The 72,089-nt window shown below is 35.6% G+C and overlaps 5 protein-coding genes across 9 annotated transcripts; 2 read left to right on the top strand and 3 right to left on the bottom strand.

The window, feature by feature from the left end:
* The first annotated feature begins 19,551 nt into the window (after positions 1 to 19,551).
* LOC112279200 (uncharacterized) lies at positions 19,552 to 21,284 on the top strand. The gene is made up of 5 exons (XM_073532232.2): positions 19,552 to 19,643; positions 19,940 to 20,022; positions 20,269 to 20,330; positions 20,488 to 20,605; positions 20,890 to 21,284. The coding sequence occupies exons 2-5, from the start codon at positions 19,965 to 19,967 to the stop codon at positions 21,048 to 21,050; spliced, it is 399 nt and encodes a 132-aa protein (XP_073388333.1). The 5' UTR covers positions 19,552 to 19,643; positions 19,940 to 19,964; the 3' UTR covers positions 21,051 to 21,284.
* A 3,094-nt stretch (positions 21,285 to 24,378) lies between these two features.
* LOC112274564 (putative FAD-linked oxidoreductase ARB_02478) lies at positions 24,379 to 27,563 on the top strand. The gene has a single exon (XM_024504224.3). The coding sequence runs from the start codon at positions 24,836 to 24,838 to the stop codon at positions 26,717 to 26,719; it is 1,884 nt and encodes a 627-aa protein (XP_024359992.1). The 5' UTR covers positions 24,379 to 24,835; the 3' UTR covers positions 26,720 to 27,563.
* Positions 27,564 to 32,675: 5,112 nt separating this feature from the next.
* Positions 32,676 to 35,578, bottom strand: LOC112294847 (uncharacterized). Of its 2 annotated transcripts, none has more exons than XM_024545768.3 (9): positions 35,205 to 35,578; positions 34,937 to 35,046; positions 34,706 to 34,824; positions 34,472 to 34,569; positions 34,197 to 34,284; positions 33,943 to 34,083; positions 33,589 to 33,700; positions 33,266 to 33,429; positions 32,676 to 33,081 (listed from the first exon to the last, which is right to left on the bottom strand). In XM_024545768.3, exons 1-9 carry the CDS (start codon positions 35,264 to 35,266, stop codon positions 33,037 to 33,039), a joined length of 939 nt encoding a protein of 312 aa, XP_024401536.1. In that variant the 5' UTR covers positions 35,267 to 35,578; the 3' UTR covers positions 32,676 to 33,036. The 2 variants fall into 2 exon arrangements, with proteins under 2 accessions (XP_024401536.1, XP_024401545.1); XM_024545777.3 differs by having other exon boundaries at positions 33,589 to 33,697; positions 35,205 to 35,564.
* A 1,842-nt stretch (positions 35,579 to 37,420) lies between these two features.
* Positions 37,421 to 44,827, bottom strand: LOC112279171 (uncharacterized). 4 transcript variants are annotated; one of them, XM_024513352.3, is made up of 15 exons: positions 43,328 to 44,827; positions 42,840 to 42,893; positions 42,254 to 42,347; positions 41,781 to 41,982; positions 41,272 to 41,358; positions 40,900 to 40,971; positions 40,682 to 40,768; positions 40,314 to 40,385; positions 39,954 to 40,009; positions 39,690 to 39,775; positions 39,319 to 39,409; positions 38,960 to 39,117; positions 38,681 to 38,772; positions 38,229 to 38,377; positions 37,421 to 37,990 (listed from the first exon to the last, which is right to left on the bottom strand). In XM_024513352.3, exons 1-15 carry the CDS (start codon positions 43,734 to 43,736, stop codon positions 37,915 to 37,917), a joined length of 1,785 nt encoding a protein of 594 aa, XP_024369120.1. In that variant the 5' UTR covers positions 43,737 to 44,827; the 3' UTR covers positions 37,421 to 37,914. The 4 variants fall into 4 exon arrangements, with proteins under 4 accessions (XP_024369120.1, XP_024369119.1, XP_024369121.1 ...); XM_024513351.3 differs by having other exon boundaries at positions 42,254 to 42,362; positions 43,328 to 44,820; XM_024513353.3 differs by lacking the exon at positions 42,840 to 42,893 and having other exon boundaries at positions 42,254 to 42,362; positions 43,328 to 44,785.
* Positions 44,828 to 45,545: 718 nt separating this feature from the next.
* Positions 45,546 to 49,214, bottom strand: LOC112278911 (uncharacterized). Its single transcript, XM_024512817.3, has 6 exons — positions 48,717 to 49,214; positions 47,959 to 48,112; positions 47,644 to 47,709; positions 47,380 to 47,506; positions 47,061 to 47,181; positions 45,546 to 46,926 (listed from the first exon to the last, which is right to left on the bottom strand). The coding sequence occupies exons 2-6, from the start codon at positions 48,068 to 48,070 to the stop codon at positions 46,168 to 46,170; spliced, it is 1,185 nt and encodes a 394-aa protein (XP_024368585.1). The 5' UTR covers positions 48,071 to 48,112; positions 48,717 to 49,214; the 3' UTR covers positions 45,546 to 46,167.
* Between the last annotated feature and the right edge of the window lie 22,875 nt (positions 49,215 to 72,089).

Here is a 72,089-nt window from a genome sequence, read left to right as displayed (position 1 = left end):
GTTGTGTTTTGAAGGTTGTGGACTATCCACCTTTAAACAAAGAATCATATTTTTTAACATTGATCTTTTTCTTAAAGTGAGTGGATTATCCCTCTTTGTAGGATTTGTTTTTAGAGGTTGCGGATTATTCTCCTCTAATTTAACTTTTGAATTTGTTTGAGTTGTCTACAGAAGAAAAGTTTATGGATGCTACTCTCAATGGAAGTGAGAATAGATTTACAACTATGGCAGATCTTCATGAGCTTGTCAACACTCTAAGAATAAAAATCTAACATATTTCCAACGTAAATCATGGAAGTACTAAGCCTATGCCTATAGAAGAAGTTTAGAGTCAGTGGCAAGAAGTTGTATAGTTGAAAGAAGTAAGTAGATCAACTTCACAACCAAATCTAGGGAGTTTTGCTTCTACAAGTATGACAAGGACAAGGATTAATATGCTTAAGAAGTTTGATGGAATAAGATCAAAATTTCAAAGATTTTTGTAACAAGTCAAGGTCTATCTAATGTTGCATCCTTCCAATATCCTGATGGATTTACCCAAGTTAGATTTATAGGCGTACTACTATTAGGAAGTGCTCTATCTTAGTTTGTACCTTTAATGGAAAAAGATTCACGACTCCTTTATGATTTGAATTCATTCCTAGAAGTGTTTACAGCCACATTCGGAGAAAGTGATTGAGAACGAGTAGCAAAGATCAAGCTTTTATCCTTACCGTAAGGATCACGATCAGCTACTATATATACTGCTGAATTCCAAAATCTTACTTGCGACGTGGACTGGAATGACAAAGCACTTATCAACCAATTTTGATATGGATTGAAAGATAGCATCAAATATTTATTATTAACAATGTTGAAAGTAGAATCTTTAGAACAATTTATTATTCAAGCTATTACATGTGACAATTATTTATTTGAAAGATGTCAAGAAGAAAGATTTGGTTAGAGAGGAATAAGTCAAGTAATGGGAGCAGCTTCTAAGTTTTCTAAAATGTATTCGTCAAAGTCGAAACCAATGCAAATTAATATGATACATTTTAAACCTCTCACAAAGCAAGAAAAGTCTCAACGTCACCAGGAGGGGTTGTATTTATATTGTGGAGAAGCTAAGTATATTGCTCAATAATATTCAAAGAAGCAACACAATTAGAAAATGAGGAGTATAGTTATGAAAGAAGATAATGTGTCAGAAAACAAGTTTCTCCAGCTACAATAGGGACCGTGTGGCTGGAATCATGTGCAACACCTAATAAAGGTCCTATCCTCTCCTCAGACCCCTTACCTTGTTTTATAATAGAAGTATATTTTGGACCTAATAATCACAAAGTCTTTGCCTTGTTAGATTCAAGAACCTTAGTATGTTTTATAGACAAAGATTTTGCCAAAAATCAAAAAATACCTTTAATGAAGAAAGTTAAATCCATACATGTAGAAGTCATAGATGGTCGTTCGTTGTCTTTTGGAAATGTTACCCATGAACCTATTCCTTTGGGTATATCAATTAAAGATCATAACAGCATAGTAGTATTTAATGTAATAAAATCTCCCTCTAATTCGGTAATTTTAGGATTATCATGGCTAGAAAAATATAACCTTCAAATAGATTGGATTTCTTAATAACCTTAACTTTTCTAATAGTATAATCTAAGATCGCGTTAGCAAAGTAGAAGTACATAATTCCAATACATCCAAACCTTTATTAGTAGGTGTAAAAGCTTTCATGCATGCTGCAAAAAAAGGATCATCTTTTGTTATATATGCTACATCCATTTCTAATAGAGAAACAACATCGAGTGGTATTCCTAAGCAATATCAAGAATTCTAAGGCGTTTTTGAAAAGAATAATGTAGATATTTTCTCCAAACATCGACCTTATGATTGTTCAATTGATCTGTAAGAAAGAACTCAACCACCATTTAAATCAATCTATAGCTTATTGTAGAATGAGTTGGCTGCATTAAAGGAGTATATTGATGAGAATTTAGCAAAGAACTTCATACGACATTCTAAATTTCCAACTGAGGCTCCTATCTTATTTGTGAAGAAGAAAGACGGATCTTTGCAAATGTGAGTGGATTATCAAGGACTCAACAAGATCACCATTAAAAATAGGTATCCTTTGCCTTTGATTTCAGGACTTCTTGACCAATTCAATCAAGCAAAGATTTATACTAAAATAGATCTACAAGGAGCATACAACTTAGTTTGTATCAAAGAAAGAGATGAATAAAAGACTACTTTTCAAATTAGGTATGGATATTTTGAATATAATATCATACTTTTTGGACTCACGAATGCATTGGCCGCTTTTCAACATCTTATGAATGATATTTTTTGTGAGTTTTTAGATGATTTTGTTGTTTGCTATTTAGACGATATTTTAATCTACTGTAAGAACACAGAAGAATATGAGCTTCATGTTTGTTGTATGTTACAGAAACTTAGAGATGTAGGATTATATGCCAAGTTAGAAAAGTGTGTATTCTACACTACTCAAGTTGACTTTTTAGAGTACATCATTTCCAATGAAGGCCTTATGATGGATTCCAAGAAGGTTCAAACTATCATAAATTGGAAGATTTCAAGAACAGTATGAGATATGTAATACTTTTTGGGCTTTGCTAATTACTATCAAATCTTCATCAAGAATTTTTCTCAAGTTGCAACTCTACTTATACGTTTGACTTGCAAAGACAAACTTGAGTAGAATAAAGAAGTATAAGCATCATTTGATGCTTTAAAGAAGGAATTTATTTTTGCACCAATCTTATATTGTGTTGATTTTTCTAAGGCATTTTTTATAGAAATAGACACATCAGATTTTGCTATAGGTGCCTTGTTATCACAAATGGGAATAGATGACAAATTCCATCCAATAGCTTTCTATTCAAGGAAATTTTTAGTAGCCAAGATTAATTATGAGATCTATAACAAAGAGTTCTTTGTAATCGTGGATTCATTTCAAGAATGGCATCATTATCTAGAAGGCACCTCAAGTCCAGTTACTATATATATAGACCATAAGAACCTTGAGTACTTCATGTCAGCACATGTCTTGAATCAACGTCAAGGACGTTGGAGCATGTCTTTATCTAGATTCAATTTCAAGATCACTTATCCATCTAAAAAACAACAAGGTTTATTGAACGCTCTTTCTAGACATTCTTATCTTACACCAAAAGAAGGAGATGTATCTTTTGATCAACAAAGATCAATTCTCTTGAAGCCCAAGTATTTTCATCTTCGAGCTATAAAATCAACATTTGTGAAGTAAATTCAATCAAGTATGTCCTTTGATCCTCTTGTTCAGGATATCAAGGATACTTCTTCTAAGCCTCATGATACTTCCAAGTTTGAATTCAAGAATAATCTATTATATTTTGAAGGACGCCTATATGTTCGAGAAGGTGAAGCTTGATTATATATTCTTCAAGCTCATCATGATTTTTCAGCAGCAAGACATTTTGGGTACAATAAAACTTTAAAACTAAAATCTAGGGATTTTTGGTGGCCGCAAATGTGGAAAGCAGTCAAAGATTTTGTACAATCTTATGATATTTGCTCAAGATCAAAAACTCCCCATCATGAACCTTACGAACTTCTTCAGCCATTACCCATTCCAAAACAATCATGGTCTTTTGTGTCTATAGATTTCATCATGGATCTTTCAATCTCAAGTTCTTATAACTCTATATTTATGATAGTAGATCGTTTTACCAAGATGATACATTTTGTACTATGTACAAAATTTATCACAAGTAAAGAAACACCTAAGCTTTTCATTCACAATATCTATCGCTATCATGAATTACCAAAGGATATTATATCAGATAGGAGGACTCAATTTGTATCAAGATTTTCATAAATCCTATTCTAAAGGTAGATATAAAGTTTTCTTCAGCTTTTCATCCTCAAACTAATAGACAAATGAAACGGATAAATGAAGTTTTGGAGCAGTATTTGATATGTACCATCAACTATCATCAAAATGATTGGACAACTCTTTCACCATTGGTAGAGTTTGTATATAATAATTTGATACATTCTTCTACTCAATAAATAACTTTTTTTTCCAATTATGGTTATCATCTACGTCTTGATACTTTTGACTTTTCAAAAGTTGATAATCCTATTGCAAAAGATTTAGAAAATCACTTGTCACAGCTACATACAATAATGAAGATACAATTAAAAGAAGCTCAAGAACGGCAAAAGACCAACGTAGATGCCTATTGTAAGGAGCAACCATAATATAATATTGATGATAAGGTATGGTTACTTTGTTGTAATATCAAGACTACTCGACTTTGTAATAAATTAGATTATCATAGGCTACGACCTTTTCCTATTTGTGAACAAATCAATCATATTGCCTATTGATTACATCTATAAGAGTCTATGAAGATCCACCCTATATTTTACGTATTTATTTTGGAGCCGTATAAGATAGTGAATATCTTAGGAAGAAGACAAATACCACTTCCTCCTATAGAAGTGGATAATAACCAAGATTTTGAGGTGGAAGAAGTCTTAGACTAAAAGTGGTACCAAAATAGGTCGGAATATCTTGTTAATTGGCACGGATATGATATTAGTGAATGCACATGGGAGCCATCAAAGAATCTTGCAAATCCAACAAAGAAAGTTGAAGACTTTCATCAACAACATCCATCAAAACCAAGATAAAGAATAGCAAACCTTTGCTATAAAAGAAACAAGTTCAAAAGAAAATAATATTCTACCTTCAATCTTTCATTGTAGCTTCTATGTATTTGTGATGAGATAGAGCACCAACAACTAGCAGATTCAATTTAAGAGCTTTCATTTGTGGATTTACTGAATGAGATATTGTAATTGTTACAACCTTCAAGATGACGAAATCAAGATGAAGATCCTCAAGAACGACATGTCCTTCTTAGAATAGATGGCAAGATACAACATGTTTGGTATCACGACCTTAGATGAGACTCCCGATGTTTAGTGATTTTATTAGAGGTAAGAAAAACTCTTGACGGTGTTCCAAATGTTTTATTTAAAGGAAGTTATGAAGGCCTCAACAATGACTAAATAATAGGGTGGTCTTCTTGTCCTAGTATTAGACACTATAGATGGTTGAGAGGACCTATCAACCATCTTCGAAGAGAGCAAAGATCGTAGTATGTAGCAAATATAATTTGCCACATCTTAGACTTCTTTAACATATGAAGACCGCTCTTCGTAGAACTCGTCCCTAAAAATGGAGATAATATTATGGACATATATATTTACCTCAATAGTTACTTATAAGATTAAATAGAAGTGGATAAAATAGAATAATTTTATAAAGTCTTCTAGAGAAGCTTCTTAGAAGCTTTATAGATGCAATTTTGACTTTAGATGTGTTTGTAGGTTAGAAACTTGGCCAAAAAGCTAACCATGTATTAGTAGCTTGTAGAATAAATTAACTCTGTGTAGTAGCTTGTAGAACAAGCCAACTACGTGGTGCATATATAGACAACTTGCCTTGCAAGATAAGACATGTGGCTAGCAAAGTCAATACATGTTGGAGGTCCTATAGGATATCACCATATAGCTTTTAGTTAGATAATATATATGGAGGCAAGAGTGAAGCCTTCTTTACTCTTGTCAATGCCTTTTTAGTCTTAGTCTTCTTTCAAGACTTTTTAGTCTTCTTATTTTTGGCAATAGCCATTCTAGTTAATATTACATCACCTTTTGAGTCACTTTCTAGTTTTCTTCAGTGATGGAAGAATGTATTGAGGATTCTCTTTCTTCAAAATTCATGTCCTTGACAATCCCACATTGCCATTTCATAATCCATTATGTATATATCCCATGTTTCTAATCTCATTCCTAGTCTCCCTTCATTATTTCAATCTCTTGTTCTCAACCATTATCTCTATCTCTTATCTCTACATTGTCTTAACCTCCCCTCCCTCTCTCCAACTCCAGCCCCATCTCCATCTTAAATATGGATTTCAAAGTTTTGTACTATTTTTAATAAAATTTAAACTTTTAATTACTAGAATTAAGTTTTTGTAAAAAAAACTATGATTATCTTATTTTTTAAAAATTAAACCATAGATTATTTTTTGTTTGCTATACAAAAATAAATTCTTAAAATTTTGATTTATAATTTAAATAATTAAAAAAAAATTATAATTACTTACATCATATTTCATTAGAATAAGATTTTTTAATTTCATTAATAAAAATATTAGATGAAATTATAGATGATTTCAAAAAAAAATGCTTAAGAATTTTTAAAAGAATTTTATAATTATAGATATGTAAATTTAATACAAAAAATTCTTAATATTTTAAAATAAGATATAATATTTATAAATAGATGAAAATATTTATATAATTTTTTACATAGATAATAAAAATATAAATCTATAATAACTATAAAAAAACTAAAAAAAATAATTTATATAATTATCTAAATTACATTTGATAGTCTAGAATCTTTAGTCTTCATAAAATAAAATATAATAGAAAATATCTTCCTTTCATATATACTGTGTGAAACAAATTTATTTTAGAATCATTTTTAAAATTTAATTAATTTTTTTTAAAATTCACTAAAAATATGATATTTTGATACAAAAATTTATAAATATTTATTGTATTATTAATAATACTATAAAAAATAAGATTATTTATATAATATTACTTTATTTTTTTAAAAAATAAATTTAATAATTAAAATCATAAATTATATAATAAATGAGATAAATTTATAAAATCCATATTTAAAGTATAGCCACTAATAGGGCCAATGCTTGAGTCAATGGGTGACTATGCTTCTCTCAATCAAAAAATTCTCTATCAACACTTGTTTTAGAGCAAGGACAAGGACAAGGGCGGCCATGCCCAATAAATTCTTGACCAAGTTTCTAATCTATTAATCAACTATAAATACATATAAAATCAAAGTAGCATTTATAAAGCTTTTAAGAAGCTTTTTTAAAATATATTATGAAATAAATTCACTTTTATTTACTTTTACTTAATCGCATAAGTAATTATTAAAAATAAATATTTATGTTCATGACACTCACCTTGTTTCAATCCTCTTCTTGTCTTAAAAGCATACACTAGTTGGTACCATCTCAATATGGTATGGCCGCATGGCCCATGCACTAGGACAACCTTTATTGAGCATTTTAAAAAATAGTTGGATCAAGAGGGGAGCACTAGAAAGATCATAAGGGGCAGTCAATTGATATTAGACTTGAAAGCTTCAAACAACCTTCCTAAGTAGTTAGTAATTATTACGTATTAATACCTTAGAAAACAAGCTAATTATGTAGAGTACATATAAAAAAATTGCCTTGTAAGTTAAAATACATATCTTAAAAATTCAACATGTTTTCAAGGTCCAATAAGACATTGCTATGTAGCTTTCAATTAAGAGTATATATGGAAGTAAGAGTGAAGCCTTCTTTACTCTTGTCAATGCCTTTCTAGTCAATAGTCTTATCTCAAATCTTTTTAAGTCTTCTTGTCTTTGGCAATAATCATTTTAATTTAATATTATATCATCTTTAAATAATTTTTTAATCTTTTCAAGTGACATAATAATGTATTGATATTTTAATTCTTTAAGGTTCATGTTCTTAATAATTTGATAAGAGTGTTAAATTATTGTTCTTGTCTTGTTTTAGAAATAAGTGGATTATCTCACTTTTATTATTGTGTTTTAAAGATTGGAGATTATCCATCTTTAAACAAATTATTTAGTTTTCTAAGAGTGATTATTTTTTCCTTAAAATATGTGAATTATCCTTCTTTATAAAAAAAAAATGATATTAGAGGTTATAAATTACCATCAAGAGTGTATTGACATTTTAATTCTTTGAAATCATGTCCTTGACAATGAGGTTGGAACAAGGTGGGGATTGAAATGGAGATAAGATAAAGTAGGGTCAAAATAAGGAAGAAACAAGATAAAATAAAAATAGAAAAAGGTTAGAATAAGGTTGGGATGCAATGAGTCAGGATAAAGTAGATACAAAGGGTGGAGATGGTGGCTAAAAATTAAGTATTTTAGGTCATTATAAATCAATTCAAATTTCTAATGTAAAATTTCATATATTTAAAAAATTTACTTAATAATAAAGATAACTTTTTAGGATTGAATATTCAAGAAATTATAATTCATAAAAAATTTAAAAATTAAACATATCAAATAAAAGAAAAAATTTAATTTTTTGATAAATTTTTGTAATTAATATATAACTATATAACTATATAACTATATATATATATATATATATATATATATATATATAATATTTTTAACTATTTTATTTTTAAAGTGCTAATAAAAATTAAAATTTAGATTTATATATTATTAACACTTAATATGTATTCAAAAAATAATGACAGAAAAAATTAAAAATATATTTTTAAGCTATACAGATGAAAAATTCAAATTTTAATCTTCAAAGATATGGCTAAATTTAGAAAAAAATATTATTAAGAAATAAAGATGTCATTTTCATGACTCTATATAAGGAGATATTGCATATGTTTTTTATTTTATTAAATCATAAAATATTATATGTGACATATATATAATTAATATAATAAGGATAAAACAAAAAAAATTATTATTATTTTTAAGATTCACTATTTTTCTAATGTAAAAAATATTTAAGAAGAAAAAAACTATTTGTATAATAAAAAAAAAAAAATATGTATAAAATTAACATAATAAAATATATACACATATATAAATTCATAAAAAAAATATTAAATATTTTTAATCTTTAACATTGAAATTGTGTTGTTCATATATAATAATTTATAAAATATCACATATCATTTAGTGATATTTTTATTTTATAATATCTATACATATAATTTAATTTAAAATTCTAAAATTATATTTTTATAAAAAAGAATTATATTTTTATAATATTCATTTTTATTTTATTTTATTTTTATAATTTTTAAAATTTATATGAATATCATAATATAATAAATAATTTTTTTTAATTATACAAGTACTCTATATTATAAAATTTAAATAATTTTAATGGTTTTATAAAATCTAAAGTATGATATATCTAATAAATTTTATATACATATAATCTGATTTTATAAACCATTTTTTTAAAATTAAATAAATTAAATATCATAAAATTATTCATAGAGAATATTTTCAAATATACATATTATTAATATTCAAAAAAATTAAACTTTCAACCATATATAAGGTCTTATAAAAATCATTTTATATTATTATATATATTATATATAAGGTATTTATATTGATTGAACATAACTAATGGTTAATTATAAAAATTAGTGAGATATGGCTTTACTCTATAAAAAAGTTTGTTTTGAGTAAAAGTTCTTAATGCATTAAAGTTGTATTCTTCAATCACATGAACTTTGAAATTAATCTTTATTCATTCTAATGAAATATTTAAATTAATCTATATTCATTTAAGTGTTTTAAATAAAACATTTAAATTAATCTTTATTCATTCTAATGATACATTTAAACAATTAATGTAAAAATAAAAATATGAATAAAAATATTTTTAATTTTATTTTTTTTAATTCTAAAACAAAATATATCATTTTAAGTTCTAAAATGTGAAATTAAATTAAAAAATTATTATTTTTTAATATAAAAATAAATTAATATAATTATCAATATTAATATTATAACTAATATCACTTATAATGTTTTAAAAAAATTAATTGTTTTGTAAAAATATATATAACATCATTCATCTCCAATTGATATTCCATTTGGTGTTATTAGTAAAAAATTTAAAATAGTAAAAATATGTAAAAAATGACCAATAATATTTCTTTATATTTTTATAAAGAAAAAGATTTATACAAGAATACTACAACAATGGTCGAATCAAAATTATATAACCTATATAATTATGTAGCTATCTTGTACAAATGACCAAAAGTATAATATAAATTAAAATATATTAGAAATTTAATATATAAACCTAATATCTAAGATTAAATAAGTTGAATTTTTAATCTCATTTATCTAAATTCAAGTATCTTTATTGTATGTATCAACTTAAAAGTATTTAAATACATATAATTTTTTATATTTTAATAACTTAACTTTCCTTCTAAAATATGGATATTTTTTGTTTCTTTTTAAGCATGAAATTTAAAAGTACCATAGCCTAAGAAAAAAATAAAGTATTTTATATTTTTACAAAATATGATAGGAAAATATTTTTTCAACTTGAAATATTTTAAAAATTTAAAAATTTCTTTAAAATATTGATTTTTAAATAAGATATTAATGCATATAATATTATTTTTTGTAAATTTATAGTATATAAAATATTAAGTGTATATATATATATATATATATATATATATATATATATATATATATATATATATATAAATTATTACATTGACACAACTATGACCTATCTATTTATTGATTTAGACTATTATGGCTATATTCATAATTATTCATAGACAATTATTATTACATACATATCAATTTTAGGCAAGGTAAGATTTAGTATTGAAATGCATCATTAAGAATCCAAAATTTTATAGTAATGAAGATACAAATTTGGTCATATATAGAAGAAAAAATGCAAAATATGGATACACAAGAATAGAAATAAGAGCCAATTATATCATATTAGGTATTTAAGAAGTTTAAAGAATAATAATCTTTTGATTTGATGTTTATAATATAAAATAAACTACCAAAAAATTATTTATATTTGTATTAAATTTGTGAATACTCTACTAAAAAGACTTTGACATATTTGTAAATCTTGTGTTACGGACATACTCATGTAAGCTAGTAATTACATATATAAATAGATAGAAGTAAGTAAAAGTAGATAAAAGTAAGTTAATTCTATAGTATTTGATATGAAAGCTTCTTAGAAGCTTCATAGATGCTTCTTTGACTTTATAGGTGTCTTTAATTGATTTTTTGGATTAGAAATGTAGTCAACAAGTTGGCCATGTGCCACACATGTTAGCTTGAAGACCAAGCTAACAATGTGGCCCACACGTAGAAAAATTTGCCTTGTAAGTCAAGGCATGTGTCCTACAAAGTCAATACATATTGGAGGTGCTATAGAACGTCGTCACATAGCCCCTAGTTAGATAATATATATAGAGACAAGAGTGAAGCCTTCTTCACTCTTGTCAATTTCTTTCTTGTTTTCAGTCTAATTTCAAGAATCTTCATGTTTTCTAGTCTTAGACAATAGCCATTCCAGTTTCTCTTTCAATATACACACTTGTTTATTTATATTTTGTTACCTTTCTTTGAGTGAAGGCTCACTTGTCTAAATTACTTTTTCATTGAGTTCTTGTCCTTGACAGATTGATAAGAATACTCTTACAATATCAGAGCTTTGTCTTTTCTTGATTAAGAGTGGATTATCTTTTTTTTCTTGATAAGACATAAGCATATTAAGAGTTGCAGATTACCCTCTTTTAAACTCATATTATTTTTAGTATTTTCTTTGTTCTCAAGTCCGTTCTCTTACTTGTCTTGAGCAATATTAGATATTTTTTTTCTAAGTATTACCATGGCAAAGCTTGTCGAATTGAAGAGTACAATGACACAAATGCAAGAACAATTGAGGCAATTAATACTTGTGATGCATCAACTTAATTCACCAATAGAAGGAGGAACAAGAATAACAAAAAGTGGAGAAGTAGAGATGGTCAGAGCTGCCTCAACATCTACATCGAATCATGCCCCTTCTCCCATGGTGGAATACTATTCAAATGCTAGAGAACCAAGAATTGCCTTACATGAGAAATTTGATGGTACGAGATCAAAGTTTTGAGGATTCATCAATTAACTACAATTGATAATCAAACTTCAACCCCAAAGCTATCCAACTCCGGAATAACAAGTTAGGTTTATTGGAACACTATTTTTCGGTTCTACATTATCATAGTTTTCATCTTTTCTTGAACGACAAGATCCAATTTTCAATAATTTAGAAGCTTTCTTGATGGAATTTTGATCTATGTATGGAGAACATGATATAGTTCATATTGCAACAAATAAGATCCATATCTTGAGACAAGAAAATCAATCTATAACAACATATGCTTCACAATTTTGATGACTTGTAATTGATACCAAGTAAGATGATGCTACACTCATTAACCAATTCTTTTATGGATTACAATATGAGGTAAAAATATTGATGCTCAATTTACCTGATCCTCAAACATTGAGTCAAGTAATTGATTTTGCTGTAAAATGTGACAATCGACTTTTTGAATTTTGATTTGAGAGACACATAAGTAGGCCTCAACATTATTACAATTCAATGGCAACACCTACGTCTTCTCAACACATATCTTCAGAAGTAAAAGATATGCAAATCGATACAATACGTTTCAAATTTCTTACTAAATACGAAAAGACTTGTTGTCATCAAGAAGGATTATGTTTATATTGTGGAGAATCAAAACACACTGTTCAACATTGTCCTAAGAAATGACGTAACCACAAAATGAGGAATATGGCTGTGAAAGAAGACAATATGTCGGAAAACAAGTTTGTTCAGCTACAATAGGGACCGTACGGCTGAAATCTTGCACAACATCTAGTAAAGGTCATATTCTCTCCTGAGAGCCTTCTCCTTGTTTTACATTAAATGTAATTTTAGGACCTAAATATTACAAAGCCTCTACCTTGTTAGATTCAGGAGCATTAGCGTGTTTCTTAGATGAAGAATTTACTAAAAGACATAGCATATCTTTAGTAAAGAAAACTAAACTTGTTCATGTAGAAGTCATAGATGATCGTCCATTGTCTTTTGGAGATATTACTCACAAAACCCTTCCTATAGGAGTAATAATCAATGATCATAATAGCTTTGTAGTATTTAATATCATTAGATCTCCCTCTAATCTAGTCATTTTAGATTTATTGTGGTTAGAAAAATACAACCCTCAAATAGATTGGATTTCCCAAACTCTTACATTCTCTAAAAGAATAACTACCAATGTAGTTAATCAAGTAGAGAGTCATAAGTCCAGTTCAATTAAATCCGTATTTATAGGTGCAAAAGCTTTCTTGTATGTTGCTATGAAAGAAACACCATATATTATTTATGCCACACTTGTTTCTACTGGTGAAAAGACTTCAAGTGGCATTCCAAGCCAATATGAAGAATTTCAAGATGTATTCGAAAAAAAGAATGCAGATACACTCCCAAAACATCATCCCTATGATTGCTCAATTGACCTTCAAGAAGGAGCACAACCACCATTCAGACCAATCTATAGTTTATCACAAAATGAGTTGACTGAACTCAAGAAGTATATTAAAGAAAATCTAGCCAAGAATTTCATACGCCACTCTAAATCTCCGGCAGGAGCTCCAATTTTATTTGTGAAGAAAAAAGATGGATCATTGCGGATGTGTGTTGATTATCGAGGACTCAAAAAGATTAATATCAAGAACAAGTATCCACTATTTTTAATATCTAGACTTTTTGATTAGTTGAATCAAGCTAAGATTTATACAAAAATAGATCTCTGAGGAGCATACAATCTAGTATGCATCAAAGAAAGAGATGAATAGAAGACTACGTTTCGAACTAGGTATGAACATTTTGAATACAACATCATGCTTTTTGGACTTACAAATGCACCAGTAGCTTTTCAACATCTAATGAATGATATTTTTCGAGAGTTTTTGCACGATTTTGTGGTCTGTTATCTACACGACATCTTGATCTATTCTAAGAATTCAGATGAACATGAATTTCATGTTCGTTATGTGTTACAAAAATTAAGAGATGCAAGACTCTATGCCAAGATAGAAAAGTGTGTATTCTACACCACTGAAGTCGATTTCTTAGGTTACATCATTTCAAACGATGGACTTATGATGGATCCTAAGAAAGTTCAAACTATTAAAGATTATAAGATCCCAAAAATGGTAAGAGATGTCCAATGTTTTTTGAGATTTACCAACTACTATCGGATCTTCATCAAAGACTTCTCTTGAGTTGCAGCTCCACTTATACATTTGACTTGTAAAGACAAACTCCAATAAAATTAAGAAGCAAAAGTTATTTTTGAATCTTTGAAGACAGCGTTTGTTTCTGCACCAATCTTATATCTTGTTGATTTTTCCAAAGCGTTCTTTATGGAAACAAATGCATCAAACTTTGCTCTGGGTGTGATTTTGTCACAAATGGAAACAGATGACAAACTTCATCCAGTAGCCTTTCATTCAAGAAAATTCTTAACAGCAGAAATCAATTATGAGATTCATGACAAAGAACTTCTTGCAATTATGGATTCTTTTCAAGAATGGCATCATTATCTAGAAGGCACTTCTAGTCCAATCACCGTGTATATAGATCACAAGAACCTCGAGTATTTCATGTCAATGCACATATTAAATCATCGTCAAGCTCATTGGAGCATGTCTTTATCAAGATTTGAATTCATTATCACTTATCGGCCAAAAAAATAACAAAGTTTGTCTGATGCCTTGTCTAGACGTTCTTATCTTGCACCAAAAGAAGGAGATGCAGCTTTTGAGCAACAAAGAATGGTTCTTTTGAAGTCGAAGCAATTTCAACTTCAAGCAATAAAATCAACATTGATTGTTGATTTAACTTTTCTCAAGCAAGTCTAGTTAAGTATGTCTTCAGACCCTCTTGTTCATGATATCAAGAATAATTCTTCTAAATCTCATGATCCCTCTAAATTCGAGTTCAAGAACAACCTACTATATTTCGAAGGACACCTATATGTTCCAGAAGGAGAAGCACGTTTACGTGTTCTTCAAGCTCATCATGACTTCCTAATAGCAGGATATTTTGGATACAATAAGACTTTGGAGCTGATATCTAGGAATTTTTGGTCGCCTCAAATGTGGAAGGTAGTCAAAGATTTTATACAATCATGTAATGTTTGCTCAAGATCAAAAACTCCTCGTCATCGACCTTTTGGACTTCTTGAGCCATTATCTATTTAAGAACAACCATCGTCTTCTGTTTCTATGGACTTCATCACGGATCTTCCAATCTCAGATTCTTATGGCTCTATATTCATGATAGTAGATCGTTTTATCAAGATGGCATATTTTATACTATGTACAAAATCTATCACAGGTGAAGAAACAGCTAAGCTCTTTCTTGACAATATCTATCGCTATCATGGATTACCCAAAGATATTATATCAGATAAAGAAACTCAATTTGTATGAAGATTTTGGCGGACTCTTTTTAAGATTGTAAAAGAGGATATAAAACTATCTTCGACATTCCATCCTCAAATTGAGGGACAAACGGAGCGTATTAATCAAGTTTTGGAGCAATATTTAAGATGTACCATTAACTACCAACAAGATGATTGGACAACTCTTTTGCCATTGGCAGAGTTTGCTTGCAATAACATTGTATATTCTTCTACAAAAAAAAACACCTTTTTTTACTAATTATGGTTATCATCCATGACTTGATACTTTTGACTTTTCAAAAGTTGATAATCCTGCTATGAAAGATTTGACGATTCATTTATCAGAGCTACATGCAATGATGAAGGTGCAGTTAAAAGAGGCTCAAGAACAACAAAAGGTCAATGCGGATGTCTATCGAAAGGAACAACCACCATTCCTCTTGGGTGATAAGATATGGCTACTTCGTCGTAATATCAAGACCACTCGTCCTTGTGCCAAGTTGGACTATCGAAGACTTAGATAATATTCTATTTCTACACAAATCAATCCAGTTGCATATCGTTCACATCTATTGGAGTCAATGAAAATCCATCCAGTATTTCACATGTCTCTTCTCGAACCATACAAGACAGTGGACATACCAAGAAGACGACAAGCTCCACTTCCTCCTATAGAAGTGGACAATAATGAAGAGTTTGAAGTAGAAGAAGTCTTAGATTCAAGGCGGTGCCAAAATAAATTGAAATATCTTATTCATTGGCGCGGATATGATATTAGTGAACGCACATGGGAGCCAGTAAAAAATCTTACAAATGCAGCAAAGGCGGTGGAGGCTTTTCATTGACGACATCCATCAAAATTAAAATGAAAACTTTCTTTATAAAAGAAACAACATCTAGGAAAGATAATATTCTACTTTCAATCATTGTTTGTTGCTGCTTTGTAGTTGTGACGCTCAGGAGATGGAGAACCAACAACCACGGATTTGACTCAAGAGCCTTCATTTACTGACCTATCGGACAAGACATTACAATTGTCACAACCTTCAAGACGACACAATCGAGATGAAGATCTTCAAGAATGACATGTTCTTTCTCGAATAGATGGTGAGATACAATGCATTTGATATCACAACTTCGGAAGGATCCCCCGATGTTTGGTAATTTTACTAGAGGTGGAAACAACTCTTGATGGTGTTTCAAATGTTCTATTCGAAGGAAGTTATGAAAGCCTCAACAATGATCAAATAATTGGGTGGTCTTCCTGCCTTGATATGGGACACTATCGATGATTGAGAGGCCCTATCAATCATTTTCAAAGAGAACAAAGATCAAAGTATGTAGCAAATATAATTTGTCGCATCATAGATTTGTTCAATATATGATGACCGCTCTTTGTGGAACTCATCCCTAGAAGGAGGGATAATGTTACGGACATACTCATATAAGCCAGTAATAACATATATAAATAGGTGTCAAGGACATACTCATGTAAGCTAGTAATTACATATACAAATAGGTGGAAGTAAGTAAAAGTAAGTAAAAGTAAGTTTATTCTATAGTATTTGATATGAAAGCTTCTTAGAAGCTTCATAGACACTGCTTTGACTTCATAGGTTTCTTTAATTGACTTTTTGGATTAGAGACGTGGTCAACAAGTTGGCCATGTGCCACACATGTTGTTAGCTTGAAGATCAAGCTAACTATGTAGCCTACACGTAGAAAAATTTGCCTTGTAAGTCAAGATATGTATCCTACAAAGTCAACACATATTAGATGTCATATAAAACGTCACCACGTAGCTCCTAGTTAGATAGTATATATAGAAACAAGAGTGAAGCCCTCTTCACTCTTATCAACTCCTTTCTTACTTCTAGTCTAGTTTCAAGGGTCTCTAGTCTTCTTGTCTTTTGGCAATAGCCATTCCAATTTCTCTTTCAATATACATACTTATTTATTTATATTTTGTTACCTTTCTTTGAGTGAAGGCTCACTTATTTGAATTTCTTTTTTATGGAGTTCTTGTCCTTGACAATAGGTAGAAGTAAGTAAAAGTAAATAAAAATAAATTAATTCTATAGTATTTGGTATGGAAGCTTTTTAGAAGCTTCATAGACGTTATTTTGACTTTATAGGTGTCTTTAATTGATTTTTTGGATTAGAAACGTGGTCAACAAGTTGGCCATGTGCCACACATGTTGTTAGCTTGAAGACCAAGCTAACATTGTGGCCCACATATAGAAAAACGTGCCTTGTAAGTCAAGGCATGTGTCCCACAAAGTCAACACATATTGAAGGTCCTATAGAACGTTACCACGTAGCCCCTAGTTAGATAGTATATATAATGACAAGAGTGAAGCCTTCTTCACTCTTGTCAACTCCTTTTTTGTTTCCAGTCTAGTTTCAAGAGTCTTCATGTTTTTTAGTCTTTGAGAATAGCCATTCCAATTTCTCTTTCAATATACATACTTGTTTATTAATATTTTATTACCTTTCTTTGAGTGAAGGCTCACTTGTCTGAATTGATTTTTCATTGAGTTCTTGTCCTTGACATCTTGTGAGATTCTACAAGATGTATATTTTAACATATATTTTTTAAATTATTTTTGAAAATAAAATCCAACTTAAAATAAACATATACACACTATCTATCTATCTATCTATCTATCTATCTATTCATTAATAGAAACTCATCTTGTTGGGCATAGAAAAGGTGTAATAAGTTCTAAAAGCAAGTTCTTCTAGACTACAAGCCCTCAAAACGCCCCATATTCCTCTACTCTCACATTCTCCATGTTCCTCACGTTCCCTTCTTCATGGACAATGAAAAAACTTCATTGTTTCTTTGTCTTGTACCCAAGCTTTTTTATGTAATAGATATATATATATATATATATATATATTAACAAGCAAGAGCACTTTGTAGAAACACCCAAAAGTTTACTCCGGATCCATTTTGAGAATTAGAATCATTAACTTGACGCAAACGGACATCGCTGAACAGAGACAGAACGAATGTCCTAATCCTCATCCATCCAAGACCATTGGCGGGCGGGGACCAGGTGACCCAAGCCGGGATCCAGGCTGGGATCGGAGGATTCTTACGCATTAAAGGAAGGAAGGAAGGAAGGAATCCAGGCCAATAATGCTGCTGCTCGTGCTGGCCTCGGCCCCCGCATCGATGCGATCTGGCTCCGCATGGATGCGTTCTACTATCCGACGACGCAATGCGTCGGTGCTGGCCCCCAACGAAAACCTGCATCATTGCGGTTGCACTAGCTGAAAAACCGAATCGCGTTGGATCCAAGGCTGTGAGATTACCACTCTCATTCACTTACTCTCCTAGTCTAGCCTTCGAGGAAGCCCTGACACTAACCAGGGTGTCGTTGTGTCGCTTTGGAGCGGTGTCAAATCTAGCAGCCTGCATTCCGAACGATTAGTTTTCGGTTTCTTTGTTTAGCAGTCGGACTCGGTTGTACTGTAGCACACATGACTTCAATGGGGGCCAAACTTTTTTCTGTTGCCAGAAGGATAGTTTCCTGTATTTAGGGTCACCGGTGGCAGCTCAGCCACTCTTTATTCTTGTCTCGCTGGCTCGGTTATGACAGTAGTGGTGGTGTGGACAGAAATGTAGTAACGAATCGATCTCCTTGGAGGTGGTAAGAAAAAGCTGAGGTGACGCAGGACTGGAGTCATACGTTTGAAAGAGGAAAATCTGAACCGTCGTTGTAAGGGGGTGCAATCGGAACTTTTTATACGTCACATTGATGTCGTATAAGGTCTTAGCGTGTGAATGGCCCCCCCATGAGTAATCTGAAACCTTTGAACAAGCCTAGCGGAAAGTGACTCACCTCGGGACCACTCTGCATGATTGTTCATCACTGATGACGAGTGGGTCACACCGATAACGTGGGACCAACAAACTCCACAGAATGTTCCGCTGTTTCATGTAAATAAACTTGGATCGCAACTGGCCGAGTGATGAGCTCCGTTGAAAGCTTTCATCGTAAGACTGGGTAGTAAGTTAGTCCTGACAAGGTTCCAGCCGGTTTGACTCTGTCTCGACTTCCTCTCTGCTGCCCCATGATTGGCGTGGTCTAAACTGGGTCGGATTACCGCGCATTATTGGTTATCAGGCTTCCGCATTATGCCCCTCAGTTGCGTCAGCGAATGATTTCGGTGGATGTGCAATAATTCGCTGCTCAGGGTAATTTCAAGTCGCTGTACCGATGCAAGTGATTGACCCGTCTGACAAGTGAGGATGAATCGATGAAGTCGAGCATGATTTGCAACTCCCTCTTGGAGCTGAAGAAATAGAACGCCTCAGATCCACACCATAGTTTGTCGATCGTCTCTCGCGTAGTCGCACGTTTCACTTCTCTCGTCTGTTCTGATCTCACTCGCGAGCCTGTATTTGGAAAATATTCTGATTTCTTTTTGTTAAGGTTGGTGTTCGCTTAAGCAGATTCTATCGCATTTGGTTTGGTTTTTCTTCTAAATTTCTTTTGCAGTCTGTCGTAGCTAGTTGCGCTGATGTCAAACGATTCTCGCAATTGATTTTTCGATTGACGTCACTCTTGCAGTGCCTACATTGTGGGTTTTACGACTACTCCGATGTCGTGTGTCCGGTTCTGTGTTAGATGAGCTGCAATTTTCTCTCTTCTGTCGTCACTTTGGCAACCGTGAGTGTCCGGCACCCAGAAATTTAAGATTAAAGCATTACTTCATCTCAATGTTGCAGGTTTGCGTTCGACACGTTCGCCACAATGGCCGTTCATACTAGGGACATTATGGGACTTCTTTTGTTGTTGCTTGTGATTACAGGTAACGGAACTTTGCATATTATATATTTCTTTCACTCAGCATTTGAAATGCTTCTCTATTAGAGTATCGTCGTTATGGCTTCAGATTTTGAAGTCAAGGATCATTGCGTTACTTATCAAGTTTGTTATGGCACCTTTAATCTCGAGAATTTGAATACGGGACTCATGATGTTCCATCCTCAGTACTAATCGAGCTCCAATCTCATGTCACACGGAGCCTGACCTTACCTTCTGTTGGAATCTGCAGAGGCCACCAGGAAGTACATGACTATTCAAGATTTAGCTAGAATGCAGGCACAAACTGAGAAGGTGCGCGAAATTTGTCCCGGTTCCTTGAATCTCGCATCTTAGGCTGTCCAGTACTGGCCCTCGTCGCTATGGGTGCTTACGGTGTCCGCTTGAGGCAGATCTCTTATATTCACAATCTCTGTCCGCACTGATCCGGTTATGGAATTTGACTTTGCAGCTGACCGCTCTATTCGAACAAGTGTCGAACAGTCAGTTTGCAGCTGCACGCACCACTCAGGTGGCCTCTCGGCGCCTTCTCGCTCCGTCTGCCGTGCGGGATACCGAAGTGCCCCTATGTGAGCTAGCTTGGTCTTCCCTTTGTGTCCCTTGCTAGCATGCGATAGAAGAGCTTATTCTCGTATTCTCTCTCTCTCACCAGAATTCACACAATCCAATTCATTAAGTTAACTTTTTTGGATCTATAGACGTTTAGGTAGACAAATCCGATTTGACAAGGAAGATTTGAAACTGAGGTAACTGTTCATGTTGATGATAATCAACAGTTCGGAGGAGTCTGTAATGTGATAATGTCCTCCTGGGGATACTTCTGACACTCCGGATTCGGTTGGATGTACTGCAGTGTGCCAATCTCCAGGCATGGGTTGTCTAGCCGGTGAAGAAGTGAGATGTGAAATGGGAAGGCACGAGGGCTGTGACTGCGAGTACATTAGGGCTTGTTTTCCTCGCGCTGCTGAGTGCACATTCTTCAATGCTACGCATATAACATCATGTGGGTTTTAAACAGCCGGTGGGACAGAACTCGACCCATGTATGCATTCAACACCGGCTTTATGCCGGAATACTGAGTCTAATGTCCTGCTCGAGAGAAACTTAGCCAAATCAATAGGGAAAGCGTCCTAGGCAACGATTGTCACCGAGCATGGTTTCAAGCCTCCATTTACCCAAGTATCATCTACTTTTTCTCTCATATGTATCATAGTCACAAGTAAAATAAACCCCAGTTTTGATTACGAATACGTGGGATTCTGTCATTCTTCTCGCAAGTTTTCCTTCATAGATTCCTAGTTTCTCATGACCGACTTGCTGTAGTAGAATGTAGCTGAGATGAGAAACCTTTGCTTGAACTTCACAATTTATGGATTACTCTTTTCACTTCACACTTCAGGAACTAGTTGCCGAGGTGGATACTCTGATGGATTGGCTGGCCACGTTCGGAGCAGTCCACCTGACAGACCTAGCAATAGTAATCAAATATACTATTGTGCCAGTGGCTCACAGAAATAGATACCGATGGTACTGGGGTTACTGCGGTTGACGTTCCGCCCTACCCAGTTGGAGTGAATTGTAGTAATTGTGACGAACGGACCACGATAAAAACACATTCAGATCTCAGTGCAGAATTGGTGTCGAACTGACTGGTTTAGAAAGATGTGGGTCGTGCACAACATTGGCAGAGATTTGTCCATTATCCAATCCTAAGATAGCTAAAATTTCCATACTACTACTCAAATTGCGTAAGGTGACATGTTTAATTTGATTGTTGTACTCAAATAATTATGGGTATATGCAGATTGGTTTAATCAAACAAGTTGTAGTCCTATGTTGCGTCTATAAATTACTTTACAATAAAAAAAAAAATTAAATGTTTTTGATTTTATTCTTTAAATATCTGCTAAAGTTACATTCCAATTAATATTTCTGGCGACACCACTTCTGTTTCAACTAAAATGAGGTCATAAATTTTGATAAATTAATGCTGAGGCACTGGATAATATTTTACATATTAAAATTTTACGAAAGATACTAAAACATGCGTCAAAATCTTTTCTGATGGTCAGTTTTTTTAGAAAACTTTAGAATTTTTCAAGAACATTAAAAACCGTGTTCTTAAATTATTTGCAATTATTACTATACATGTATATAAATAATTGCAATTGGTGGCTGTCCTTGAAATATGTTGATTTAATGAATTTTAGATAATTTTAATTGACAAAAAGCATCAAACTATTATTATTACCATTGAAAGAAATTATTTCAATAAAATTCATATTAAATTGCAAAGTTGATTTGATTACACACACGATCCCAATTTTCTACTGAAACCGGGCTGACATCAGTAGTTGACAATCAGCCAAGGGCAAGAATTGAAGGCGTACAGTGCACTCACCATACACTTCACTGATTTCCTCTCGAGCTTTTTCCTCGCACTTGTTGCAGCACGTGACGACTCTCATTTCTGTCCTCTGCGTCATCACCAGTAGCCGTATATAACAAATGCACAAAAAGTTCGAATCTCTCCTGTTGGACAATGATTTCCTTTGCCAATGATGAAACCATTTGGTCACCGGAAATCATGAGTCACTAAGACCCGTAGTACAAGCTCAAAGTGAAGCTGCAATTTTCTCACTAAGGGAGAAGCATAGCAATTAAAACTATACCATTGAGTTCCCTCCAAATCCGTAAGGAGTTTGGCGCTGGTTCATCCACCCAAGCTCACCGCGCAAAGCAAACATCTGTTCATGTTGGAGAAAACATGTCAGCTTACATATGGGTTTCCATAGAAATAGTCTTGTAACTTACAGATCTTGCCATGCGATACAATTGCAAGAGTTTGTTCAATGAGGAAATGCATTTTGGTACAAGCACAACACTTCCAGCAGCTCCGGTGTCTACATTGTGGGGGGCCGACTTATACAAAAAAATGTCATGCCAAAATGTGTGTGACACATGGTTTGGGCCTTGGATTAACCTAAAATGGGAATAAGGTTATACCTTGTCAAGTTTGAGGGTAGATTTGCAATTATCACAAAAATGAGGAATATATTTACTATTATTATGAATACATGGGTATTCTTGATATTTCAACATATTTTAGGAGAATATATGATATTTTTCCTAATTTATAAGATTTGCAATTCTATCCATTGCATGTTTGGGATTTATTAATATAATATAATTATATTTATAGTTTAATATAGAAATATTATAAAATATATTATGCTCATATATATATATATATATATATATATATCACAAAAAAATTAATGAGAATATCAAATCAATCCACATAAATCTTAAATAAGCCCACCACCATGCACCACAATACTTGAATCTCTTTTTGTTACTATGAACAACATGAAATATGTACCAAATATTGGTGCTCCACAAAGAAAAAGAGTTCCAAAATCATTTGCTTGAATTAACCGACATTTCACTTAGGCTAGAAAATTTTCTATTGCAAAGGAATTGGGGCAATTTTAAACCACAAAGTCATTTAATGGATTGAGTTAAAATTTAAGTGGGTTATTGTAACATTCTCCTAAAAATATTGCGGAAAAATAGAACATACTCAAATACAACTTATACAACATTATAGCACTTAAAAAATCAATATTTATTTTTTACTGTAAGTTCAAAACTTAGAAATAAATACAATATGTCCTGTTAAGATTTCAAAAGCATAATTGATATTTGAATACTTAACTATCTTACACATAAAATAGGTAATAAATCCAAACGAGTTGCCACGTAATTGAAAATAAAAAATATATAGAAATACTTTTAAATCGAATGAGTTGTGGCGTCAGTCCTTGAGTCCTCGATACCTGAAATTTTAGATAAATTGTGTCTAGATTTTTGCGGCGTCGCGGATCTGCTACGCTATCGATCGCTATCTGCGGTGACTTCGAGGTCTCCGCTCCCCTGTCACTCAACGCACCTGCTGCAATGGCGCCGTTGCTTTAATCCTTACTGCGACATGTAAATCCTCTTCGAAAAATCTGGCATTCCTTCCTTAATACTGCCAACTCGTCCTTGCCGCGTCATGGTCGTTACATTCCCACTTTGTACGTTTCGTCGAAGCGATCTCATTCACGTTGCTGCCCATGGGATTCACATGATCTACATAGGTCAAACTCAGCCCCCCACAAATGATATTATTTCAACATGTTCGGCAAGTTGAGGATTTAGTCAATGTGATACTGTTGATTCGACTTGGCTTATTTGCCCAAGATTTGAGTTTTCTTGTCACCAACGATTTATTTATTCTTGAACGAAGATGAACTGCGGCCTGCAGTGTTCAATCGAACATGTTCTGGGAAGGGTCTGTTTGAATGGAGATGAGGTCGTGGCCTGCGGGACCTCGATGCACTGGTTATGATCTCTGGTTACGTCATCAGGCACTGACACGACTGCGCCGAGCACGAAGTGTCGGCTTCCTTTACAACCTGAAAGTATCTAATTTATTACATTTGAGAGAGAGTTAGATCGAAACGTGTGTCCATTCATAGTCAAAGCAAGCGGATGATCCGCATCCGGTTGCTACTTTTTCAATGTTTTTGTAACTGAGCATGAGGGCATTGTGCTGCATCCCAATGTGTTGCATCTGTTAAAGTGCACACACGCAGCTCAGTGGGCGAGTAGAGATTTGCAAGTATTACGAGTCAGCTCTTATTAGGTTGAGGACTTCAAGTTCTAGATGCCAGAAATTGATTTACCTGCAACATAAAACCATTTTCTTCTCTAGACATAGACGAAATTGCGACTGGTGCTGGTAATAAATATTGATGCTTAACTGGATGTTCAGATTTCGAAAGAAATCAAGACATGCTATCCCTCTGATTCTGCTTCCAAGCAGCTGGAGACTTGATCAGGGATACGCGATGCGTGGCGACCAGGATTCACTTGGATGGCCACTGTACATAATGATACTGTACGCCGTTACAGTTGCTGTTTCTTACGCCTCTGCAGAATCTTACAAGTGCCGCTGCTTGGATACAAATGCTGCTTGTTGGCCATCAAAACGAGAATTGAATGAATTCAATTGCAGTGTGGGTGGTCGCCTGATCACTCCGAATCCAACGGGAAGGCCTTGTCATGACCCGCACTACAACCCTTCACTTTGTCAGAGCTTACGGAACAATTACTTCGATGCGTATTTGCGTGCAGACAACGCTGGAAGCATGCAATGGGAGAATTGGGAGGACAAAGGTCAGGAAACTTGTTCCATGGATGCGCCAGTGAGCAGCAAATGTCATCAAGGCCAGGTACCGGTGCTGGGAGTCCAGGTAGAAAAGGTCGACGACATTCAAAAGGCCATTAAATTCGCAGCCCGCCACAATCTTCGAGTTGCCGTCAAGAGCAGCGGGCATGATTTCCTCGGCCGAAGCACGGCACATGGTTCGTTTCTGATCTGGATGCACAAGTTCAAAAACATAAGCATCCATGATTCATTCGTGCCCTCCAGCAGGTGCGGGAAACATTCCACACCGGCTGTCACAGTTGTCGGAGGTGTCGGGTGGGGGGAGGTTACAGACGCACTCAAGCCCACCGGATACATCACTGTGAGTGGAAATGCCCGGACCGTTTGCGCTACTGGTGGTTACATTCAGGGTGGCGGTCACGGATCCTTAAGCCCTCAATTCGGGCTAGCCGTGGACAGCGTGCTACAGATTGAGGTTGTCACGGCTGACGGGAAACTGCGCACAACAAATGCATGTAAAGATCCAGAGCTTTTCTTCGCCTTGCTCGGAGGAGGAGGTGGTACATATGGAGTCGTGACGTCTGTTACGTACAAGCTACACCGAAGCCCAAGCAACTTTGCAGGGTTCTTTTATGTGTTCTCCCCGCCGAATGGAACCGTCTGGTCAACAGCGACTCAAGAGGAGATTCTGACGATATGGGCTCGTAGCTCTATTGCACTAGATGAGGCGATGTGGGGAGGATACTGGGTGTTTAACGCGCAGCAGTTTACTTTAGTCTTCCTGGCGCCCTCCAAATTAGCGGCCGCAAAGAAGATCTTTACTCCGATTTTGGAAGAGTTATTGCAGGGAAAGAAAGTCACACTCCAGTTCCAATACGCATTTGCTTCCTCCACCTTCCAGGATTGGCACAAAACAGTCGAGGCGATCGTTAGTCCCAAGACAGGGACAGATCCCGTAGGAGACCGGGTCTTGATGTCATCCCGTATCATACCCTTGTCGGCAATGAAGGATCCCCGAGGCACTGCGAAAGCTATTCTTTCCGCCCTGCCAGTTCGAAATGAATCTCTTACAACTCTTATAGGTAATGTAGTGATAGGACCTGGAGTAAGAGCGGCAGATCCATCTGGACTGACAGCCGTAACACCAGCGTGGCGTGAGGGGATCTGGCACTTGATTGCTACGCATACCTGGTCCTGGAATTCAACAGAAGGTCAGAAGTCAACCATAAGGAACGATTTGAAGGCTTTCGCTCAGGCACTACATAAGACCTACCCCGACTCCGGGGCTTACACAAACGAAGCCAGCATTGATGAGCCGCAGTGGCAGCGCTCTTTCTGGGGGCTCTCGAACTATGGTCGCTTGATAGCCACGAAGCAACGAGTTGACCCTCAAGGGCTCTTCGTTTGCAGCCAGTGCGTCGGCAGCGAGTTTTGGGACGAGACTGGAAACTGTCCACGACGCTATTGATACCGAACCTGAAACATTTGCGTGCATTACCATTTTCCCCAAAGTGAGATTCGTAGACTCGGTGTCTACACGGTACAAATCCAACTCTTCACAATCAACTATCCACACAGAAAAGTGTCGAGGCAGGTGCAATAAGGCAAGGATATGAACAACTCCAAAGAGCCTTGAGCTTGGATGGAGTGTGTTCAAAAGTGTAAACATTAGTGCACATTGTGAAATTCAGCTATGTCTTCCTGTGTCGAGGTAGGAAGCATAATTAAAAATCCTGGATATTTAATGACACCAAGTTTGTGTGGGAACGATTCGTTCATCATCAAGTGCTTCAATTTTGCATGCTCACTGTTTTGGAAGTATCCTTTGGAGGGAGGAAAGAGAGACATTCTAGTGAAATGTCGTGATAAATTAGGAAACCAACAAAAAGACTAAAATTATATTAAAAAATAAAGGAAATAAGAAAAAGAAAGCATATTAACCTTCCCTTTTTATTTTGGTAAATAGGAATTAGGCATAAATACAAATTTATTAAGGTAGAACAAGTTTTAAAAATAAACAAAGTAACAAGTGAAAAGACAAGTCTTTTTTTAATTGGAAAAAAATCCGACCATACTCTAAAATTTTTCCAAAATGCATGTTTTGGTGTATATTATAAGGTTTTAACATGTAGATTCTTGTCATGGATGTATATTGAGGTGGTATTAATATTAAGAGCCATGGAGTGTGGCAAGTTGGGGTAGAGACTCAAACACCTAATGTGCCAAATTGTGTTTTGCAAGAGTGGTATGAATGTAAACTTTTTATAGGCTCAATAGCTCATTTCACCCAAAATTTGAAGCAAGGGATTTTATAATATTTATGTGCCAAAAAGAGCTAAAAACGGCTTACCAATTTCTTTGTGACATGCAAGTATGGCTCCATTTGCACTTAAAAAAGAACAATTGTGATACCTTATGATGATAAATAGTAGATTTGATATCATCACAAAAGTGAAGGATAGATTTGCTATTATTAAGAATACATAGATATTCTTGATATTTCAACATATTTCAAGGATATGTATGATATTTTTTCTTTAATTATTGACTATGAAGTTGTGTTTATAAATGATATTTCTAATATATGATAATATTAAATAAATTTATTTATAAAATATATCTTTAATGCATAAAAATATTTTTGCTTGATAATAAAAAAAATTATTAGTATGTGAATATATGTATATATATATACATATATATTGATCATTAATATAAGTGGTGGTATAATTACCATTTTTAGTAAAATTTAGATTTATTATTCTATTTTTTAATTTTTTATACTATACTTTCTAATTGCTCTTTTTATAGATTTTAAGGATTTTTTTGGCCTTAGTAGAATTATTTTCTCCTTAATCAATTTGTATGCCTTGTAGTGGTCTTTGTAGTAAAATTATTTATTGTGATATATATATATATATATATATATATATATTATTACATTACCTTTAAGAATATCAAGTAGATAAAGAATGACTATTATTTTAAGTTGTTAAAATTTAAACACATATATTGTTAAGACTTAATTTAGTGCTTATAAGATTATAGGCCTATATAAATCCTATGCAATTTATGTTCATCTTAGGTTAATAGAAAAATTAATTAAAAACAATTTTGTCTCAGAAATTTTAATTAAGTATTATTTAAATCAACATTAATTATAGAATTAAATTAATATTTTAATTCTTACAATTAAGCTAAATGAATGGAATAATTGAAATCAAAATTTTCTATTGTCTACTTTATTTTAAACAAGTAAGTCTTAGCTTCATCTTCTTGATAATGCTAAGAATGCTAAAAGTTCATTGTTAAAATTAGTAGCCACTTTTAGAAGAAGTAATGTCTAATAATAATTTTATTTTTCATTGCAACTTCTTAATTTAAAGCTCAACAATGATGGTGATATGTCAATATCCTAAATAGCCTTATCAAATGATTGTATAAGAATAAGGTTTAATATTTAGACAATCAATACATTGTTTTGTTTCTTAAAATGCTATTCTATAATTTGATGCAACTTGTCACATGATTAAAGACAAAAGATAGCTTCAAGTATGCTTCTATCTTTGACATAATATTTAATAAAGATTATGAGAAAAAGTAATAAAAAGGAGTTAAGATAATTCTTTTTGTATATTTCTATTTTTATCTACATTTTTGACAAGCACAAACTAATATTCAAAAATAAAAATAAACGTTGTTCTTACCAACTTAAGAAATACTCTACTAAAGATAAAAAGATAAAAATAGAATTTCTTTAATTTACAATAGAAAACTTAGTAACACTAAAAAAGAGTGTTAGAAACTACTTGCTAGATTTAATAAGTATAATATTAGGAAAAAAAGAAGTAGCTTCTTTATATTAAAAAGAAATATAAAATGATGCATTTAAAAATATCAATAATTATAAATTCTTCAATATATCATCTTATAATAATTATGATTTAAATCCTTGGATTTTGGATTTAAAAACCTCATATAAAAGTTGCATTCAATAATTATCATCTTGTATAAGATTGCATTATATTAAGGCATAGTAACAATGCTAAATTAATAATAGTTGGTGCTTATAAGATATATCTCAATAATTATTTATTTAATGGCAATTAGAAGAAACATAATTTGATGTCCATGTTGTATGTGCCTAATTTGGCAAAAAATATAATTTTTATTAATTTTTTTATTTTAAAAAAAGAAAAAATCTTAATTTTATTATTAAAAAAAAAAAAAAAAAAAATCTAAAGTAATTTAGCTAATATTTATTTAGGCTAAATTATAGTATAGTAGTATATAGAGGAGAACTACTAACTTTGTTTATACAAAGTAACAATGCTTCATTGTGGTATTAGAAGATGTATCAATTTAGTCTACAAGAATATAAAGTTGTTATGCAAGAATTATATAGTAGATGAGTTTGGCTTCAAGCATGACTTAGAAAGTTTTTTTTTTTTTTATATATATATATAAATCTTGTATTTTAAGAAAGTAATGCAAGACATCCTTTGATAGAAAATACAACAAGAAGTCAAAAGAGCAATCATTACAATTAATTTTTACAAATTTTTGTGAACTAGTGAAGCTACACCAATCTTAGGTACTATTTTTTTACTTATTTTTATAGATTATTACACTTTAAAAAATCTATTTTTATTTCTTAAGACATAAGGATAATACTTTGGAATAATTCATTCAATACAAAGCATTTGTTAGAAATGATATAAATTATTAGACTAAGATATTGCATGTAGGCAATGGTGGTGGATATCTTAGGAAGTATGTTTATTCTTATTTATAAAAGTACATTTAATATTAAGTTATGCCTTGTAATTCTTTCAAGTTTAATGGCATAAATTAACATATGAGAAGAATATTGTTAAATAAGATCCTATCTATACACCATGATGTTGGTCTAGGAGAAAAATGTTAGGCTAAAACTTTGTTTATTTCTTTATATGTAGTCCTCCTAGGCTTTTGGAAGAAACAATTAAATAGTGTTGATTAAGAATCAAACCTAATAAAAAAATTTGAAGGTTTTTAGATGCACCAATTATATTTTTATTCTTAATTATAAACATGCAAAGTTAGATGATAAAAATTCAAAAATGATCTTTGTTAGGCTTAATCCTAAAAATACTTTTAGCATGTACAAGTTGTACAATTTCTTTACCAAATGGTGCATTTGCAATTGTTATGTCATATTTAATTTAGATATCACTTATTTGAGTGAAAAAGATATTTTTGCAATTAAAACATATAGTATAATTTTAAAAAGAGCAATACAATTTTTTTTTATACTTTATTTTTAAGATCCACAAATCCTTGTACAATTTTTTATTAACTAATAGAAGATCAAGAGGTTTTTCCAAAGATACAATCTATTAATTAGTTGATATATAAAAAATAAAATAAAATAAAAAAATCTATTTTTTTAATATTCTTATACATCTTTTAAATTATAAGATGAGATTTATTCCAATATTAATCACAAAGACAATGATTCTAATAATAAGATACATTTATATTTCTAGCCATGGAATAGTAGATATGTCAAGAATAAATTACATCATTTGGAATGATGGAAATGCTATGTGGTTGAAATTTTGTATATATATAAGATTGCACAATTAAAGCTTTACAAAAAAAGCTATCACCACCTATAAAATAATGAGTGGATTGTTGTACTTTGTTTAGTGTATGGATCACTTATCAAGAATGATACTTGAGATTTGACTATTCTTCTATCTAAGTACAAAACAGTTGAATGTTGGTAAGTGTTTAAGTTTAAGAAGAAAGAAAATCAATAGATTAATCTCTTGAAAGCAAGATCAATGGCTAAGGGCTTTCATTAAATAAAGAAAGAAAATTAATTTAAATATTTTTTCTAATTTCTATATTTAATTTAATTTTTTAAATTTTTTATCTTACAACACCATATAAGATATGGTGTTGTATCATATAGATATCTAAATTAAATATAACATCTATATGTTACATCTATGTCATAATTTAAGATCTATGACATAGATGTAACTACTATATTCTTGTATAATGATTTAGCAATAATTATCTGCATACAATCACCAAAATGGATATGAAGTTGGTATATATATGTGATTTCATAAACCCATCTTGTATATCTTATCTTGTGCTTGAATTTTTAATGACAATGATTGAGGTTATGATTTTAAAAACCAAGTTTCAATCTAAAAATACTTCAATTTTAGTAGTAAAGCTAGTATTTGAACTACTAAGCATTAATTTGTAATAGCACCATCAATACCTAAAGTTTAGTATATTGCTATCTCCTATGCAATTATGGAAGCTCTTTAGATGTGGAAGTTGTTGAAGTCAATTTGTCATTCTAAAGAAGAGCCAACTATAAAATTTGTTGACAATATCAATTTCATGTTGTTGTAAATAAAATTTTAGATCATCCAAGCATAAAACATGTTTTTATTAAATTTTAGTTTGTTTGTACTAGTGGAAAAAGAAAAAGAAAAAAGAAAAAAGAAAAAAAAAGATTGAATTAGTATATGATATTAACAAAAATAATGATTTGTTGATGTTTTTACAAAACTACTACTATAGTTGAGTTTGAGCACTTTAGAACCAAACTTAGAATACTATCACTTCATGTTTTGGCTTAGTTATTTGAATGGAATCTTGTTTCTTTGGTCTAATTCACCTAGACATTTGTATAGTAGCTATCTTAAGTAAAGCTAGGATTTACTTAAATCACATAGAAAAGATCTTGTTGTACTTCAAACTTATTTTATCTAATTTTTGTAAAGATCCTCCACCTTTTACCACTTTTACCGAATCATTAGATTACCAATAAATATCCTCAAAAAGTTTTGTTTTGTTATGATACTAGAGTTACTTCGAATCTTTGGGTAAAATTAGTTTTTCCCATAATGTTCTGGTTTAACTTCCTTAAGAAAACTCGGATTCATTAAATGAATTTCATATCCAACTTCTTTTCGGGGCGGAACATAACAGTCTTCCATTAACTGTGAAGAAAAACCACATTCAACTTCGTCTGTACTGAACTCATATTTCACTTTAATTAACAAGCAAAAGTTGCAGAACCAAGTCAAGAATGACATCTGCGAATGTGTACGAATCATTCTTAGTGCTTGAAATTGAAAGGGACTTCAGGAAGTTCACATTGATTACTAGAATAAAGCACATTTATGTTCGAAATGAGTGTTACTAACGAATGAAACAAACACATGGCTGCAGTTTTCTGAGACCTGGGATTAAATATTTCAAAGCTTTTGATTGGTTCTTGAAGATAATACGGGCTTTTTTTGGAGCATGACAACTTTTTACAAGATAAACTTCAAATTTAGGAACCCCACCTCAATGGCTACTGCAATGACTACTGCGAGGTCTTTTCGCGTCGGCAATTGAGGCATCAAATGTAGAGTTGGACATTTCTCTCTTAGAATCAATGAATAACACAGGCAACCTGGTGTAAATTACAAGCGAGAGAATGAAATAAGTAACCGTTTTAACCTCTATATCAATTAATCGCACCAAATTTCTAATATCTCATGAGGGCAGTCTTGGTTTCAACTAGTCACTTAGAAGCCTTGCACTGCTCAATAGAAGAACGTCAGTCACATATCTCCAACTTCCGCACTAACTTGCTCCCTGCTTCCATAAGGTCTTCGGTCTTTTGACCGATCTAGATTTAGGGGAACATGTGTTATAACCACCGTAAACCTAATCTCGTGTTAATACAAAATTGTGCACAACCGAGTTGGCAGAATATTGCAAAAATCAAAAATCCGCATTCTGCATCTCACGCTCCTCTTCATACTCGATCTGTCAAAAAGTACACCGAACTGTCAGTAAGGATCACCAATGCACTAAAAGAAAACTCGGATGCAAATAATTTGGTGACTTCCGAATCTGTAACGTCATCATTGAATAACCGACTGATGATTCAAACTAGAATAGCATAATCAGGCCACCGTCACAATCAGCAGATTAAGTAGATCTCAATTACCTCGACATGGGGACGTCTTTTCTTTCTGCTAGCTGGCGTAGGATCAACTTGACCTCTCTTCGAAGGAACCTTGAGCGACTTGGGGGCCTTCCTCGATTGACGGCTTGGTTGCATGTCCTCGTCCTCAGATGCATCTGATTCATCATGGGATTGTTCTCCGTCGTCTGGCCAAAAAATACACATAAGATGTATAAGATGTAAGCAGACAATTCATTACACAGTGAAGCAAGAACAATTACGATACAGAATTTCAACAGTTAATCAGAAGTCGGCATGGCAAATAGCTCATTAAAAACAAGTGTTAAGGCCTCTAATAGATATACCATCTTCAGAATCAGACATCCTGTTCGCACCCTGAGCAAAGTCTTCAATAGCATCATCCTCGTCTTCATCCTCCATTTCGTAACCCTCCACGTATTCAACTTCTGGCTCCTGCTAAACGATTGTACATTACGCAAGTAGCATACGTAAGTGTTGTCAATTTTTTATTTATGCATGTGTGCGTTCAATAAAGTTGGCCAGAGCTGACTGTAAGTGCCCTAAAAAAGTTAAAAAATGGAACATTAAAGAAGGGTTTTAAAAAAACCATGCAACATGTGTCTGTCCAGGGTATTCTCGACACATTCCCTAAGCCAAAGTCGAGTAATAAAGTACAGAAATGATATGCCTACACTTACCTCTTCTTCCTCTTCACTCTCCTCACCAGCAGGTTCCATCTCCTCCATTGCCAAAACTTTCTCGTATTCTTTGACGGGGAAGTTGTATATATCTCCGTAAGTTCCACTTTGCAATCGCTGCAATAGTTCCTTCTCTATCGACTGCAAACAAAACAACAAACCATGAGAAGTACTGAAAAATTGAACATCGGAATCTAACTTCTACACAAATATCATGTGCTGGTGTGCAAGTTATCACTGGGTGCGATCACGACCTTGTCCAAAACAGCTGCTGTTAATGCCTTCGCTTCCCTACGCTTCTCCCTTTTCACTTCCTTCGCAGGCATTGTGACGAGTTTGCGCCTGCAGGTCAATGGTATGTAAGTTAGAGAACGTTACGCACAGGAATACTTGGACAAATTAGAAGACAAACAACCGCTTTCCAGTAGAGGAGGCAAGGCGCAAGATTCCGAAAACAATACGGTTCTCTGATAATTGTCAGTCTCTTTATGTGAATTGGTAAACAGCCCACTTCCGGTGAAACGCTTACTTGGTTTTCAATGCTAGTTTCCGCATTCGGATCAAGTACTGAGTCATTTTAGTAAGCCGCTGCTTATTTTTATGCACCAAAAACTTCGGCCAATGTTCCTTCATACATAAATCACATATTTCACAAAAGTGAGAAAAAAGGAGATGGAAACCCATAATTGAACACACAATTATGTTGAAATTCGTTAGAGTAACCCATAATTGAACACACAATTTCGATGGAAAAAGCGCTAACCAGATGTTTATCGATCGTCTCCAGCGCCTTCCCATAATTTCGAGGCAATTTAACACGCTCCCACAAGTCTTTAGGGGAATGAGATCGCTCAATACTCTTCATATACAAGTACAGCGTACCTACAATTCCAAGTCCAAATAAGCAGAAAATTCGAATAATCCAAAATTGAAACTATCCTCGCTAACAAAACAAAAATATCAACGCTTTCCAGGAAAGAACAAAACAACTCACCATCAATTTCCCGAATCGTAGAGTATCTGCTGTTGGCCAGGGGACACGAACTCCGATTACAAAGTCCCGTGACATTGTACTCGTTCCTACAAAAATTCTGCGTTTGCATCCTACGCCATGACCACCAACACCACCCCAAACACCGTCAACAAGTGCTCCACCTCCCGTAATGCCCAAAACTCGATAAGAAAACCAAATAAACGTCTCTCTCTCTCTCTCTCTCTCTCTCTCTCTCGCTCTCTCGCTCGCTTCTCCTGCGCATACTTACTTGGCCTTGAAGCTGCAGTGGACATGGTTGATGACCTGCCATACGACCTCGTCGGACTGCATCTTGCCGGCGAGGGCTTAGCCCAGCACCAGAAACTCGATTGTCACTCCCAAACTCGCCTGAATTGACTCCCTTAAACCCTAAACCCCTGAATCCTTAAGCCAATGCAGCCATACTCACAAACCAAATTACAGCGACGAAGGAGACCAAGACGACAAAAAACAACGTAGGGAGCTCAGCGCTGTAGCATCGACGGAGTCTGGACACTCTAGTCACCTCCCGAGCGTCTAAACTCCGACAGTGAGAATGCTTGGTCGCAAAACCCTAAGCCGCAGCTCAACAGCGGCGGAGGTGGTGGTGGTGATCGGCGAGGAAAAGGGTGAGGAAGGGCGTCGATTCCAGTCAGAATCTGCCTCTGAGCTTGGGAACGGGAGTCCACGTTCTGTGTGAATAGAACTTCTGGGAACTATCTGGAACACACGCACCTATGTTCCGATATAATGAACCTTTGGATTTTATCATTCTCTGTACATCCATTTTCTGAGAAGGTTTATTGTGATCATTTTACCCTTTTAATGGGTCTCAACCAACTTCAGGTTTTGAAATTTTTCTATATATATATATATATATATATATGTGTGTGTGTGTGTGTGTGCATTATTAAATACCTGTATTTTTTAGTACACAAAAAATCCTAATAAAATTCATATGTGTTATATAAAATCTATTTCAACTATCTACATTATGATTTCTTGAGTGAACTTAAATTATTGAGAACACCACTAAAAATAAATTCATAAAATTTATAAAATTATATGATAATTATGTTTAATATTTATTTTAAAAAATAAGAACCTTTTATGTACTTACTTTTAAATATTTATAATTTTGAGATTTTGGAATATATATATATATATAATGAAAAATATATTATAAATTCTATTTATTTCTTTTAAACTATGGCTGTAAATGTAAACTTTTAGTTTAATATAATTTTATGATAAACTCTTATTTTTAAGGTTCATGGTTTTATTTTTGTTATCTGTAGATAAATAATTCTAATACACATAGTACACATTAACATCCTCTACATTATTAACATCTCCAAGTTTACTTCTTCTTAATGAAAAAAACAGACTTCATCCTTATGCACAAAAGAACTCTTTCTTTGTGCATGATTTATTTATTTATTTAATTATTTATATTCTTTATGCATGTAAAGTCCTTGTTAAGTGCATGCATTTTTCAGTCTAATTCCATAAAAACTCCACTCAACATGCACGTAACACATGGGCCAATATGAGGTTGTTTATTTCTTTAAAGCTTTTAAGAAATAACAAAGATTATATTCATATCTAAGCCATCATTAGTCAATTATATAAAAAACTAATGAATAATTCAAATTTTGACATCTTTACATTCTTTTTAGATGGCAATTGATCAAGATTTTAGCAGCACGTACATTTAAAGAACAATTTACAATTCCTAGTGCAATATAGAAAAATCTTAGAATTGATATTTATATTTTACTAATTAATGCTACCATTGTCTAATTAATTATTATTTATTGGATATTTTTTAATTCATGAATAATATTATTAAATAGTTATGTTAGATATTTGAATATATTTATATGCATAAATTCATTTATCCACTCAATATTTTATGATTTAAACTTTACCAAAAACATTCTTATTCTAATTGGATTGGAAAGACTTTGATAAATTCAACTAAGAATCCAAGTAATCTATATAGTATGATTTAGAAAGAGTATTAAATAAATAGAAATGAAATCATTTTAAAAATTATAGATTTTCATATTAAATTGATGATTATTTTATAAAGGATTTTAACAAAAAGTACATCACAACTTTTCCTCATTGAATTTCTATTGATTATGATAGATTAATAATGGCTTCAATACTGCTTATATGAATCCTACGATTTGTTTGATTGAAGCATTAGCTGTATTTTGCAGTATATTTTACAACGAACATCACACATGATTTAGTTGATCACAGGTATACTTCAAATCACTTCATTGTATTCAGTTTAGAAATGCATAATCAATGTTATTGATCACTTTGAAGTCATGTCTAATTTTGATGTAGAATCTCATTTTAAGTTAGAAATTTTATGGGCTGATCATCCACAAGAATCCATTTTGATGCACAAGTATATTTTTTCACAAGTAGTCCATTATGATAGATACAGTGTTGTACTTCAAATCTACTCTTTCAAGATTAATTGCAATAGATTTGTAGGACACATAGTACAGCACATCTGAGTTGTGCTCAGGGCCACTTTTGTCCTGTAGGGGTTACCTGTGTAAAACTATCCTGGGGACTGCCTGAAGTAGATTCACATTAAGATGGAGTGCAGTTCATAATTTGAACCCAGAAACTATATCCTCCTAGCCTAACATAATGCACATGATCATTTTCTATCAGGGTTGCATGCTCCGGAAGCAACGCTTCTCTTCATTACACTAACCACATCCCTCTTCACCCATCTTTCTCTTTGCATAACCCAGCTTGTAAAACCCGGCTTCACTCAGAGCACAACACATAGATGTTAAAGCTTGTTTGAACATTGAAGACACCTGCTGATGTAGCAACTGCGTCATCACTAATTATTGAGAGTTGAGGATGAGAGAACAGCCAAAGGCCAGGGGCGGGGTGTGGACATAAGTACGCAAATATGCACAGCTTCAAACACAACCCTGTTCCAACATTGCTTGAGCAACTCGTAGAAAACTCGCAATATTGGCGCCATCAAGTAGAGCCCTAAACAAAGAAAAAAGAAACATTAAGATGGAATATGAGGACTGTAACAAATCGCCTGATGAAACTTTCAGCGTTGCCATTTACAAGCCAAAAAGGAAAACTAGTATCGTGAGGTTACATCACAGCTACTGCATATTTTAAGATATTTCCACAATAGCTATCCAAGTGTACAAAATGGTTGAAAAACCACAGGATACGCAAGGTACAAAGTTGTGGAATTATTGACTGAACTACTTACTCTGGATTGCCAATTCCATAATCTTGGGCCGCCTTCACAGACTTTTGATATATATCTTTCATAACCTCTTCCAATCTCGTATCAACTTCTTCAGCTGTCCATTGAGCACAGGAATTGTTTTGCGACATTTCCAGACCTTGAATAGTTACCTGCCAGTCAGAAGAGATTGTTGATGCTCACTTTGCTATATCATATGTACACAGGTCCAAGCGTAGTTCTGACATCTCTATGGAATGACAGAAACGAGGATTGATTACACAAACTACTATAAATCCCTAGTCGTTTGATCAGACTTCAGTTCACTAGTGCACTATTACGTTGAGTTACGAATTTAGGCTAAATATGTGGATTTTGTTAAAACATAAACCCCGCGCACAGATCATAAGATAGCCATCTTAATAATAACCTGGCTACTGCAAAACCTAGCAAGGTCAGTCGGATCAAAATCTTACCCCTCCAGCATTTGCAGCCTTTCCAGGCCCAAACCATACTTTTGACTTCCGAAATACATCAATCGCTTCAGCGGTACATGGCATGTTGGCCCCTGGAACCAGAAAACAAAGATGGTCCTTAAAAGAAGATTGACCAGCCCATATCAGAGGGTCTACAATCTCATTCGGCTATTTCATGCGTCTTCTGACGCTTTGCAAACACTAATAGATGCACTACCGGACAAAATCATACTTTTCTCGATAGATGAGAGCCGGAAATTGCTCTAACGAGTAAAATACCTTCTATAATGACTTGACAACCAACATTAATGAGAGACAGAGCATCAACATGATTGAGCTCGTTCTGTGTTGCACAAGGAAAAGCAACATCACACTTCACTGTCCAGGGCTTCATGTCCTCAAAATACTTTGCACTTGAGTAATTCTTGGTATAATCCCTGCAGACGACTCTTTGTAAGATTACTACTACCAAGGACAGATTTATTCAGCGCTGAACATGATGCAGGCGAAAACTACTTTCAACACGTAAGGAACAAGGATCATGATTATTCCACAGGAACAATATATCACTAATAGATTTAGAAAATAGGTAGAGAGTTCAAGTCTTTAAGGATTATTGGACTGAAAGTAGTAGTTACCTCAGGCACTTATTATGAGCTTTTATTTCACGAATAAACCCAAGCTTGACACGATCAAAGCCACCTTCATCTAAGATGTAACCGCTTGTATCTATCATGAACACAGAATTCACGTACATAAATTCCAGATGATGCTTATCTAACAGAAACTTAGAAAAGATGGCGTAGAAATTGCCACTGAAATCAAGTGTCCAGCAGTATTTTATCTCAATAAAATGTCTTAGATAAAAGTTCACTATAATAATGTCCTATGTAAGGCCTGACGATTCAGCAATTCTTCTAGTTCAATGGCCCGTTTTGACATATTCTGCTAACGTAAGGAATATCATAGCAGATACTACGCTGCTGGACCTATTCATAACAGAGCATACCTGAGACTGTAACAGGAATAGCACCGAAGGCAATCAGTTTCTCAACTGCATATAATGCCACTTTTCCTGCGCCACTCACAACACACCTGAAAGCGAACAAGAAGAAATGTAGAAGTCTCAAGAATACGAACACTTCAGAATGACTAAAGTTGGTAATAGCTACACAAAAGTAGGTTACTTTACGGGAGACTTAACAGTAGAAGCATCAGACATAGATATTTTAGAAATTATTACATCAATGAGGAAAGTTCAGAAGTGACGAACCTGAGACCTTTAAGATCTTTCTCTAAACTGGCAAGCACCTCCTTGGCGTAGTACACCTACAACCAAGATTACAAGACACTCAGAATGTGCTCGAATACGACAAGAAAGGTAAAGTGAAAGAAAAGTGAAAAATAAATAAATAAAAGAAAGAAAAAGAAAAGGCACTCAAAATGATTCACTGCTTCCTCACCTGGGAAATACAAAACAAATTCTACACTCTGATACCCTGAACAGTCACTCATGTAAATAGTACGGTTTTTGCATACCATTCAAACCAAACATCCTACAACAGCTACACAATCATGTGACCTCAGAGTTGTTTCCAGATCCCTAGAATACTAGAGAGAAGAAAATATGTACCACGCCATAACCAGTAGCCTCTGAATGTAGATTTGACGCACCCCATTGAATCCCTTTAGGACCTAAAATGCCCTGTCCATAAAAAGATTGAAAATTCATTAAAAGTTCACCAATATCTCTCGCATCACAATAAATCTAACCGAGCATATTATAATAGGTTTTTAAGGTTTCTTTCCTGTAATTTGCAGCGAATAGGAGGTAAAACAGCAACATACTCAATGTCACGCATACCACTGGATAATAACACGTCAAGAAAGCTTGCCATGTTGCATTAGACTGTGAAACGGATAGCAATGCACTTTCCTCCACCAACCATGGAGTACCCGATGTAAGTGGAAGACAGACGTGTAACGAAATTAAAAAGTCACCTCATATTGGCTTGTTAGACGCCTATACTGGCCAAATAGGTAACCAATCTCACGTTGTCCGACACCAATATCTCCAGATGGAGTATCCTAGAGACAATCAAGTGCCCTGCATGAGTTTCTGACACGCATCCTAGCAATCTTTGCAACCTCTTCCACTGTTCACAAGAAGCGGCCAGAAAAATCAGACATAAACGTAATTATCAAGATAATGAACTTACAAAAATGGGAACCTGGTTAGGTCCAATGTGTCTATACAGTTCTTCCATGAAACTATAGCAGAACCGCATGATCTGCAAAAACAAGGAAACAGATCATCTTAACTGACCCTTACTTCCAATAAATATCCAGCATCGTTCATGTTTGAAATAACAGTATCCAACTGGTGTTCTCACAAAACAAGAAGAAGAAGCAAATAGAAGTTTACAAAATCCTGATTGTAGATAGAGAATATATTCAAATAAAGAACACCTACAATGCCTGTCTAAAATTTGAGCAGGAATAATTTACGACTGGAGGTGAAAACGAGAACGAAACCAGATATCAAGCCGTGAAAATAGACCAGGTAGTACACCTAAAATGACTCCACTCACCTCATTCTCACTTTTTCCCTTAGGATTGAAATCGCTGCCGCCCTGACCACCACCCAAGCTAAGTGATGATAGTGAATTCCTCAATGTCTGTACAATATGCACAAATACAAACTTAAAGCTACATACATCATGCCTAAATGTAAGTACTCTACACCTTCGAACCTTGTAAAGTCTTCAAAATAAAAAATCAGGCACTATTGCAATTTCTCCAGTTCAATTTCCTCTCATAAAGAAAGCTGTGATAGTGCTAAAATTTAGTGCATGGTAATTGAGAAAAAAATAAATTAGTGACGTTCACATAAGGTCTATACAGCCTAACATACCTGGCCTCTATTCATGAGCTAATATGTCTTAATTAGGGATAACTACATGAACAGATGCAAAAAACACTGAGCAAGGACTGTAAAATTTATCAAACAGACGGTTGGAAATGAATATAAAGTGTGCCCAGAAGTGTGAGAAGAATAGACACTGAACTGAATTGTTAATAAAACGGATTGATTAATGACCTGTTCAAAAGCAAGGAACTTCACAACGCTGAGGTTGACAGTTGGATGAAAGCGTAGACCGCCTTTATAAGGACCAAGCGCTTGGTTGAACTGAACTCTGAAACCACGATTCACATGTGCCTCTCCCTTGTCGTCTACCCAAGGAACTTTAAAAATAGTTACTCTCTCAGGCTCCACAAGTCGCTCGAACACATGTACATACCTGCCACAGCTAATCGTATCAGGAACTATTCTAGTCTCTCCCAATAACATAATCTGTCGTCTCCCAGATTATACATCATAACAACTGATTCGTAATCAATGCACTGAGAAGTGTCGTGAATTTTCATATTGAGAATCCTATTGGTAATATTCTAAAACATATGATACAAAGACTCCAAACTCAAACCACAACCTAACAAGCATTAGTAAACCTTTCTCGTCCAAAAGATAAGTAAAAGTATGCCACAAGACATGGTGCGAGCTTGGCTTACTGCGGAACTTTTGCAAGAACAGGTTCCAATGAATGCACAACTTCTTGAATTGATTGTATGAATTCCACTTCATGCGGATCCCGCCGCAAGATAGCTGCTAAAATAGATACTGCACTTTTAGAGGAGAAAAATTATTAACCAATAATGAAAATGAAATAAAATAAAAACAACTCTTCTCCATGGTGTGCGCGACGAGGAAACAAGACTTTGTTCAACCTCTAAACTTGCAGTTCCATTCTAGCTCCAGCAACCAAACGCGAATATAGCTAAAATTGTTGAAGCTTTGTCCGACAGCATCCTCTAACACCCAGATTCCAAGTCTGATGTTGGTCGAACGAAGTCGAAGGTTTAGACCAATCACAATTCATTACCGTCTTGCCAGCTTCTAACTGATCACTAGCTAATATATAAGCGAAAGGTGCACGATCTACTTTGCCCGCTCCAACCATCGGTCCTTCTTCGCTATGCTTAGGTTTAAAAGGAAAAAATACAAAACTGCCGCAATGATAAACAAAGACGTTATGATGACATCTGGAACATGGAGGATGATCTCCAGAACCACGAATGAAAGAGACGATAAACTTACACGAAGATACAGTATGTTGAAAGTAGCCTTCGTTTGTACATTGCCTCGACACATCTGACAGGCAGCAAATAGGTCACTTTACAAATCCTCTTCTCACGTCCATGCGAAGCGAACTATCAAATCTAAACCATTCCTTTGATACCAGATGTCTAAGGCTGGCCCTCAACTGCACGGCATAACAACCGTCCTCAGACATGAAGTTCACCGATAGCAAGCTGTAAGTCTTTGACTCCCAACAATACGTTGTGGAGGTGATAAAAGTCTCCGTCACCATGATTACTACTACATGTTCAACCTTCGGCAAGTGTAAAGTCACGTTCTGTGCACCATTGAAGACTGGAAAAAGAACATGATTCCATAAACCGTGACAGGAGCTGCCTTTGCCATTACAATCAATATTTTCGAAGTCAAATACCAAGGGATGTAGATTACATAGAAAAAATCTGTCGCTCTAGACTCCATAAACACATCTATTTTCAGAAGCATACCCTTTACGTAGAGAGGCCGCTCAACGATTCCCATTCCTCTGTCGCGGGAAGCCATCTGAAGGCGGAGAGCTTCCTTGTGCAACAGACTGTTATTGTGCTCCTCGAGTGCACTCATCTGCATGTTACGGCTGCCTTCATTGCCGTAAGGATTGCGTCGGTGCTTCCTTCCATATTCCTTGCATACAGAGCAAAATATGCGATGGGAGCCCTCATGAACAGCAACGTAGGCCCATTTGTACGTCTCCGCCCACTCGTCGCGCCACCTCTTCACTACTTTCTTTTTCTTCCGAGGCGCTGGTTTCAATCCATGATCATTCACGCCGATGATTGCGAGGTTTTGGGCTGCCCCAGAGTCGAAGTGCGTCCCATCATCGTACCCTGGTCCCATTTCTAAGTCAATCTCCTCCATCGTCTCCGCCCCAATTGCCGTCGCATCAGCCTTATTCCTCCCCAGAACGACCCCGCCTTTTTAATGAGCTTTCTCTTCCTGACACATGCTCCAGGGTATGCATTGTAGAAGAAGAATCGGCAGCACTAATTTACTAGGCCCGAGCTACCCTAGTTACACGACTCCCATCACATTAGCCCTGGAATCATGCAGACCCGAATTCTGCCATTTCCATAAGAATTACAAACTTAGAAGCACCTGTATCTAACAAATAGTAACAATTCCCTCCTACAGATTGTCCTTTCCACCAGATCTTCGCAACTATGTTGCAATTCTTTTCAACATTCAATATCCCAAGAGATCACCAAAATTGCACAAAATCCAAGTTCCAACTTTGCTAGGAACCCTGGCTCAGCTGCATCGTCTCATGCCCGTCAATCATCGTAAACTCGCAATCAACCTCCAAATATTACACAAGTTTCTCCCACCGCTTCTCCTTCAGTCCTCTCCTCCCCTGAATTGCCCACTGCACCAATCCATTCTTCCAACGAAACCCTACGTGCACCCCAAAGCTACAGTACCCGACTTCGCCTGCTTCGTCAATGCCAACCACGCCAATGACTACAACCAAACACTAAACACAAAAACTACTACTAGAGCCTCTACCAAGCTCATCACAAGCAACGGATTCCAAGCGCGCACCGTAACTACCAACTTCCACGAGATCGAAAAGCCTAAATAAAATTATATTTATATCATAAATTTAAAAAGAAATAAAGAAAATAGTGGGAAACAGAGATGAAGCTTTGAGACATATAAAACTGTGTGCAATGGCATTGGTATGTGCACATCCGTCTTTCACCACAACCTCTTCCTATTTCCCCTTCCAAAGTTCGCATCAAGCCCCTTCCGATGAGTCGCAAAGCTCCAAATCACTGCTGACAGCTCCAAATCGGCCGCAAACTGCGCCAGGAATGGATCAATCGGGAGCTAAAAGGGCACCGAAGTATGTGAGGAGGGAAATCTCGCCGTGACATAGCGATCGGAGGGACACAGCGGAGAGGCAGCGAGGCCGGAAGAGGGGAGGGCTGCGCGGAGTGGTGTGCGACGCGATGGACTGGAATTGGAAAGCCGGGGCCCGCCATGGCTGCCTCGGAGTTGCGACACCCCTCGAGGGGAAGCGAAACCCTAAAAACAAACTAACGAACAAACAAACAACTCAATTTAAAAATTCTTTTCCAATGCCAAGTGTTATGTTTGCGGATCACTTGGCCACAATGTGTATATATATATATATATATATATAATCATGTTTATATTCATATTTACATATGTGTGAGTATCATATTTGTGATGAGTAATGTGTGTGTCAATGTGTTTTTGGAATTATAGACTTAATAGATTGTTATTTGAGTTATATCCATGGTTTGACTTGTTTGCAAGTACTTGTGTTATTTGTTTCACCTATTGTATATATATAAACATACAAATGAATGAAAACCCCGTGTGTATGATAATGTCTTGTTAGAAAAAACTCAAAGTATAGTATTCAAGAATTGACATTGATAATAAGAGTGTTATAGTTTCAGTGCAAAACACTTTTTAGCAACGTAATTAGAAATCAGAAAAAATATAGAAATAAATTTAAACAATCATCGTTCTTACCAACAATATTGCTTTCAGAAGCGAAAGGACCACCCCAGTCACAAAACCTTGATGTTTCAAATCAACAAAATTTAACTTCAGATTTAGAATTATAAAAACAAAAACATGCATAAATAAACAAAAGTGAAAAAAAAAAAAAAAAAAAAAAAAAAACTCACACCATACTGTGCGGAAAGAGCCGCAAGCAGTTTCTGAGGATTCTTGCTTAAAATATCAAAACGAATTTTAACAATACTTAAGCGTCAGAGACTACAGTACAGTGAAATCACTTCAACAATACCCACACGATGGTTTATAAAATCATGTAGAAGGTTCAGATATATCTAAATATATAGTGACAAATAAATCGATTGACAGGTTGATTGTTCAATATTTATATGCTTGTGTTGTACCAGCAAGCAAAGCACACAAAGGGTTCGAAGTCTCAGTCGATGAGAGACAGAAGATTTTCTCGGAGCTGGATCCATGGCAAAACAATCACCAGTCGGCACCTCTCGGGCGTTCCATACCGACAAACCTATAACGGCACAAGGTGGCAGCGTGGATGTACCAGACTTCAAGCACGGCATCCGAAACTAGACCGCAATTGCAGTCTTTGACATTTCCATTAGAACCCAGCTAGGATGTCGATGTTGGTCCCAAGGGTGGACTGTGAAAGAAACACAAAAGCGCACTTGACTGATTTAAACATTCACCGAACGGACCATCTCCCGCAACAGAGCCGACAAGTTTGTGAAGGATCGGTTGGTGTACCTCAACCTGATCGAGGGTTGCAACTGGTGGTCTATCAGAAGAATAAATCCCCAAGTGATGACAACGCGATTTTTGCAGCGATCGGAACAGCAACTTTGGCCACTTGCATGCCAAGACTCGGCGCTGGCTGTGGTGGCATTGGTGATGCTGTTGGCGGCGGTTCATAGTATGGTTGTGGCGGCACGTGGTGTTGTGGTAGCGGCTTGTAGCGTGAAGGGGGTGGCTGCTGTCGTTGAAATTGCTTGTCTGGTTGTGCCCTCGAGGGCTGGTGCTGATGTCGAATCTCCGGTTTTGGTTGTGACTTCTGGGGCTGCGGCTCTACTACTTTCGATCCGCATGTTACAATTGGTACACAAGAGTCAGAGGGAGGGAGGCGACGGGTGCGAGGAGGGCTCGCAGAAGCCGCAGTCGGGGAGTCTCTGGAGAAAACCGGGCGTGGTTTCCCAGGCTGGCCAGGATACAAACGAGATGGCTGCGATTGTGGAGTCCGTTTGTTACCGCCACCTGGACTGCCAGGATGATTCCTGTTACTGGTGCTTTTTGGTGGCGGCGGTTTGTTGTTTTCAGCGCCGGGAATAGCTCCAAACCCATCAAAAAAATCTGAGTCAAGTCCAAAGTCCTCGTAAGGTGACTGCGACTGGGTTCCATAGCATCCTCCAACAGGGCTCCAGGGTTCTACGCTAGACTTGGAGCTACCAAGGCTACGGCTTCTATATTCGTCGTCGCGATTAGAGGAATGCTGGTGATCTGAGCGCAGTGGAAATGTTTGCTGACGAGAATAGGGAGATTGCATCTGTACCAGTATGAGTTGACCTAATTTAGCAACAATCAACAAGAAAAGCAAAATAAATAAATCAAACAGTTCAATATCTTCTGAAAACAACTTCACAGCAAGCAGCGAAGCTCATGGATAGAGTATGTTTTTACCGCCTCTAATGTGAGAGAGAGGAAAATGTAGCCCCCAAATTTTCCAGGGGTGCGCCGTGAAAGAAGAAACGCTCTGGAGTCCACAGTAGCTCCACTAGAAAACATTGTTTTTAAATCCAATCTGCAACTCTCATCAATTTGAAGGCGTTTGTCAATCACAGAAGGCATCTTAATTTTTAATGTAACACTTGACAAAGAGAGCACCTGGAAAGGCCGTCATGAGGATGAAGTGTTACAAGATGAATTCAAACAAAGCCATGCTGGAGAGTGGCAAATTGGCAACTCAGTAGAGTTTGCTGCGAAAGGAGGCAAGATTTACGTAGTTTGGCCGACCCGTCTGTAGCCCTTCTCTGGATGGAGGCTGAAAACGTGAACGATGAGAGCATTCGTGGATTGGTCAGTTTTGAACTCAAATGTTGTGTTGAATGAGGGTTTGGCACCAGCTCCTGTGCAGAAAGTGCCACATGACTGTGTGTCATCATTTGAGAAACAAAAACTTTCAGCTCTGAACAGGATCACAGCTTTGCCTCGAGTAGAATCCGTGAAGTTTTTGGTTCAATAACTATATGGGTTGGACGAAAACCTTTAGCAACATCGGTCTGAGAAACTTGACTCCCACACTGAAGAGTAACATATGAGGCCCCCTTTCCTACATCAATGAGCACTAAACACAGTGAGTACACATGCTATGGATGCATGTCGTTTATCACCATTTAAATAAAATGCATTCCGTTATGTACGCAAAGTTCAGGTGCACAATTTTCGAACAAACTACTTATTAAGCACACACTGAAATGAAATTTGCTAACAGTATCTTCGTACATGCATTTACACATTATCCCTGCAGTACTATTAAACCTAAAGTTTCGCAGGAGTGTGACACAGGGGGAATGCCCACCATCCAAGGATAGGTCTCTTATGCCATCAGCATACTTGATCGTTACAATTAACCTGCTGTAAGGCATGACACTCAGTCGGTCACCCTCACAAAAATTGTAGACTTCCGCCATCAGTTGGTGTGGTCTAGCGGTTATCACACAGCCAGGTACTCTCTGCAATCGTAAATATCCAGGCCTGGGCTGAAAGCTCGACTACTCTTGCATTGTTTTCTTTTTGATATTACTGTTTTTGAAGTGCATGTTATGCATGTTCATTCTCAAATATAAATTAACAACAATACGAAAAACACAGAATACATCAGTGGGATGCTACACTAGACTACAGTTGTAAAGTCAAATCCCGCCTTATTTACTGACGTGGAACATTGAGGATCTACTGCAATTCTAGTCGTATTCATTATTACTTTTCTAATTTACTACGAGGAGAGAGTGTAGACACATCAATATGGTTACAGTTACCTGAGGGAGAAACTACGAGTAGTTCAACAGAACATAACTTTACTGTACACGTATCAAAGACACATCCACACCTCACTTTTTTCAAGAGCACAAACTTCAATAGAACATAACTGAACACTGGAAACCTAGTTTAGATTGCATCTCCTTGACAACAGAAGAAGGTCTCTACAACCATGAACAGCACTACATTCACATGAAATAAAATCAAAACCAACTAGTACTGAGGGTATTTCAAATGAAGAATTACAACTAGCCCATGAAAATCAACTACTGCTGGTGATGGCTATTGTCGGCATACCACTACGCAATCCGCGAGGTTCCTGTCAGTAATCCTGAGTTTCCGCCCTCATTACAAGAAGTCCACGCCCACATGACATATTCAGTCTATTCGCAACAACTTTGAATGAGGCAGTGAAGGCGACCGACAGCTCCCACAAGCCCAATGGTCCTTCAAACTTACAAGCTCCTATGCATCACCTAAGTCAAGTTACTTCAAATGAAACCTTGTCCGAAAGGAGGTGAAGTTTCAGAATGGACGAGACACCGTGCCTTCGCAACCAAATCTACGGCACTCAGCTTGAAGAGACAACAATCGTTCGTAACACTCCCAACTAAACAAGAAAATAGCTCTCCAAACAAACCCTCCACAACAACAGTTCAAGGTGCGAGCGGTCCCTGCTCTACAAGAGCCGATCTAAATCGACCGATATGCATCCCGACGGCTGAACTATTGACGTCAACATACCAGAAAAGGCAAAAAAAGACAATATAAAACCATCGACACCCACGAACGCAAATATGCACGATTCGACCCATAAGCCAGATTCTTCAGAGAAAAGTATAGAGTTAGTGGGTAAGGACGATGAGGGATGTACAGGTAAGCAACATAGACAGCCGAGATCAGCTTCAGATGGAACAGATGGAGAGGCGATTGTACGGTGGAGATGCAGGGGTGTCCTTGAAAGTCAATGTACATGCCGGGGAATTGACTTTCGATCCCATCGTGTCAGCTAAACTGTCGGCGCGGTATTTGGATATTGGCATCTAGACCACCAGGTCAACCGGCGATGGCGGGCCTCGCTCCCGGGCTCTCGCTCTGACACAGCCCCGTCTGGCTTCCCCTGCCACCGAATGGATGTTTAGTGGATAGACGTAGTTATCGTATTTCATTGATCCAGTGCGACGTCGGGCAGCGGGCCACTTTCTTGGATGGGTTTCAAATTGGGTGTTTGCTAATTCCACCATAGTTTTTGCTACTGCCACCCCAACTTTTCCTCCAACTAGTTGTTTCAGAACAAAAGAAGGCATTTAGAGTGCCAATAGTGCAATTGTTAGAAGAAAATTAGTCTAGATAAGTTAAGAGAAGGCAAAATAGTTTTAGTAGAGAAAATGCAATTTAGTATAAAAAATCTATTAGAAATCCTCATTATAGAAGGTATCAATGAAGCATCAATTATAGCATCTTAGAAGCATCAATTGGAAGCATCTATAAAAAATATAAAACTTTCAAATTTTTAATATTATATGGTTCAAATATGATTGTATATAATCCAGATATGTATACAATCCGGATATGGTGGTAGATGTAGTAGTAGGTTTTGTACAAGCTATTGTCAAGGACAAGAACTCGATGAAAAAACAATTCAGACAAGTGAGCCTTCACTCAAAGAGAGGTAACAAAATATATATAAATAAGTATATATATTGAAATAGAAACTGGAATGGCTATTGCCAAAAGACAAGAAAACTAGAGACCCTTGAAACTAGACTAGAAGCAAGAAAGGAGTTGACAAGAGTGAAGAAGCCTTCACTCTTGTCTCTATATATACTATCTAATTAGGGGCTACGTGGCGACGTTCTATAGGACCTCCAATATGTGTTGACTTTGTAGGACACATGCCTTGACTTACAAGGCAAGTTTTTCTACGTGTGGGCCACATAATTAGCTTGATCTTCAAGCTAACAACATGTGTGGCACATGGCCAACTTGTTGACCACGTTTCTAATCCAAAAAGTCAATTAAAGACACTTATGAAGTCAAAGCAGTGTCTAGGAAGCTTCTAAAATGTTTCTATATTAAATATTATAGAATTAACTTACTTTTATCTACTTTTACTTACTTCTACCTATTTGTATATGTAATTATTAGCTTACATGATTATGGCCGTGACATTATCCCCCCCTTCTAGAGACGAGTTCCACGAGGAGCGGTCATCATATGTTGAAAAAATCTATGATGTGACAAATTGTATTCGCTACATACTCTAATCTTTGTTCTCTTCGAAGATGATTGATAGGACCTCTCAACCATCGGTAGTGTCCCATACCAGGGCGAGAAGACCACCCAATTATTTGATCATTGTTGAGGCCTTCGTAACTTCCTTCAAATAGAATATTTGGAACACCATCAGGAGTTGTTCCTACCTCTAGCAAAATCACCAAACATCGGGAGTCCCTTCCCACATCGTGATACCAAACGCGTTGTACCTCGCCACCTATTCGAGGAAGAACATGTCGTTCTTGAAGATCTTCATCTCGATTACGTCGTCTTGAAGGTTGTGACAATCGTAATGTCTCGTCCGACACGTCAGTAAATGAAGGCTCTTGAGTTGAATCCGTTGGTTGTTGGTTCTCCATCTCTTGAGCATCACTACTACAACGAAGCTACGAACAAGAATTGAAAGTAGATTGTTATCTTGCCTAGATGTTGTTTCTTTTATAAAGAAGGTTTTCATCTTAATTTTAATGGATGTCGTCGATGAAAAGCCTCCACCGCTTTTGTTGCATTTGCAAGATTCTTTATTGGCTCCCATGTGCGTTCACTAATACCATATCCGTGCCAATAGACAAGATCTTCTAATTTATTTCGACGTCGCCTTGAATCTAAGACTTCTTCTACTTCAAACTCTTCATTATTGTCCACTTCTATAGGAGGAGGTGGAGCTTGTCGTCTTCTTGGTATGTCCACTATCTTGTATGGTTCAAGAAGAGACACGTGAAATACTGAATGGATTTTCATTGATTCCTGTAGATCTAAACGATATGCAACTGGATTGATTTGTGCAGAAATAAAAAATGGTCCCAGCCTTCGATAGTCCAACTTGTCACAAGAACGAGTGGTCTTGATATTGTGACAAAGTAGCCATACCTTATCACCCAAGATGAATGATAGTTGATCCTTTCGATAGACATCCGCATTGACCTTTTGTTGTTCTTGAGCCTCTTTTAACTGCGCCTTCATCGTTGCATGTAGCTTTGATAAATGAATTACCAAATCTTTCGCAGTAGGATTATCAACTTTTGAAAAGTCAAAAGTATCAAGTCGTGGATGATAACCATAATTAACAAAGAAAGGTGTTTGTTTTGTAGAAGAATATACCATATTATTGTAAGCAAACTCTGCCAATGGCAAAAGAGTTGTCCAATCATCTTGTTGGTAATTAATCGTACATCTTAAATATTGCTCTAAAACTTGATTAACACGCTCCATTTGTCCATCAGTTTGAGGATGGAATACTGAAGATAGTTTTATATCCACTTTAAGAATCTTCAAAAGAGTCCGCCAAAATCTTGATATGAATTGAGTTCCCCTATCTGATATAATATCCTTGGATAATCCATGATAGCGATAGATATTGTCAAGAAAGAGCTTAGCTGTTTCTTCACTTGTGATAGATTTTGTACATAGTACAAAATGTGCCATCTTGGTAAAACGATCTACTATCATGAATATAGAATCATAAGAACCTGAAATTGGAAGATCCGTGATGAAGTCCATAGAAACAGAAGACCATGGTTGTTTTGGAATGGATAATGGCTGAAGAAGTCCAAAAGGTGTCAAGGACAAGAACTCGATGAAAGCTAAAGAGTAAGTGAGACTTTTCTCAAAAAGAAATAGGACAAAATAGAAATATGTATATTAAGAAAGAAACTGGAATGGCTATTGCCAAAATACAAGAAAACTAGAGACCCTTGAAACTAGACTAGAAGCAAGAAAGGAGTTGACAAGAGTGAAGAGGGCTTCACTCTTACCTCTATATATACTATCTAACTAGGAGCCACGTGGCGATGTTCTATAAGACCTCCAATATATGTTGACTTTCTAGGCCACATGCCTTTGCTTGCAAGGTAAGTTTTCTATGGATGGACCACGTAGTTAGCTTGTTCTTTAAGCTTCCAACATACGTGGCACATGGCTAACTTGTTGACCAAGTTTCTAACCTAAAAGTCAACTATAGACTCCTATAAAGTCAAAGCAGCGTCTATGAAGCTTCTAAGAAGCTTCTCTAGAAGATATTACACAATTAACCTACTTTTACATACTTTTATCTATTCATATAGGTAATTATATGTATGTCCGTGACATTACCCCCCCTTCTAGGGACGAGTTCCACGAGGAGCGGTGATTATATATTGAGAAAATCTAATATGCGGCAAATTGTATTTGCTACATACTCTGATCTTCGTTCTCTTCGAAGATAGTTGATGGGTCCTCTTAGCCATCGATAGTGTCCCATTCCAGGGCGAGAAGACCACCCTGTTATTTGATCATTGTTGAGGCCTTCATAACTTCCTTCAAATAATACATTTGAAACACCATCAGGAGTCGTTCCTATCTCCAATAATATCACCAAACATCGAGAATCTCTTCCAAGGTCGTGATACCAAACGCGTTGTATCTCATCATCTATTCGAGGAAGAACATGTCGTTCTTGAGGGTCTTCATCTCGGTTGCGTCGTCTTGAAGGTTGTGACAATCGCAATGTCTCATCCGGTAAGTCAGCAAACGAAGGTTCTTGAGTTGAATCCGCTAGTTGTTGGCTCTCCATCTAATTAGCGTCACAAAATGCAAAGAAGTTACAAACAAGGATAGGAAATTGAATGTTATCTTGCCTCAATCTTGTCTCTTTTATAAGAGAGGTTTTCATCTTGGTTTTGATGGATGTCGTTGATGAAAAACTTTGACTTTAGCTGATGCATTTCCTAGATTCCTGGATGGCTCCCATGTGCGCTCACTAATATCATATCCGCGCCAATGAACAAGATATTCCAGCTTATTTCGGCGCCGCCTTGAGTCTAATATCTCTTCCACCTCAAATTCTTCATTATTATCTACTTCTATAGGAGGCGGTGGTATTTGTCTTCTTCCTTGTATATCCACTGTCTTATATGGTTCAAGAAGAGACACGTGGAATACAGGATGGATCTTCATTGACTCCGGTAGATGTAACCGATATGCAACTGGGTTGATCTGTTCAGAAACAGAAAAGGGGCCAAGCCTACGATAGTCCAATTTGTCACAAGGTCGAGTGGTCTTGATATTGCGACGAAGTAGCCATACCTTATCACCCACGTTGAGTTGTGGTTGCTCTTTACGATATACATCTGCATTTATCTTTTGTCGTTCTTGAGCTTTCTTCAACTGCGCCTTCATTATTGCATGTAACTCTGACAACCGATTTGCCATATCTTCTGCTGCAGGATTATGAACTTTTGAAAAATCAAAAGTATCAAGTCGTGGATGATAGCCATAATTGGCAAAGAAAGGTGTTTGTTGCGTGGAAGAATGTACCGTATTATTATAAGCAAACTCTGCCAATGGTAGAAGGTTTGTCCAATCATCTTGTTGGTAGTTGATGGTACACCTTAAATACTGTTCCAAGACTTGGTTTACGCGCTCTGTTTGTCCATCAGTTTGAGGATGGAAAGCTGAAGATAGCTTTATGTCCACTTTTAAAATCTTGAAAAGAGTCCTCCAGAATCTCGACACAAATTGAGTTCCCCTATCCGATATGATATCTTTAGGTAATCCATGATAGCGATAGATATTATCAATGAAAAGCTTAGCTATTTCTTCACCTGTGATAGATTTTGTACATGGCATAAAATGTGCCATCTTGGTGAAACGATCTACTATCACAAATATAGAATCATAAGATCTTGAGTTTGGAAGATCTGTGATGAAATCCATAGAAACAGAAGACCATGGTTGTTCTGGTATAGGTAATGGCTGAAGAAGTCCGTAGGGTCGATGTCGAGGAATTTTTGATCTTGAACAAATATCACATGATTGTACAAAGTCTTTGACTGACTTCCACATTTGTGGCCACCAAAAATCTCTTGATATGAGTTCCAGAGTCTTATTATATCCAAAGTGCCCTGCTGCTGGAAAGTCATGACGTGCTTGAAGAACACGCAAACGTGCTTTTCCTTCTGGAACATATAGGCGTCCTTCAAAATATAATAGATTATTCTTGAACTCGAACTTAGAAGAATCATGAGACTTGGAAGAATTATTCTCGATATCATGAACAAGAGGGTCTGAGGACATACTGGACTGGATTTGCTTGAGAAAAGTTGAATCAACAGTCAGTGTTGATTTCACTGCTCGGAGATGAAATTGCTCCGGTTTCAAGAGGACCGTTTTTTGTTGCTCAAAAGCTGCATCTCCTTCTTTTGGTGCAAAATAAGAACGTCTAGACAGGGCATCGGACAAACCTTGTTGTTTTCCTGGCCGATAAGTGATAATGAAGTCGAATCTTGACAAAGACATACTCCAACGAGCTTGACGACGATTCAACACGCGTGCTGACATGAAATACTCGAGGTTCTTGTGATCTGTATACACAGTGACTGGACTAGACGCACCTTCTAGATAATGATGCCATTCTTGAAAAGAATCCACGATTGCAAGAAGTTCTTTATCATGGATCTCATAATTGATCTCGGCTGCTGAGAATTTTCTTGAATGAAAAGCTATCGGATGAAGTTTGTCATCTGTTCCCATTTGTGATAAAACTGCACCCAAGGCAAAATCCGATGCGTCTGTTTCCATAAAAAATACCTTGGAAAAATCAACACGATATAAGACTGGTGCAGAGACAAACGATGTCTTCAAGGCTTCAAATGCTGCTTCCGCTTCTTGATTCCATTGGAATTTATCTTTACTAGTCAAGCGTGTAAGTGGAGCTGCAACTCGTGAGAAGTCTTTGATGAAGATCCGATAGTAATTGGCAAATCCCAAGAAACATTGGACATCTCTTACAGTCTTTGGAATCTTCCAATCTATGATTGTTTGGACTTTCTTAGAATCCATCATAAGACCATCATTTGAAATGATGTATCCTAAAAAGTCAACTTGAGTAGTGTGAAATACACACTTTTCTATCTTGGCGTACAATCCTGCATCTCTAAGTTTTTGTAATACTTGACGAACATGTATTTCATGTTCTTCAACATTCTTAGAATAAATCAGGATATCGTCTAGGTAGCAGACGACAAAATTGTCTAAGAATTCACGAAATACATCATTCATGAGATGTTGAAAAGCAGCTGGTGCATTCGTGAGTCCAAAAGGCATGACATTGTATTCAAAGTGTCCGTACCTGGTTCGAAACGCAGTCTTCCATTCATCTCCTTCTTTGATCCGTACTAGATTATATGCTCCTCTTAGATCTATTTTTGTATAGATCTTAGCTTGATTTAACTGGTCAAGGAGTCCTGATATCAAAGGTAATGGATACCTGTTCTTGATTGTGATCTTGTTGAGTCCTCGATAGTCAACACACATTCGTAAAGATCCATCTTTTTTCTTTACGAATAAAATTGGAGCTCCTGCTGGAGATTTTGAATGGCGTATGAAATTCTTCGCTAAATTCTCGTCAATATATGTCTTGAGTTCAGCCAACTCATCTTGCGATAAACTGTAAATTGGTCCAAATGGTGGCTGAGTTCCTTCCTTGAGATCGATTGAACAATCGTATGGGCGATGCTCAGGAAGAATATCTGCATTCTTTTTCTCAAAAACGTCTTGATAATCCTGATATTGACTTGGAATGCCACTTGAAGTCTTTACGCTTTCAGAAATAGGTGCAGCATAAATAGCAAAAGTTGATCCTTCTTTTGCTGCGTGTATAAATGCTTTTGCACCTATAAGTGCGGGTTTTACTATACTAGACTCATGGTTTTTTACTTGATTAATAGAACTGTTACTAATGCTCCGAGGAAAATCAAGTTTACGAGAAATCCAATCTATTCGAGGATTATACTTTTCTAACTATGATAAGCCTAAAATTACTGGATTAGAGGGAGATCTAATTATATTAAAAATTACGCAACTACTATGACCATTTATTACTACATCTACAGGAAGTGTTTTGTGAGTTACATCTCCAGAAGACAACGGACGACCATCTATGACTTCTACGTGTACAGGTTTAGTTTTTTGTATTAATGATATTCTATGACATCTAGCAAATTCTTCATCTAAAAAACAAGCTGAGGCTCCTGAATCTATCAAGGCAGAGGCTTTGTAATTATTAGGTCCTAAACGCACATCTATTATAAAACAAGGAGATGGTTCTGAGGAGAGGATAGGACCTTCATTAGAAGTTGTACAAGATTCCAGCCGCACGGTCCCTATTGTAGCTGGACGTACTCGTTTTCCGACATACTGTCTTCTTTGACAGCCGTACTCCTCATTTTGTAGTTACGTCGCTTCTTTGGACAATGTTGAGCAGTGTGCTTAGGTTCTCTACAATATAAGCACAATCCTTCTTGTCGACGACGAGACTTTTCTTGCTCAGTAAGAGGTTTGAAACGTACCGCATCAATTTGCATATCCTCTACTTCTGAAGGTATGTGTTGAGGAGACGTCGGTGTTGCCATTGAATTATAGTAACGTTGAGGCCTACTTGTGCGACTCTCGGATCGAAATTCAAAAAGTCGATTGTCGCACTTCACAGCAAAGTCAATTGCTTGACTCAATGTTTGAGGATCAGGTAAATTAAGCATCAATTTCTTTACCTCATATTGTAATCCGTAGAGAAATTGACTCACAAGTGCGGCATCATCCCACTTGATATCAGTTGCAAGTTGTCGAAATTGCGAAGCATATAATGTTACTGATCGATTGCCTTGTCGCAAAATACGGATCTTGTTGGTTGCAACACGAATTGCATCATGTTCCCCAAACATGGATCGAAACTCCGCCAAAAAAGCCTCCAGATTATCCAATATTGGATCTCGTCGTTCAAGAAAAGATGAAAACCATGACAATGCTGAACCTGAAAGAAGTGTACCAATGAATCTTACTTGTGACCCTGGAGTTGGATAGCTCTGGGGTTGAAGTTCAATCACTAATTGGACCTGATTGATGAATCCTCGAAACTTGGATTTGGTACCATCAAACTTCTCGGGCAAGGCCACTCTCGGTTCTCTAACACTCGAAGGGTGTTCCATTCTGAGAGAAGGGACATGGTTTGGTGCAGATGTTGAAGCAGCCCCAATCATCTCTATATCTTCACTTCCTACCATTCTTGTTGCTCCTTGTGGTGGTAAATTGAGTTGATGCATCGCAAGCATTAACTCCCTCAATTGTTCTTGCATCTGTGCCATTGCACTCTTCATTTCAACAAGCTCTGCCATAGTAGCACTTAGAAAAGAGAAGATGTCTAACAACGCTCAAAACAAATAGAAGAGAGGAATTGATAACAAAGAAAATACTAAGAACAATATCAGATTAGAAGTGGGTAATCCGCAAACTTCTAATATGCTTATGTCTTCTCAAGAGAAAGGGGTAATCCACTCTTACTCAAGAAAAACAAAGCTCTGATATTGTAAGTGTACTCTTGTCAATCTATCAAGGACAAGAACTCGATGAAAGCTAAAGAGTAAGTGAGACTTTTCTCAAAAAGAAATAGGACAAAATAGAAATATGTATATTAAGAAAGAAACTGGAATGGCTATTGCCAAAATACAAGAAAACTAGAGACCCTTGAAACTAGACTAGAAGCAAGAAAGGAGTTGACAAGAGTGAAGAGGGCTTCACTCTTGCCTCTATATATACTATCTAACTAGGAGCCACGTGGCGATGTTCTATAAGACCTCCAATATATGTTGACTTTCTAGGCCACATGCCTTTGCTTGCAAGGCAAGTTTTCTATGGATGGACCATGTAGTTAGCTTGTTCTTTAAGCTTCCAACATACGTGGCACATGGCTAACTTGTTGATCAAGTTTCTAACCTAAAAGTCAACTATAGACTCCTATAAAGTCAAAGCAGCGTCTATGAAGCTTCTAAGAAGCTTCTCTAGAAGATATTACACAATTAACCTACTTTTACATACTTTTATCTATTCATATAGGTAATTATATGTATGTCCGTGACAAAAGGTCGATGATGAGGAGTTTTCGATCTTGAGCAAACATCACATGATTGTACAAAATCTTTAACTTCTTTCCACATTTGAGGCCACCAAAAATCCTTAGATACCAACTCTAAAGTCTTATTATATCCAAAATGTCCTACTGTTGGGAAGTCGTGACGAGCTTGAAGAACACGTAAATGTGCTTCTCCTTCTGGAACATATAGGCATCTTTTGAAATAGAGTAGGTTGTTCTTGAATTCAAATTTAGATAGATCATGAGATTTAGAAGAATTGTTCTTGATATCACGAACAAGAGGGTCTGAAGACATACTTAACTGGACTTGCTTAAGAAAAGTTAAATCAACAGTCAATGTTGATTTTATTGCTCAAAGATGAAATTGCTCCGGCTTCAAGAGAACCGTTCTTTGTTGCTCAAAAGCTGCATCTCCTTCTTTTGGTGCAAGATAAGAATGTTTAGACAAGGCATCGGATAAACCTTGTTGTTTTTCTGGCCGATAAGTGATGATGAACTCGAATCTTGATAAAGACATGCTCCACCAAGCTTGGTGACGATTTAATATGCGTGCTGACATAAAATATTCAAGGTTCTTGTGATCCATATACACGGTGATTAGAGTAGAAGCGCCTTCCAGATAATGATGCCATTCTTGAAAAGAATCCACAATTGCAAGAAGTTCTTTGTCGTGGATCTCATAATTGATTTCTTCTACTGAGAATTTTTTTGAATGAAGGGCTACTAGATGAAGTTAGTCATCTGTTCCCATTTGTGATAAAACCGCACTCAGAGCAAAGTCCGATGCATCTATTTCTATAAAGAATGCTTTGGAAAAATCAACACGATACAAGATTGGTGCACAAACAAACGCTGTCTTTAAAGATTCAAAAGCAACTTCCGCTTCTTGATTCCATTGGAGTTTGTCTTTATAAGTCAAACGTGTAAGTGGAGTTGTAACTCGAGAGAAGTCTTTTATGAAGATCCGATAGTAGTTGAAAAATCCCAAAAAACATTGGACATCTCTTATCGTTTTTAGGATCTTCCAATCTATAATAGTTTGAACTTTCTTAGGATCCATCATAAGTCCATCATTTGAAATGATGTAACCTAAGAAATCGACTTGAGTAGTATGGAATACACACTTTTCTATCTTGGCATAGAGTCCTGCATTTTTTAATTTCTGTAACACATGACGAACATGAAGTTCATGTTCTTCTGGATTCTTAGAATAGATCAAGATGTCGTCTAGATAACAGACCACAAAATCGTCCAAAAACTCTCGAAAAATATCATTCATTAGATGTTGAAAAGCTGTTGGTGCATTTGTAAGTCCAAAAGGCATGACGTTGTATTCAAAATGACCATACTTAGTTCGAAATGCAGTCTTCCATTTATCTCCTTCTTTGATGCGTACTAGATTGTATGCTCCCCGAAGATCTATTTTTGTATAGATCTTAGCTTGATTCAGCTGATTAAAAAGTCCGGATATTAAAGATAGTGGATACCTATTTTTGATGGTAATCTTGTTGAGTCCTCGATAATCAACACACATCCGCAATGATCCATCTTTTTTCTTCTCAAATAGAATTGGAGCTCCTGCTGGAGATTTAGAATGGCGTATGAAATTCTTGGCTTGATTTTCTTCAATATACTCCTTGAGTTCAGCCAATTCATTTTGTGATAAATTATAGATTGGTTCGAATGGCAGTTGTGCTGCTTCTTGAAGGTCAATTGTGCAATCATAGGGACGATGTTCCGGGAGTGTATCCGCATTCTTTTTTTCAAATACATCTTGAAATTCTTGATATTGGCTTGGAATGCTACTTGAAGTCTTTTCACCAGTAGAAACGGGTGTAGCATAAATAATGTATGATGATTCATTCATAGCAGCATGCAAGAAAGCTTTTGCACCTATAAATACGGCTTTAATTGAAGTGAACTTATGACTCTCTACTTGATTAACTACACTATTAGTTATACTTTTAGAGAAAGTAAGAGTTCGAGAAATCTAGTCTATTTGAGGGTTGTATTTTTCTAACCACAATAAATCTAAAATGGTTGGATTAGAAGGAGATCTAATAATATTAAATACTACAAAACTATTATGACCATTGATTATTACTTCTATAGGAAGGGTTTCATGAATAATATCTCCGAAAGACAATGGACGACCATCTATGACTTCTACATGAACAAGTTTAGTTTTCTTTACTAAAGATATGCTATGTCTTTTAGTAAATTCTTCATCTAAAAAACATGCTGAGGCTCTTGAATCTAACAAGGCAGAGACTTTGTAATATTTAGGTCCTAAAATAACATTTAATGTAAAACAAAGAGAGGGCTCTAAGGAGAGAATAAGACCTTTACTAGATGTTGTCCAAGGTTCCAGCCGCTGTCGTATTACGTGCTTTCCTGCTCGAGAACGCGTCGGGCGTCTGGCTGTAGAAGGTAGTATAGAGATTCGCCAGTAGTCAAGCAGTCTATCAGTTTTTGACTGTTAGAATATAAACAACTCCAAGAATACACCGTATATCTATACCGATGCCCCTTCGACTGCTCGCCGAAGTCTTTTTTGTCCCGGCCGATAGGTCTCTAAATGTTACAAAGAACCCCGAACAATCTAAACTGTTAATCTTCGATACCGCTTTGTACTTACGATCTTGTATCCACTGACTGTCTTGTTAGATTAACCCAATTAATTTCATTCACTCCGCATACTCAATCCTATAGACACCCTTTTAATTCTCCAATCATAGACGTAACTCCGATTTCACAAAACAGTCAAGAGTGATCACACCCACTTCATTAAAAATCCCGATTCACCATTACAACACTGACTTCAGCAACGATTGCCTCAGTCTTCCCAAAACCCTATGAAGAAGAAAAATCCAATTCTCTGTCTTTTCTTCTCCGACCCCGAAGCATGAAGCTAGCTCTCTCCTATCTTCAAAAACTCCCCCCAAAACTTATTCTCCCCCTAACCTTATCCTCTGAATTTCTTCAATCTTCCGTCTTGGATCCAGAATTGGCTCCCATCGTCAGAGCTTAGATCCGAAATTGGCTCTCGCCGTCAGAGCTTCCTCCTCCATTTTTACCTTTAAGAGATCCATTTATCAAAAATAACGTTCCCTGAAATGGCACAGAGAATAAGACAGCCTGAAACAGAATCGAAACCCCGTACTCGGGTCTACATTGAGTCGCTCGACCAATTCAGGTCTCATATTGGGTAAGATGCCCGTAGTAACCTGGATGTTCGCGTAATTGGGTCCAATTGGTCCTCGCGTCAGATTGGCTAAGGCTCGTAGTAAGACCTGGATTTTCCCGTAATTAGACTGCATTGAGTTTCCCGACCAATTCAGGTCTCATATTGGATAAGAGTCCAGTAGTAAGACCCGGATTTCCCCGTAATTAGACTGCATTGGATTGCCCGACCAATTCAGGTGTCATATTGAATAAGAGGACCCGGATTGGATTCTCAAAATTGGATCCAATTGGCTCTTCGAACCAGGCTCACCCGTCGCGTGAATTGGTCCTTTCTCTTCCTGCTGACTCCCGTTATTGGAATCGAACGGAGCATTTCAGTATGTCCCGGCTGACTGTAACGAGGTGACTGAACCTGACCACTCAGTATTTGCATTGGAGTTGGTCGTTGCTCCCAATATTCGAGGTAACTGAACATTAATAAAAGTCCCCTTTCTTTATATTTTCACGGTATACTCGTGTTACAACACAACACCGCACGGTCCCTATTGTACCTAGACAAACTCGTTTTTTGACATATTGTCTTCTTTCACAGCCATACTCCTCATTTTGTGATTGCGTCATTTCTTAGGACAATGTTGAGCAGTGTGCTTTGGTTTTCCACAATATAAACATAATCCTTCTTGACGATGACGAGTCTTTTCTTGCTCAGTTACAGGTTTGAAACATATTGCATCAATTTGCATATCCTCTACTTCCGAATGTATGTGTTGAAGAGGTGTTGGTGTTGCCATTGAATTTTAGTAACGTTGAGGTCCACTTGTACGGTTCTCAGATCGGAATTCAAAAAGGCGATTGTCACACTTCATAGCAAAGTCAATTGCTTGACTCAATGTTTGAGGATCAGGTAAGTTGAGCATTAATTTTTTTCATCTCATATTGTAATTCATAGAGAAATTGGCTAATAAATGCAACATCATCCTACTTGATATCAATTACAAGTTGTTGAAATTGTGAAGCATACAACGTTATTGATCGATTGTCTTGTCGTAAAATACGGATCTTATTGGTTGCAACATGAATTGCATCATGTTCTCTATACATGGATCAAAACTCCGCCAGAAAAGCCTCTAGATTATCCAATATTGGATCTCGTCATTCAAGAAAAGTTAAAAACCATGATAGTGCTGAACCTGAAAGAAGCGTATCAATGAATCTAACTTGTGATCTTGGAGTTGGATAGCTTTGGGGTTGAAGTTCAATCACAAGTTACACTTGATTGATAAATCCTCGAAACTTCGATCTGGTACCATCAAACTTCTCGCATAAGGCAATTCTTGGTTCTCTAACACTGAAAGGACGTTCCACCATAGGAAAAAGGACATGGTTTGGTACAGATGTTGAAGCAGCTCCAACTATTTCTATATCTTCACTTCCTGCCAATCTTGTTGCTCCTTGTGGTGGTAAATTGAGTTGATGCATCGCAAGCATTAACTCCTTTAATTGCTCTTGTATTTATGCTATTGCATTCTTCTTTTTAATAAGTTCTGCCATGATAACACTTAGAAAAGAGAAGATGTCTAATATCGCTCAAGACAAATAGAAGAGAGGATTTGAGAACAAAGAAAATACTAAGGACAATATCAGTTTAGAAGAGGGTAATCCGCAACTTCTAATATGCTTATATCTTATCAAGAAAAAGGGGTAATCCACTCTTAATCAAGATTAGACAAAGCTCTGATATTGTAGGTGTACTCTTGTCAATCTGTCAAGGACAAGAACTCGATGAAAAAACAATTCAGACAAGTGAGCCTTTACTCAAAGAGAGGTAACAAAATATATATAAAGAAGTATATATATTGAAATAGAAACTGGAATGGCTATTGCCAAAAGACAAGAAAACTAGAGACCCTTGAAACTAGACTAGAAGCAAGAAAGGAGTTGACAAGAGTGAAGAAGGCTTCACTCTTGTCTCTATATATACTATCTAACTAGGGGCTACGTGGCGACGTTCTATAGGACCTCCAATATGTGTTGACTTTGTAGGACACATGCCTTGACTTACAAGGCAAGTTTTTCTACGTGTAGGCCACATAATTAGCTTGATCTTCAAGCTAACAATATGTGTGGTACATGGCCAACTTTTTGACCACGTTTCTAATCCAAAAAGTCAATTAAAGACACCTATGAAGTCAAAGCAGCGTCTAGGAAGCTTCTAAAATATTTCTATATTAAATATTATAGAATTAACTTACTTTTATCTACTTTTACTTACTTCTACCTATTTGTATATGTAATTATTAGCTTACATGATTATGGCCGTGACAGAGATGGAGTCAAATACATACATAATATAATATTAATACAACAACAATATAATAGAGATAAGACTATAGTATGAATATAATAGCAATAAGGTATGCATATAGATAGAAGTAAGGCTAGATACAATACTAGGTAAATATCAATTATCGCTGGATATCACTATTCGGTTAGAGAAAGGTGAGTATTGGTAACATTATCGATGACCTTTGTCTTTGAGGTGGAGGTACCGCCAGGAGAAGTCCAGCGTGGACCTTGACAATTCTCCCTTCTTGTTTATTTATTTATTTATTTATTTATTTTATTTGCCAGTGGTATGAGGAGTCCTTGGTTTCCTAGGTTGTACATGTTGAGAGCATTAAATGTAATTGGCACATCCTATGCTATTTATTGTAGTCTATAGGATTTAAAATGTAGTAGGGAGACATTATTTATCTTCTCCCATTCTCTTTGTATAAAGAATCTAACCCTTTCAATAAATTTAATTTTTGTATATGTATGTGTTTACATATGTATGCATATTACTTCTAGCTACTATTGTTTCTCTTTCTCTAAAATATTCTTAATACGTTATCAATACGATTGCTTTTATATTCTAGTCTTAGTTCTTAAAAACTTATGTCCATTTTTTCTTTTGTTTTCTCCTAATTTTTTTTTCCTTCTTGTGCTACTGTTATTGTTATTTTTTACTACTACTCCTGTTACTACTACTATTATTGTTGTACTGTTGCTGCTATTTATGCTGTTGCCACGAATTATCGCTGACTGCCACTAACTACTACTGACTGCGACCAACTATCGTCAACTCTTGCCAACTGCTGTTGACTACTGTCGACCGTTGCCAACTACTGCTGACTATTACTGACTATTGTCAATTAACGATGTTTGCCATCAATTGCAACTCATTGTCATTGACTAACACACCCTGCTACACTCTACCGCAGATCCATATTTGTATGAAAAAAAAAAAAAATAAAACCTAAATTTTCTTCTTAATATTTTTGATTTCAACTTTCAACTTTATCATTCTATTTGGCTTTACATTCAAAGGTATATTTTATTCAACCTTTTCTACTTAAATTGATATTTTTTTATTTACAAATTTATTTATAATGAGTGCTTCAACATCCTCAACTGCCCCTACTATATTTTCAACTATCACTACTGCATTCCAACATTTTCAAGCTCTTTTATTTCCACGATTGGCTGTTGATAGAAACAATTATCTATTATGAGCAAAAATGGTAAAAGTAAATTTATTTGTAGAACAAATACCTGATATAATTCTATTTAAAGAATCTTTTATTGTAAGTACTTCAATTCCTATTGCTATCTATTGGAAAGCACTTCTTATCCTTTGTCGACATCTTGTACATGCATTACAACATCAATATTTAGAAATGGAAGATCCAACCAAGCTCTAGGAGAATCTTAAATCCAGATTTGCTCATCAATAGATTATTTTTCTTCCACGTGCCTGTCATGATTCGACACATTTATGTGTCTTGGATTTTTCAAATTAAAATACTTTCAACAGTGGAATATATCATATTGTCTCATAACTATGCTTATATAGACAAAGCATCTCTAAAGAAGAAATGATTGAAAAAACTCTTTCTACATTTCTTCCCGCATTTACTGTACTTATACAATAATATAGGAATATGAAATTTCAGAGTCATCATAATCTCATGTTCTATCTACTTCTTGTGGAGAAACAAAAACAAACTATTCTTATGAAATGCAAAAGCTTATCCTATTGGAACCATGGTTCCAAAATCTTATGCACTTAATATTTCAAAGTCAAAGAAATAATTATACAAACATGGAAAAAATGCTCATAAGTACCAAATCAGTCATGGTCATGACCATTTTCACCCATATAGAAAGAATAAATATTCTATAATTAATTATATTTAGAAAACAAATATTAAAGATATGTTCTTGTCATAAATATGGAATTATTGGAAATTTGGCACATGTGTGCCGTACTTCAAAATACTTTGTTAAAATATTCCAAGAAAATAAGAAACTTCAAGCTGAGGCTCATGAAGTTCATAATATGCATGCGTCCATGAATTCAATTGGTGTTGATGATTTAGAGGCTTATATAAATGATAAAAACTCTAATGATGAATCAAATGATGCGTTCATTGATTTTGCAACAACATATACTAATTCTCAAGGATAAGAACTCGATGAAAAAATAATTCAAACAAGTGAGCCTTCCCTCAAAGAGAGGTAACAAAATATAAATAAACAAGTATGTATATTGAAAGAAAAACTAGAATGGCTATTGCCAAAAGATAAGAAAACTAGAGACCCTTGAAATTAGACTAGAAGTAAGAAAGGAATTGACAAGAATGAAGAAGGCTTCACTCTTGTCTCTATATATACTATCTAACGAGGGGCAACGTGGCGATGTTCTATAGGACCTCCAATATGTGTTGACTTTGTAGGATACATGCCTTGACTTACAAGGCAAGTTTTTCTACGTGTGGGCTACATAGTTAGCTTGATCTTCAAGCTAACAACATGTGTGGCACATGGCAAACTTGTTGACCACGTTTCTAATCCAAAAAATCAATTAAAGACACCTATGAAGTCAAAGCAACGTCTATGAAGCTTCTAAGAAGCATCCATATTAAATACTATAGAATTAAATTACTTTTACCTACTTATATATGTAATTACTAGCTTACATGAGTATGTCCGTGACATTACCCCCCCTTCTAAAGACGAGTTCTACAAGGAGCGGTCATCATATGTTGAAGAAATCTATGATGCGACGAATTGTATTTGCCACATACTTTGATCTTTGTTCTCTTCGAAGATGATTGATAGAGCCTCTCAACCATTGATAATGTCCTACATCAAGGCAGGAAGACCACCCAATTATTTGATCATTGTTGAGGCCTTCATAACTTCCTTCGAATAGAATATTTGGAACACCATCAGGAGTTGTTCCTACCTCTAGTAAAATCACCAAACATCGAGAGTCCCTTCCCAAATCGTGATACCAAACGCATTGTATCTAGCCATCTATTCGAGGAAGAACATGTCATTCTTGAAGATCTTCATCTCGATTGCGTCGTCTTGAAGATTGTGACAATCGTAATGTCTCATCCGGCACGTCAGCAAATGAAGGCTATTGAGTCGAATCCACAAATTGTTGGTTCTCTATCTCCTGAATGTCACAACTACAAAGAAGCTACGAACAAGGATTGAAAATAGAATGTTAACTTGCCTAGATGTTGTTTCTTTTATAAAGAAGGATTTCATCTTGATTTAGATGGATGTTGTCAATGAAAAGCCTCCACCGTCTTTGTTGCATTTGCAAGATTTTTTATTGGCTCTCATGTGCATTCACTAATACCATATCCGTGCCAATGGACAAGATATTTCAATTTATTTCGACGTCGCCTTCAATCTAAGACTTCTTCTACTTCAAACTCTTCATTATTGTCCACTTCTATAGGAAGAGGTGGAGCTTGTCATCTTCTTCGTATGTCCACTATCTTCTATGGTTCAAGAAGACACATGTGGAATATTCGATGGATTTTCATTGATTCCTGTAGATCTAAACGATATGCAACTGGATTGATTTGAGCAAAAATAAAAAATGGTCCCAGCCTTCGATAGTCCAACTTGTCACAAGAATGAGTGGTCTTGATATTGTGACGAAGTAGCCATACCTTATCACCCAACAGGAATGGTCGTTGTTCCTTTCAATAGACATCCACATTGACCTTTTGTTGTTCTTGAGCCTCTTTTAACTGCGCCTTCATCGTTGCATGTAGCTTTAATAAATGAATCGCCAAATCTTTTGCAATAGGATTATTAACTTTTGAAAAGTCAAAAGTATCAAGTCATCGATAATAACGATAATTAGCAAAAAAAGATGTTTGTTTTATTGAAGAATGTACCATGGTATTATAAGCAAACTCTGCCAATGGCAAAGGAGTTGTCCAATCATCTTGTTGATAATTAATGGTACATCTTAAATATTGCTCTAAAACTTGATTAACATACTCCGTATGTCCATCAGTTTGAGGATGAAATGCCGAAGATAGTTTTATATCCACTTTTAGAATCTTGAAAAGAGTCCGCCAAAATTTTGATACAAATTGAGTTCTCCTATCAGATATAATATCCTTGGATAATCCATGATAGCGATAGATATTGTCAAGAAAGAGCTTAGCTGTTTCTTCACCTGTGATAGATTTTGTATATGGTACAAAATGTGACATCTCCCTAAAATGATCTACTATCACGAATATAGAGTCATAAAAACCTGAGATTGGAAGATACGTGATGAAGTCCATAGAAACAGAAGACCGTGGTTGTTCTAGAATGGATAATGGCTGAAGAAGTCCAAAAGGTCGATGACAAAGAGTTTTCGATCTTGAGCAAACATCACATGATTGTACAAAATCTTTAACTGCCTTCCACATTTGATGCCACCAAAAATCCTTAGATATCAACTCTAAAGTCTTATTATATCCAAAATGTCCTGCTGCTGGGAAGTCGTGATGAGCTTGAAGAACACGTAAACGTGCTTCTCTTTGTGAAACATATAGGCATCCTTCGAAATAGAGTAGGTTGTTCTTGAATTCAAATTTAGAGGGATCATGAGATTTAGAAGAATTATTCTTGATATCATGAACAAGAGGATCGGAAGACATATTTAATTGGACTTGCTTAAGAAAAGTTCAATCAAAAGTCAATGTTGATTTTATTGCTCGAAGATGAAATTGCTCCAGCTTCAAGAGAACCGTTCTGTGTTGCTCTGAAACTGCATCTCCTTCTTTTGCTGCAAGATAAGAACGTCTAGACAAGGCATCGGATAAACATTGTTGTTTTCTTGGCCGATAAGTGATGATGAACTCGAATCTTGATAAAGACATGTTCCAACAGGCTTGATGATAATTTAATGCGCATGCTGACATAAAATATTTGAGGTTCTTGTGATCCGTAAACACGGTGACTGGACTGGAAGTGCCTTCTAGATAATGATGCCATTCTTGAAAAGAATCCACAATTGCAAGAAGTTCTTTGTCATGGATCTCATAATTGATTTCTGCTGCTGAGAATTTTCTTGAATGAAGGGCTACTAGATGAAGTTTATCATCCGTTCCCATTTGTGATAAAACCACACCTAGAGCAAAGTCTGAAACATCTGTTTCTATAAAGAATGCTTTGGAAAAATCAACACGATACAAGATTGGTGCAGAATCAAACGCTGTCTTCAAAGATTCAAAAGCAACTTCCGCTTCTTGATTCCATTGGAGTTTGTCTTTACAAGTCAAACGTGTAAGTGGAGCTGCAACTCGAGAGAAGTCTTTGATGAAGATCCGATAGTAGTTGGCAAATCCCAAAAAACATTGGACATCTCTTATCATTTTTAGGATCTTATCATTCTTAGGATCCATCATAAGTCCATCATTTGAAATGATGTAACCTAAGAAATCGACTTGAGTAGTATGGAATATACACTTTTTTATCTTGGCATAGAGTCCTGTATTTTTTAATTTTTATAACACATGACGAACATGAAGTTCATGTTCTTCTAGATTCTTAGAATAGATCAAGATGTCGTCTAGATAACATACCACAAAATCGTCCAAAAACTCTCAAAAAACATCATTCATTAGATGTTGAAAAGCTGCTGGTACATTTGTAAGTCCAAAAGGCATGATGTTGTATTCAAAATGTCCATACCTAGTTCAAAACGCAATCTTCCATTCATCTCCTTCTTTGATGTGTACTAGATTGTATGCTCCATGAAGATCTATTTTTGTATAGATCTTATCTTGATTTAGCTGATCAAAAAGTCTAAATATTAAAAATAGTGGATACCTGTTCTTGATAGTAATCTTGTTGAGTCTTCGATAATCAACACACATCCGCAATGATCCATCTTTTTTCTTCTCAAATAGAATTGGAGCTCCTGCCGGAGATTTAGAATGGCGTATGAAATTCTTGGCTTGATTTTCTTCAATATACTCCTTGAGTTCAGTCAACTCATTTTGTGATAAACTGTAGATTGGTCTGAATGGTGGTTGTGCTCCTTCTTGAAGGTCAATTGAGCAATCATAGGGACGATGTTCCGGGAGTGTATCCGCATTCTTTTCTTTGAATACATCTTGAAATTCTTGATATTGGCTTAGAATGCCACTTAAAGTATTTTTACGAGTAGAAACAAGTGTGGCATAAATAATATATGGTGATTCTTTCATAGCAACATGCAAGAAAGCTTTTGCACCTATAAACACGGGTTTAATTGAACTGGACTTATAACTCTCTACTTAATTAACTACATTGGTAGTTATTCTTTTAGAGAATGTAAGAGTTCGAGAAATCCAATCTATTTGAAGGTTGTATTTTTCTAACCATAATAAACCTAAAATGACTAGATTAGAGGAAGATCTAATGATATTAAATACTACAAAACTATTATGACTATTGATTATTACTCCTATAGGAAGGGTTTTGTGATTAATATCTCTATAAGACAATGGACGATCATCTATGACTTCTACATGAATAAGTTTAATTTTCTTTACTAAAGATATGCTATATCTTTTAGTAAATTCTTCATCTAAAAAACATGCTGAGGCTTCTGAATTTGTAATGTTTAGGTCCTAAAATAACATTTAATGTAAAACAAGAAGAGGACTCTAAGGAGAGAATAGGACCTTTACTAGATGTTGTGCAAGGTTCCAGCCACACGATCCCTATTGTACCTGGACAAACTCATTTTTTGACAAATTGTCTTCTTTCACAGCCATACTCCTCTTTTTGTGATTGCATCATTTCTTTGGACAATGTTGAGCAGTGTGCTTTGGTTTTCCACAATATAAACATAATCCTTCTTGATGACGACAAGTCTTTTTTTGCTCAGTTAGAGGTTTGAAACGTATTGCATCAATTTGCATATCTTCTACTTTCGAATGTATGTGTTGAAGAGGTGTTGGTGTTGCCATTGAATTATAGTAACGTTGAGGTCTACTTGTATAGTTCTCAGATCGGAATTCAAAAAGGTGATTGTCGTACTTCACAGCAAAGTCAATTGCTTGACTCAATGTTTGAGGATCAGGTAAGTTGAGCATTAATTTTTTTCATCTCATATTGTAATTCATAGAGAAATTGGCTAATAAATGCAACATCATCCTACTTGATATCAATTACAAGTTGTTGAAATTGTGAAGCATACAACGTTATTGATCGATTGTCTTGTCGTAAAATACGGATCTTATTGGTTGCAACATGAATTGCATCATGTTCTCTATACATGGATCAAAACTCCGCCAGAAAAGCCTCTAGATTATCCAATATTGGATCTCGTCATTCAAGAAAAGTTAAAAACCATGATAGTGCTGAACCTGAAAGAAGCGTATCAATGAATCTAACTTGTGATCTTGGAGTTGGATAGCTTTGGAGTTGAAGTTCAATCACAAGTTACACTTGATTGATAAATCCTCGAAACTTCGATCTGGTACCATCAAACTTCTCGCATAGGGCAATTCTTGGTTCTCTAACACTGAAAGGGCGTTCCACCATAGGAGAAAGGACATGGTTTGGTACAGATGTTGAAGCAGCTCCAACTATTTCTATATCTTCACTTCCTGCCAATCTTGTTGCTCCTTGTGGTGGTAAATTGAGTTGATGCATCGCAAGCATTAACTCCTTTAATTGCTCTTGTATTTATGCTATTGCATTCTTCTTTTTAATAAGTTCTGCCATGATAACACTTAGAAAAGAGAAGATGTCTAATATCGCTCAAGACAAATAGAAGAGAGGACTTGAGAACAAAAAAAATACTAAAGACAATATCAGTTTAGAAGAGGGTAATCCGCAACTTCTAATATGCTTATATCTTATCAAGAAAAAGGGGTAATCCACTCTTAATCAAGATTAGACAAAGCTCTGATATTGTAGGTGTACTCTTGTCAATCTGTCAAGGACAAGAACTCGATGAAAAA

The sequence above is a fragment of the Physcomitrium patens genome, chromosome 2 (genome assembly GCF_059467195.1).
Source record: "Physcomitrium patens ecotype Gransden chromosome 2, ASM5946719v1, whole genome shotgun sequence".
Classification (NCBI taxonomy): domain Eukaryota; kingdom Viridiplantae; phylum Streptophyta; class Bryopsida; order Funariales; family Funariaceae; genus Physcomitrium; species Physcomitrium patens.
Note: the sequence above shows the minus strand (reverse complement) of the source record. Positions and strands in the feature narration are given on the sequence as shown.

Coding starts and splice junctions, on each gene's coding strand:
- LOC112294847 (XM_024545768.3), bottom strand. CDS start 35,266: ATGCAGTCCGACGAGGTCGTATGGCAGGTCATCAACCATGTCCACTGC. Junction 35,047..35,204: donor CACTGCAGCTTCAAGGCCAA/GTAAGTATGCGC, acceptor GTCATGGCGTAG/GATGCAAACGCAGAATTTTT. Junction 34,825..34,936: donor TACGATTCGGGAAATTGATG/GTGAGTTGTTTT, acceptor TTGGAATTGTAG/GTACGCTGTACTTGTATATG.
- LOC112274564 (XM_024504224.3), top strand. CDS start 24,836: ATGCTTAACTGGATGTTCAGATTTCGAAAGAAATCAAGACATGCTATC.
- LOC112279171 (XM_024513351.3), bottom strand. CDS start 43,736: ATGGAGGAGATTGACTTAGAAATGGGACCAGGGTACGATGATGGGACG. Junction 40,769..40,899: donor CTAACCAGGTTCCCATTTTT/GTAAGTTCATTA, acceptor GATTGTCTCTAG/GATACTCCATCTGGAGATAT. Junction 38,378..38,680: donor AGGCTGCAAATGCTGGAGGG/GTAAGATTTTGA, acceptor TCTGACTGGCAG/GTAACTATTCAAGGTCTGGA.
- LOC112279200 (XM_073532232.2), top strand. CDS start 19,965: ATGGCCGTTCATACTAGGGACATTATGGGACTTCTTTTGTTGTTGCTT. Junction 20,023..20,268: donor GTTGTTGCTTGTGATTACAG/GTAACGGAACTT, acceptor TGGAATCTGCAG/AGGCCACCAGGAAGTACATG. Junction 20,606..20,889: donor GGATACCGAAGTGCCCCTAT/GTGAGCTAGCTT, acceptor GATGTACTGCAG/TGTGCCAATCTCCAGGCATG.
- LOC112278911 (XM_024512817.3), bottom strand. CDS start 48,070: ATGGCGGAAGTCTACAATTTTTGTGAGGGTGACCGACTGAGTGTCATG. Junction 47,710..47,958: donor AAGAGACCTATCCTTGGATG/GTGGGCATTCCC, acceptor TCATTGATGTAG/GAAAGGGGGCCTCATATGTT. Junction 47,507..47,643: donor TCAGACCGATGTTGCTAAAG/GTTTTCGTCCAA, acceptor CTTTCTGCACAG/GAGCTGGTGCCAAACCCTCA.